Source organism: Porites lutea, chromosome 11 (assembly GCF_958299795.1).
Source record: "Porites lutea chromosome 11, jaPorLute2.1, whole genome shotgun sequence".
NCBI classification, from domain to species: domain Eukaryota; kingdom Metazoa; phylum Cnidaria; class Anthozoa; order Scleractinia; family Poritidae; genus Porites; species Porites lutea.
In genome coordinates this window covers 17,740,009-17,807,508 of record NC_133211.1, presented here as the reverse complement: position 1 = coordinate 17,807,508, position 67,500 = coordinate 17,740,009, and the positions used below count along the sequence as shown (strand labels likewise).

General features: G+C 39.2%; 2 pseudogenes; one reads left to right on the top strand and one right to left on the bottom strand.

The window, feature by feature from the left end:
- Positions 1-44,312: 44,312 nt before the first annotated feature.
- Positions 44,313-47,390, top strand: LOC140953287 (valacyclovir hydrolase pseudogene; annotated as a pseudogene).
- A 2,238-nt stretch (positions 47,391-49,628) lies between these two features.
- Positions 49,629-50,518, bottom strand: LOC140953286 (uncharacterized; annotated as a pseudogene).
- Between the last annotated feature and the right edge of the window lie 16,982 nt (positions 50,519-67,500).

Below are 67,500 nucleotides of genomic sequence, written 5' to 3'. Positions count from 1 at the left end.
ACTGGTCTTGTTTGGTGTAGTTATAAGTTTTATACACTGTATATCTAGCCGATTTTTTGAAATCCAGCCTAAAGAAATTTCCAGTCAAGTGAGTAAAAAGGCGTGAAAAGGCAGGTTTCTTTATGATAAGCCCGAGAAGCTCCAAACTCACAGTAACGAAGAAATAGGTAAGGAGAAAAAAAGAGCGAGTTTTTATAATAGTTCCTTTGTCAGGGGCGCGGCCAGCTTTTCGACTATAGTTGTAGGCCTGCGCTGACCTCACCAACACTTTGACCTCTTAAGGGTTTTAGATCACCCCAATAACGCATAGTTTATTACAAGCGGTAGAGTGATCCAACCAAAAATTTGTAAGCCCGGAGATAGTTTTTGGCCGAAAAAAAAAAGGACGCAAAAAGCTCCAATTGACGATAGCAAGAGAGGCCTCAAAAATCCGGCTAGATATAGAAGAAGCTTTTTAGATACGTATATATTGTCCGTTAGAAATTGTTATGTTGTTTTATTTCATATTGTACCAACCTGATGAATTTTTACCGTGTTAAAATAAAGATTTGAGATTCATTTCACTCATCCATTGTTCTATATCCTCAATCCTTTGCCTTATTGTGCCTATCATTCCTGTTGAGGCCATATAATGTCCTTTTATCCTTTTATGTGCTTCTGAATTTTTTGCTCCAGAAAGCTCTATTGTCATTTCACTTTATATCATCGTATATTACTTGCCATAATTCATTTTCGTTTTTGATCAGAGACTGACCAAAACTTAAAATTCCTTCCCTGGGCGTCAATTTTTACTGGGAATTTTCATGTCTTCTCCCTGCGCGCATTATTAATGTCAAGTCTTAGACCAGATAACTTGTTCTACTGCTAAGTACAGGAGTCGTGCGTTGTCCGCCGCCAACCAAGTTTAGGGATTCGGAAGGGGAGGAATTGCCCCAAAATGTAGGGAGGAGATTTACCTTGATCTACCTCCCCTCTCCCTATGATCAGTGATCAAATAATTTGAATTTAAAATAATGACTTTTTATCTAACCAAAAGTTCCGCTCATGATATCAGCATCACGGCTTCAAATGAATGGGGGGGGGGGGGGGGGGGGGGAGGGAGGCCTAAAAGAGAGAGGGTGAGGCTTACTAATTTTCTTCCCCTAAAATTAAAAGAGGGAAGGGGGGGTTAATAGGAGATTAACGGTAGTTTCTAGACTCTCGATATATCTCTCCTTTATATACTTATTTTACCACAATAGTTTAGGTCAACCGTGGCTCTCATTCGTTGCGCCTCGATCCTATTACCACTATAAATTTCTAATAACAATTTATACTTTAGAGCATCATACTCCCCCTATACACAGCTTTGCATGTGCTGACCTAAACGTGCCCCTGGTGCGACCCTCGATCAAGGATCGCAGTTGCTAAATTAATAAGACAGGTGAAGTATTTTTTTTGTTAAGTGGAATACTACTGAGTCCTCTTTCGCAACTTTGTCAAGATTATTGGCTTGACTATGATTTCTACAGTTCAAAAAATGGGAAAATTCGCAAAACTACAGATCTACAGAAGAAACTATTAATCGAGGATTAAAACCATCAAGTGAAATAGACCGGTAACCTGGAAATACTGTACACTCCCCTGGTGAACTCCAAGCGCATATCGATTGTGTGACTCGTGGTTGCACCCCGGGGATGTCTACATTTTTACTGAAACGGCTGAGACGCGCGTTGCACACAAAATAAACTTCGACGCAGGTACCAAAGCTACTTCCCACTGATCAACTAGATCGCAAATTCTAAAGAATATTAAAATAAGTAAGTTCTTCCTGTAGACATCTGTGTTCTTGGATTTGCTGGCGCTGGCATGTATGATAAAAATTTCTTTGTTGTTCACTGAGAGGAAAAGAGAACATAGGTCGCCACACCCTAATTGGGTTGCACAACCGCCACGTGAACGTCTGAAAGCCTTTTGTGATACTTACGCAACCATAGGGTAAAAAGAGGATGAAATTTTTTAGTATCATTTATTTGAGGAGTGCCGCGCGGCGAGTACAGATCAGAATGTCGGAAAAGAAACAATCATCAGAGAAAAGAAAGGCCCCGGAACTAGATAAATCCAAAGTTGTCATCAAGGATGGAGAGTATGGCCTCGAGCGAGGAGACACTTTTACATCCCTAACGAATTTTATTCTTAGATGCGAGGGTCTTGTAGAGGATGATCGTGAGGTGTCTGGCTTTATGATCAGCGCCAAACCTAAAAATAATAGGAACACGGAGGCTGAAGAATGGTAAGTAATTTTTCTTAGTTCATTAAAATCTGAACGATAATTGACCCTTGTTGGAACCAGGAACCTTTCCAGTAATGAAGTAGATCAAATCTTTGGTTTCCATAATTACTCGAAGTGCTATGTGACTTGTTCTTGAATCCTGAGGCAGTGAGCGCAATTGCGCAAATCAATGTACATGGCCCTATTTGAGAGGAAATTTTTAAGTAATCTGCCTTTAAGTTAAAGGGACGTGTGTCGCGGCAGTCCAGTTAATTTTGTTTAATTTTGCCAATTACTCGCCCTCAACCGCTATGGAACTTAAAGTAAGCAAAGAAATTACATGTTAATGACAAAATCAGAGATCCGAGACAAACAAATATGTCTCCTGAGCATTATTTTTGAACTTGCAATCAGCAGTTATTGTATTGCTTTCGAGAGAATGTTGATTTCTTGTAAATAAGAAGGTAATAAGCCGCGACCAGGTTAACCAGGGCAGTCACGAGTGTATTCAGGATTGTACCGACTCCTAAAAAAAGATTTTGCTTGACTTCGTAGGATGCCATAAGATTATATTTAAATTTCAAACACTTACTTGCCGGAATTTCTGAATATTTTACTTTATGTCGAGGTTAACCCTGTACGAATGTGTCATTAATGTTTGTATTCAGCGGTAATTTTTAATTCGAAACTGAACTATTCACCAGGACATTTGTTTTTCTCAAAAATACTAATCATGGCAAGCAATTTTTGTAATGAAAACTGAATACGCATTTTATTAACATCAAACTCATTGAACCGATCGGTAATGGGTAATGGGCCAAAGCTGCTCAACTGTTTTACATACTGATTGTCAAGCTGATTCACAAACTGAAGTACGTTATTTACATCATTCTTTTACGTGATGAAAGCAGACGGTAATATTCAATTGTTCAATTTGTCTTGGTTATGTTTTCAATTTTGCGATATTTCTTTTTCTATTTTATTTTAACCTTCAACGACTATCCATGTCAATAACACATTTTGCCTAAGTTGGGCCTGAAAATCAATCTTAAGTGGCTTGGCTGAGGTTTTTTAAAAATGTTGGAGCAAAAGGCACGTCTAGTCAAAGTAATACTAAAAAAAATATAATTTTAAGGCCAAGAAAGAGCCAAAACAAAACAAAGTAGCAACTTCTATTTGCAACAATTAGGTAATATAATTGACAGGCCTGTTAATTCGCCCTGTTAATTGAAAAATGTTCAATATATATCGGTGTGATTTTGCTAAAAGGCGCCCGATAAGTTTTCTCTTGAACACGGGCATCTCCCGTGTTCAAGCCGGTGTAGCCGAAAAAAAAAAACAGGGGGCTTGCTGTCTTGCAATATTTGAAAGAGCACTTGAGCAACACGATACAATACTGGAAACTCAATACTTAAACAATGTCTTAAAAATAAAGCTATTTTTTATTTCCCTCTGAGACACCTGGAGAATAAAATTGTCACAAAGCCACAGCCTAAACAGGCTAAGCTGCTCTGTTGCATCAGGAAGGCCAAACAGCTCATTTTTAGTTCCCTCTGAAACACCTGGAAAATTAAAATTCTCACAGAGCCACAGCCTAAAAAGGCTAAGCTGCTCTGTTGCATCAGGAAGGCCAAACTGTTTTACTTAATGCTGGACATGCACTATCATCAATGTTTCCTTTAGGATTAGTTTTGTTTGTAAATTAAAATTAAAGGCTGGTCATCAAAAATGAGACCAAAGCTCAAAAGTGCAATTACTTTATTTACTAAAAATCTCTGATTCATGTGGTTACACTCCTCATATCCTTAAAACAATTAACTTCACATATTTAATCACTGAGCTGAGCTGAACTGAACTGTTTCAGTACGATCAGGCTTAAGAAAATAGTGATCTCCATCAACATTCTCCATGAACATTACACTTTCACACAATTAGCAATTATTGAGAATTTATAAAATGATCGAATGATCGGTGTCGACCTTAACACGTTTTTGTGCTAAAATAATAATAGGTATCCTTTTGAAGACGTCATACAAAGGAACCCAAAATAGACTTACCCGGCTTCGGCTGATGTTTATAGAAAATTGAGAAGGACTGAAGAGCATCACCGTACATGCAGCTGAATCCAGTCAGCGACCCTCTAATCAACAACTACGTGAATTCCCGCGTTTCTGACTCGACAGTCAACCGCCACCGTCAGAATGTCATACGATATTGCTTCTCGAACGAACCCCTGATTTCAATTTTTCCCAATTCAGTAATCCAGGACCAAGTACCTTTTCCAGATCTTCTCCGCACGACGAAACGCTTTCTCTGACTTCTCTGGCCGCTTCCCGCTATATTTTCTAGTAGTTGGAGGGAATTTAGTCCTTCTTTGATCGCTTTAAACCCGCTTTCGTCCGCATTCAACCGGCGTGTTAAAGGATTGGGTTAAAGTTGTGGAAAAGATGAGTCGTTTTTCAACAGAATAGAAATTATTTCTATTTACTTTTGTCAGTTCTTTGAAAACTGAAGAAGTATGCGCATTTGGAACGAGATAGAATTATATAAGAGTGGTGAAAAAAGTAGAGCATTTGTAGCTAATAATTTGTACTTTTTGAAATACGGATTAGCTGGTGTGTCTCACGTTTGAGATTTATGTAACTGGCTCCCAAAAGTCAAACTCAGGTGACTGCAACCGCAGAGATGCTAATCTATTCTGAATTATAAGTAGGAAAAACCCCTATTTTAAAGCCAAAACTAGAATAGGTTAATGAAATGGCAAGTCGTTCAGTAAATATGTTGCATCCACGAAGGAAGTTTATTCCTACAAAACACCTGCGTCATTCGGGTCCATTCCCAGTTCAGTGAACATGAATGACGGGTCTCTTTTCTAAACTGAACATGGGAATGTGACGTCTGGTCTAAAATTCTAAATCTCGCCATTCATCGTCAGTTTATTCATTTCCAAACTATTTAATGATAACAATTTTTTGGAAAAATCATAAACGATGGCTTTTTTTTAAAATCATGCACAGATGGCTTTTAATAGGCACTAAAAATGAATACTCCCGACTCTAAAAATACTCAAAACCGCCCACCCTTTTCTTGCGGTCTCCATTATGTAGGGGCGTTCACTGAGTGACCAATGCTAAACAAGGCCGTGAATAGCTTTAAAAATTTAACCTGATGTTCTGAAATGGACTGTATCTTTACCGCAGTTGATTTAGTTTTGACTAATATCAAACAAAAACTATAATCCTCTGATACGATATCAATGATTTGGCAAAGACTGCCTTCTTATCTTTAATGCATTTTACAAGTGCCCTAGGATCAAAGATAGTATTCTTTAGTATATACTAAAACAGTGGATAGTGTTTTTCGCGCGCTCTGATTGGCTACTCAATCAGTGAATATCCTGCACTATTCACTGATTCACCTCCAGTTCCTCGGAGCGAGTGACGCCAAACTCGTGTAAGTTGCAAGCAAAATGCCTTCCCGGTCTGCTGCCGTAAACAAACAAAGAAATTTTACAACTAATCAAGCAAGCTGTCTCCGAAATACACGAAGAAGGTGACGAAGTTCGGATTGGAAGTTTTAACAGGTAAAGCTTTGTCTTTTTGACACGAATTTATCGATAAAACCGGTGAAAAAGTTTTTTGTTTACAAATGCAAATGAAGCTTAAGTCTTGCTTACTTTATTTAGTTGAGTTGTTCATAAATAAGCTTAAAACTAAATTTAGTAATCTTTTTTTATAGAATGATTTTAAATACAAAAAGAATTCACAACTCCTTTTGAAGAAATTTCCCCGCAACAGCTAAATAAATGCCTTCAAAAGTTTTAGTTGCTGGCAAGAAAAAGCGACGGCCGCGGCCGCCCGGTCATTACGCGCCAAAATTGTAATCGTTGGCAACAGTATTTGAGTTAAAAATCGTCGTTTTTGTGCTCAATTATCTCACTGTTTTAGTATATACTAAAACAATTATTCACCTCAGTGTCGGTGGCTAGTCGTGGATATTTACCTCACTGCTTCGCAGTTCGGTAAATATCCAGGACTAGCCACCTCCACTTCGGTGAATAATTGTTATTTAAAGCAAATGTCAACAGAAAGAATGATCTAGCGGGTGAACGGTTCATTACCTCACGATTGGAAAAGAGTCAAAATGTCGAGATTTCACGGTTCTATGACTCGTACAGAAAATTGACCATTGATTAGAGCTAACAAGCAGCATAACTTTCATTTGACTGCTGGTTGCGTCACAGAGAACAGTACCTCGCAGTTTCCGTGGTAAGTACGCTGCTTCCTTTTCAGTTTTATAATCAACTACTTCTATTTTCTAAAATGTATCTCAGTGTTCGTGGCTGAAGCAGCAGTCGGTTAATTGGTGATTAGGCTAGTGCTCTGAGCTCGTCTTCCACACAGCCATAGGGTAAGTTCGAGTTTTCGTTCCCAGAAGCTCATATGTAAGTTGTGTTTGCGTTTGCGTTTGCGTTTGCTGATCAGATTCTCGTCCCTGCAAGCGATTGTCTACAGCATAAGTTTGGGGCTAACTGCTTGAACGGCAGAAATCTTAATGTGAGAACAGTTGAAGTTGTGCTTGATTCTTTAGCCGATACTAAACTGCCTGGCATAAAGATAGACAACTGTTTTTAAATAACGGTATCGAATATAGGAAAGCGACTTTTCACGATTGGAAAAGTATCAAAATGTCGAGATTTCACGGTTCTATGACTCGTACAGAAAATTGACCATTGATTAGAGCTAACAAGCAGCATAACATTCATCTGACTGCTGGTTGCGTCACAGAGAACAGTACCTCGCAGTTTCCTTCTCGAAAGAATCCGTCATTTTAATTTTCCCCAATTCAGTAATCCAGTACCAAGTAACTTTTCCAGATCTTCTCCGCACTACGAAACGCTTTCTCTGACTTCTCTGGTCGCTTCCCGCTATATTTTCTAGTAGTTGGGGGGAATTTAGTCCTTCTTTGATCGCTTTAAACCCGCTTTCGTCTGCATTCCACCGGCGTATTAAAGGCTCGGGTTAAAGTTGTGGAAAAGATGAGTCGTTTTTCAACAGAATAGAAATTATTTCTATTTACTTTTGTCAGTTCTTTGAAAACTGAAGAAGTATGCGCATTTGAAACGAGATAGAATTATATAAGAGTGGTGAACAAAAAGAACAATTTGTAGCTAATAATTTGTACTTTTTGAAATACGGATTAGCTGGTGTGTCTCACGTTTGAGATTTATGCAACTGGCTCCCAAAAGTCAAACTCAGGTGACTGCTACCGCAGAGATGCTAATCTATTCTGAATTATAAGTAGGAAAAACCCCTATTTTAAAGCCAAAACTAGAATAGGTTAATGAAATGGCAAGTCGTTCAGTAAATATGTTGCCTCCACGAAGGAAGTTTATTCCTACAAAACACCTGCGTCATTCGGGTCCATTCCCAGTTCAGTGAACATGAATGACGGGTCTTTTTCTAAACTGAACATGGGAATGTGACGTCTGGTCTAAAATTCTAAATCTCGCCATTCATCGTCAGTTTATTCATTTCCAAACTATTTAATGATAACAATTTTTTGGAAAAATCATAAACAATGGCTGTTTTTTAAAATCATGCACAGATGGCTTTTAATAGGCACTAAAAATGAATACTCCCGACTCTAAAAATACTCAAAACCGCCCACCCTTTTCTTGCGGTCTCCATTATGTAGGGGCGTTCACTGAGTGACCAATGCTAAACAAGGTCGTGAATAGCTTTGAAAATGTAACCTGATGTTCTGAAATGGACTGTATCTTTACCGCAGTTGATTTAGTTTTGACTAATATCAAACAAAAACTATAATCCTCTGATACGATATCAATGATTTGGCGAAGACTGCCTTCTTATCTTTAATGCATTTTACAAGTGCGCTAGGATCAAAGATAGTATTCTTTCAAGCAAATGTCAACAGAAAGAATGATCTAGCGGGTGAACGGTTCATAACCTCACAATTGGAAAAGTGTCAAAATGTCGAGATTTCACGGTTCTATGACTCGTACAGAAAATTGACCATTGATTAGAGCTAACAAGCAGCATAACTTTCATTTGACTGCTGGTTGCGTCACAGAGAACAGTACCTCGCAGTTTCCGTGGTAAGTAGGCTGCTTCTTTTTCAGTTTCATAATCAACTACTTCTATTTTCTAAAATGTATCTCAGTTTTCATGGAGGAAGCAGCAGTCGGTTAATTGGTGATTAGGCTAGTGCTCTGAGCTCGTCTTCCGCGTATAAGTAGCCATAGGGTAAGTTCGAGTTTTCGTTCCCAGAATCTCATATGTAAGTTGTGTTTGCGTTTGCGTTTGCTGATGATTCTCGTCCCTGCAAGCGATTGTCTACAGCATAAGTTTGGGGCTAACTGCTTGAACGGCAGAAATCTTAATGTGAGAACAGTTGAGGTTCAACTTGATTCTGTAGCCGATACTAAACTGGCCTGGCATAAAGATAGACAACTGTTTTTAAATAACGGTATCGAATATAGGAAAGCGACTTTTCACAATTGGAAAAGTATCAAAATGTCGAGATTTCACGGTTCTATGACTTTACAGAAAATTGACTATTGATTAGAGCTAACAAGCACCATAACATTCATCTGACTGCTGGTTGCGTCACAGAGAACAGTACCTCGCAGTTTCCTTCTCGAAAGAATCCGTCATTTTAATTTTCCCCAATTCGGTAATCCAGTACAAAGTACTTTTTCCAGATCTTCTACGCACGATGAAACGCTTTCTTTGACTTCTCTGGCCGCTTCCCGCTATATTTTCTAGTAGTTGGAGGGAATTTAGTCCTTCTTTGATCGCTTTAAACCCGCTTTCGTCTGCATTCCACCGGCGTATTAAAGGCTCGGGTTAAAGTTGTGGAAAAGACGAGTCGTTTTTCAACAGAATAGAAATTATTTCTATTTACTTTTGTCAGTTCTTTGAAAACTGAAGAAGTATGGGCATTTGAAACGAGATAGAATTATATAAGAGTGGTGAAAAAAGTAGAGCGTTTATAACTAATAATTTGTACTTTTTGAAATACGGATTAGCTGGTGTGTCTCACGTTTGAGATTTATGCAACTGGCTCCCAAAAGTCAAACTCAGAAGGAAGTTTATTTCTACTAAACACCTGCGTCATTCGGGTCCATTCCCAGTTCAGTGAACATGAATGACTTGTCTTTTTCTAAACTGAACATGGGAATGTGACGTCTGGTCTAAAAATTCTAAATCTCGCCATTCATCGTCAGTTTATTCATTTCCAAACTATTTAAAAATAACAGTTTTTTGGAAAAATCATAAACGATGGCTTTATTTTAAAATCATGCACAGATGACTTTTAATAGGCACTAAAAATGAATACCCCCGACTCTAAAAATACTCAAAACCGCCCACCCTTTTCTTGCGGTCTCCATTATGTAAGGGCGTTCACTGGGTGAGCAATGCTAAACAAGGCCGTGAATAGCTTTGAAAATGTAACCTGATATTGTGAAGTGGGCTGTATCTTTACTGCAGTTGATTTACTTTTGACTAATATCAAACAAAATCTATAATCCTCTAATACGATATGAATGATTTGGCAAAGACTGCCTTTTTATCTTTAGTCCATTTTACAAGTGCGCCAGGATCAAAGATAGTATTCTTTCAAGCAAGTGTCAACAGAGGGAATGATCTAGCGGGTGAACGGTTCATTACCTCATGATTGGAAAAGTGTCAAAATGTCGAGATTTTACGGTTCTATGACTCGTACAGAAAATTGACCATTGATTAGAGCTAACAAGCAGCATAACTTTCATTTGACTGCTGGTTGCGTCACAGAGAACAGTATCTCGCAGTTTCTGTGGTAAGTAGGCTGCTTTCTTTTCAGTTTCATAATCAACTACTTCTATTTTCTAAAGTGTATCTCAGTGTTCGTGGCTGAAGCAGCAGTCGGTTAATTGGTGATTAGGCTAGTGCTCTGAGCTCGTCTCCCACATAGCCATAGGGTAAGTTCGAGTTTTCGTTCCCAGAAGCTCATATGTAAGTTGTGTTTGCGTTTGCGTTTGCTGATGATTCTCGTCCCTGCAAGCGATTGTCTACAGCATAAGTTTGGGGCTAACTGCTTGAACGGCAGAAATCTTAATGTGAGAACAGTTGAGTTTCAACTTGATTCTGTAGCCGATACGAACTACCTGGCATAAAGATAGACAACTGCTTTTAAACAACGGTATCGAATATGGGAAAGCGACTTCGCGTTTTGAAAAGAACAGATAAATTTCTGTGACTGAAAGCTTAGAAGGTTTTTTGACAACTCACTTATCTAGCTAATACTTGACTACGGGGGTTATATTGTCTTGGGGATATGAACCAAACCGAAGCCGCACGTCCAAGACGTAACCAAGTTAGAGAAACGATGCGACAGAGTAATCCTAGACAAAAAATGAGACACCCCCTCGGGGCCTTTATTTAGAGACCTTAACGTCATGCCATGATTTGATAAAAGACAATTATTAAGAACGCGCTTACAGCGATACTCAGTCTCGCTTGCTTGGAGATTAGATCGAGAAAGCTTAGGATAACTGTATAGGAATATTTTTATTCATAAAAGTGGCCCTGTCCTTTTGGCCGGTATTACCGGAGAAAATGGTACCGTCCAGGGAGACATCCTGAGTTTGGCAACATTTGTTAGGAGGCATATCATATCTGGGTTTTTTTTATTGCTAAACGGTCATTCTTTAGGTTTCAAAAAGGCCTGGGTAACTAAACAGGAGTGTTTTTTTTTCGTAAAAAATGCCTTGCACTTTTGGCCTGTATTATCTAAGGAGATAGTACCACCTAGCAGGACATCCTAAACTATGTCAGCAGTTGCTTGCATGTATTACTACATGACATGAAGCTTGTTATTGTTACATTGTAATACGTACCTTGCCCTTTGAAGGCTTTTTCCTACCAGCTGCATAATGGGGACAGCTGAACAAAGATAGTTTAAATCATTCCTTGTTGTTGTAATCAGATGGGGAAGCGCAAAACCCTTTTTCTGGTTTGACATTTGAAATCCAAGGATAACCAAACAGGAGTGGTTTTTAGTTTTGAAAATTGTCTAGCGTCTGAATTACAGGGGCACCCAACGCGAATATAGTTCAAAACCACTTAAATATAGCATTGTTGAACGTATTTTAGTATTTAAACGGTAGATGTAGGCATATTTTGATCCCCTAAAATTTTCTCATCTGTTCGGATTTCCTAAAAAGGCTTAAGGCTGCTCTATTACATCAGGAAGGCCAAACTTTTTTACTTAATTCTAAACAGGGGGTCAAACAATATCTGAAAGCTCATTTTTAGTTCCCTCTGAAACACCTGGAGAATATAATTCTCACAGAGCCACAGCCTAAAAAGGCTAAGCTGCTCTGTTGTATCAGGAAGGCCAAACTGTTTTACTTAATGCTGGACATGCACGATCATCAATGTTTCCTTTAGGATTAGTTTTGTTTGTAAAATTAAAGGCTGGTCATCGCCATCTTCTCTCCACAACACTAAAATGCATTCAAGGAAGTTCTTAACAATTATACCATCTATTATTGATCACAAGTTATGAATAACTTCAAGTACCTTTAAATCATGGCATAAGAAAAAAAAATTCGATTTCAATTAAAGCACAAATTCTCATCATTAAACTTTTAAAAAAAATCAAATACAGGCATTTCAAATCGAGATTCGAGTCACCGCAAAAACACAAACAAGGTAATCTAAACATCAAACCTAAAACTCACAACCACCTGAGTTTGACCAAAGCTCAAAAGTTCAGTTACTTTGTTTACTAAAAATCTCTGATTCATGTGGTTACACTACTCATATCCTTAAAACAATTACAGTCAAACCAAGTCAAGCGTACCCCCCAAGATTCTATCAGTGAATTGATTATTTGAAAAATGAATCCGTTAGCCGTTCCCGTAACTGGCGTCAAATTCAAAGCGGCATTTCTGCATGCGTAATGAGCATTGAATATTTTACTAGAACTTCTCTGTATTTGGTCAGATTGGAAATCTTTGAATGGATTAAGCTTCTTAGAAGACATTTACGTCAATTTCAGGAAAATGGAGCTAGTAGAAATTTCATAACTGCCTCGCGTGTGAATTCACGGCTCATTACACATACAAGAATGCAGAGATCAATCTGAAATCTACAACTAGCAATAGATTCAACTTTTGAATAATAAATTCATTAATGCATTCTTGGGGGGTACACTTGACCTGGTTTGACTGTAACTTCACAGATTTAATCAGTGTTAAATTATCGACTACGATCCACACTTAAAAACTGAAAACTGAAAAGTATAAGCGCTATATAAATATTTTATTACTTACTTACTAACTGTGACTGAACTGAGCTGTTTCAGTGCTATCAGGCTTAAGAAATAGTGATCTCCATCAACATTCTCCATGAACATTACACTTTCACACAATTAGCAGTTATTGAGAATTTATAAAATGATCGAATGATCGGTGTCGACCTTAACACGTTTTTGTGCTAAAATAATAATAGGTATCCATTTGAAGATGATACAAAGAAACCCAAAATAGACTTACACCGCTTCGGCTGATGTTTAGAAAATTGACAAGGACTGAAGAGCATCACCGTACAGCTGAATCCAGCCAGCGACCCTCAATAAAAATCATTTAAGCTTACATAATCAACAACTACGTGAATTCCCGAGTTTCTGCCTCGACAGTCATCCGCCAACGTCAGAATGTCATACGATATTGCTTCTCGAACGAATCCCTCATTTTAATTTTTCCCAATTCAGTAATCCAGGACCAAGTACCTTTTCCAGATCTTCTGCGCACGACGAAACGCTTTCTCTGACTTCTCTGGCCGCTTCCCACTATATTTTCTAGTAGTTGGAGGGAATTTAGTCCTTCTTTGATCGCTTTAAACCCGCTTTCGTCTGCATTCCACCGGCGTATTAAAGGCTCGGGTTAAAGTTGGGGAAAAGATAAGTCGTTTTTCAACAGAATAGAAATTATTTCTATTTACTTTTGTCAGTTCTTTGAAAACTGAAGAAGTATGCGCATTTGGAACGAGATAGAAATATATAAGAGTGCTACCGCAGAGATGCTAATCTATTCGGAATTATAAGTAGGAAAAAACTCCTAGTGTCTGGGGCACCCAACGACGGTTTCTTCCTAATTGCATTGAAAACACTTTTTCGCTTATCCAGACCCGGGGGGGGGGGGGGGTACTCCCATACATTACCTATACGGGTATGTGCCACCCAAAGGGGTCGTGATTTTGAAGCTCCTGATTTAGAACGGGGTATCCATTTCAGAGGCGTTTTCTAGAACGGGGTATAAAATTCGAACGCACGAAAGCTCCACTTTTGTAAGCAGCCATATGAAAGTATTCAAGGACAGATTGCTTTTAAAAATACGGTTCAATGCGTTAACAAGCAAACTGTTGTACTCTTGTTGCACCCTAGAACGGAGTATAAAAAATTGGCCCATTTCTAGAACGGGGTATCAGTTTTAGGGCGAATACAAGAACGGAGTATAAAAAATTGGCCCATTTTTAGAACGGGGTATCAATTTTAGGGGAAATTTTTTCTAGAACGGGGTGCCAATTTGGAGTCCCAGGCGGCACATACCCACCCAAAAAATACCCAAGTGCCCCCCCCGGGTATCCAGAGTACTTTCAAATCTCTAGAAATGCATTCCAAGCAGCGCTATAAAAGTTGTATCTGTTCGGTTGTCCTAGGGCAACTTGAATCTTTTCGAAATTACTTAGGTCCTCAGTATTATTTTCCCGAAAATTTAAGATGCAATTTTAGGTTTTACGAAAGTGAGAATTTTTCTGATTCCTCTGTCCATCGAATTTTCGAATCCGAAAATTTTAGATTTTCTTTTCCTACGAAAATTGGCTAACTTGGGGACTGAAATGCGAAAAACTAAACTTTAGAAAATCGTAGGGAATTTATTAGATAAGCTACGAAAACTGTACATGAATGGAACAGCCATCTAGAAATTTTTAGCCTTCCTCAAGTAAAAGAAAATTGAGGGCAATTTTTGCTTCTCCGAACAGATATTTCACAGAAAACATTCGTTGGGTGCCCGTGACTTATATTAACAAACTGTGGCAAACTTTGTATCAATGTGAAGGTTATAAAATAAGGACTACGAAAAATAGGGATGTTTTCCGACTGATCGTGTTATAACTGGAACCATGACCAACTTGACCAACTTTATATCTCTTGCAAAAGGAATGAAATACAAAAACCAAACAAAAAAAAAAAAACCAGAAAGAAACAAGGGAGCCAATCAATCAATCAATTAATCAATTTCCATCCATTTCTCGTGTTGGAGTTGATACGAAACAAGACTGAATTGAATCAATCATTGGTCTGTAAATGGACAAAATGAGCATTTGAGGATCTTTTGGGTATTCCAAATAAAAAAAACTTTAAACCTTAACAACAGGACTGAAAAAAGCCTTTGTAATTTGAATGAGACTGTTGATAGCGCTATTGATCAGCACATGTAAATACGCGCTATATAAATTGGTAAATCATTATTAAATTATTATTAGGAATAATGTGTTTCTTGAGTACCCCACGCATTTTGGGGCAACCTACACAGACTACCCTACCAGAGAGAGGTAAGTCGTGTGTTTTACATAACCACTTTTTCTCTGGCAAACACCTGGTTATGTTGTGGACGATTCGTCGACGATTTATTGCATAAATTAATCTGCAAAGAAGGCTATCGCGCAACTAAATACAGCATACTACGAAATGTATGAACGGTGCCAAATCAATTGGCTCCCTTCCCACCCCGGCAAAGGTGAGAAAAGTGTGAATGACCAGAAGCCATCCCGATCATATGCCATCGATCTACATTGGTAGAACATTGGTAGCTCTGAAATAAAAATGGCCAAGTCATGCCTGCTAGGGATGACAGTAAATGCAAAACAAACCTGGCTCCCTCTCGTAGCCAGAGTCCTCAAGCCCTTTGGTCAGCAGGTGGTGCCCTGGAGGGACTCTAGGAAAGTGAAAATAATTTTATTTTACTTTCTTGTGGGTGACCCGCATAACAATAGACATCTGACAGCAACTTAGCCAAATCAGAGCCGGAACCAACCATATCGACCATATCGATGGTCTAGGAGGAAGATTTGAAATGTAAAAAACGTTTTTTCAGTTTATCTTTTTTATGTGAGTGGCTGTGCTCGTTTTTACCACTTTTGTCTTTCCTAGGCATGAACTTTTAAAAAATACATCTTGAAAAACAACCTTCTATTTAACACAACCAACGACTTCCGTTTCCTGTTTTCAACCATGCTCACTAAGGACTCGATTACCACAGTTTGACTGGTAAATTGAGTCCATTTTCCCAGAGTCTCTCCGGGAGACCGCTCGCTGACCAAAGAGCCCAAGGACTCTGGGTACGAGATTGGCACTTGTTGGAATTAAAAAAGCCTTTGCTAAAAAAAAAGAGACCTACTCAAGAGATCAAGATTTCTTCTTAGGAAGGTCCTTCAGGATCCTTACTCCAAGAACATTTTGCCTTCAGTGACTTACATTGTTGGGTTAGTCTCTGGAACGGCTGCAAGGCTCATAATTATGTAACTTGCCTAAGAACGTGGCATCGTCCTAGTCCTAGAATGAGTGCAATCGTCCACTTTCTTTTCCCATTATAAATCTGCCATTTTTATCTGTATTCACATGGCGTATGATGCCGGAGTTCATCTTCATCAACTTGCCGTTTTAGATGGGATGCGTTTATCGCCCTCCAAATCAACATGTTGATATGTGTTTCTAGAGCAACTTAATAACTGCAGAGGAACAAGTTCATTTTCTGATAACGTGAATAATATTGTCATCAAATTAAATTTGGCAATAGTTTTTCGGCAAAATGAGATGGTGAATCAGTATAAAATAATGTTCTGCAAAGCAAAGCTTGTTAGTTATGTTAATTAGGACATTTTACCAGGAATTTAATTATCTGAATTAGCCAGATTTAGCACCACTTTTTTAACCAGCTCATAATTTTGTAACAATCGCAGGTTTGACAACAGATGAGAGCAGACAGCGAAATACTGGTGGTTCTGTGTGAAAAAATATTCCTGGGTTTTTTGTGCAAATATTTTTCAGACATGTTTTCTTCTTAACAATGATGAAGCTGCTCCCACCAATTGGAATGGTCACATGAAGTTGACTTTTAGTTCTGTGCCGTGGTTTTTGTTTCGGTGTGTTTGCAAACTACTTTGCAGTAGCTACATGTACATACATGAGTGCTGATTGAAAGCTCTAGAGCTAACATTTTTTTATGTTTGTGTATTCAGATTGCATTATATGTCTCAATATATCAATAAGGTACTAAAACAAACAGAGAGTTCAACTGAAAATAGTAATTTTTCTTTTGCAGGGCATATTTCAGTGTAGAGGCAGCACATTATATTTTTTTTACTGAAGGCTGCACCAGAAGGTCACGAAACTTGAAGCAACATGTCAAGCTGTGATAAAAAGGAAGAGACGGGGTATTAGGCTAATTTGATATTGATTCTGATTTATTCATTGTACATTTAGTTTACTCCATTGAACCTGTGTTCCATTATAGCTTGTCATACACATTCACCCACACAACGAAAACAATCCAGCACGAAACAACCAATCAAGAACCTTGCACTATCCGGTTACCCCAATGTGGCATAGTGGTAGCTCAGCGTTCATGTAATGGTCACGCAATGGTCCTGGGAAATGTTCCTGGGCAGTGCTTAGCAATGCTTGAGTTGCGAGTTGCTGTGAATACTGCGCAGAGCATTGACCTATTTTTGCACAGATTAATGCCCTGAGCAATGCTCATCACTGTCTTAATCATCAAAATTTCCACTGATTTTCGCCAGTGCTTCAGTCAATGCTTGTTATTGCTATGAGCATTACTTTCACTTAAGCGTAGGTGTTTCAATCTCAGGATTGCATGGCCTTCTACACTGCTTCAAGTATTGACAAGCAATGACTTTCTACTGCTCCACACAGTCATGTACCCAAAGCTCCCAGCATTGACAAGCATATAATGTTATTTGGGACTAGTCAATTTTTTGAGTGTAACAAAAATCCTTTCTTCCTACCATACCTTAAAAACCCCCTTCCCTACCCCACCTTTGTTTGGCTCTGCAACTTTGATCCACCAATTGCACTCAATGAAGTAAATGCTCAAGGATTGCATAGGATGTACAAAATAATGCTCACTCCTCACTCACTAGTTTGAAACTTGTTCAAATTCCTTTGTCAGATAGGTAGCAAAATGTGTGCACTATACTCCAAGCATCTAGATATGATCAGTCATACAATCAACATGGCGACCTATGCAGAGGCAAGATGAAGGAGTGCTACAGTTTTTTTTCAATGCTTTTTTTATACCTGTTATGAGCAGCCTTTGTGTGTTTTATTTAATTGGCAATAAAACTTGGATAAGATGCAAGCTAGGAGCCAGGTGCATGATCATGAAACAGGAAGCATTTTGAATTAATTTTTTTTCTGTGTGTGAATGTGGAAAATCGGCTAAGGTGTAGCACAAGAACAAAGATTGACTTGGGAACGGGTTGTCTAATCAGGATAGGAGGAAGGGGTCTTTGTTACACCAGGAAAATTAGACACTCACAAATGAAATTATGTGCTTAGCTTGTCGATGTTTGGTAATGCTTTTCAATTCTAATTAGCAGAGGTGTGCGACAGACGTCCATCTGCCCATCCAGACGGGCAATTGGGCAGACAAATTGGTCATTTGAAACATGCACACACAGACAAAAAATGCCGATGACAATTAGCCGTGTGGACATGGATAGACAATAATGCTGATGGAAATATGCAGGGGACATGGATGGACATAGGTTATGTATTGGAAGGACATGGACAGACCAGACTGCAAAATTATGTGGGAGGATATGGACGGACATGTGAAATGTATGGACAGCTATAGGAGGACGCAAATATTAGACTAAATCATTTGGACGGACACAGACAGACAGTTTGAGTGTTTGGACGGACACAGGCAGGTAAAACGTGTCCGTCGCACCCCTCTGATGCTCAAAACATTGGCAAACATGCTGTGTACTTGATGGTGGGGCCGGGAGCAGTAAAAAGTCAATGCTTGGAGCAGTGTAGAAGGCAAACCAACCAGAAGATTAAGACATGAAGGCTAAAGTAATGCTTGGTGTTACCATGTCGAGTATTGACTGAAGCACAGGTTAAAATCAGTGGAAATGTTGACGCTTCAGACAGCGCTGAGCATTGCTCAGAGCTATACTCCGACCAAAATTTAGTTAATACTTGCAATGCTCAAGGCAATGCTTGACATTGGCTGGCATTGCCTAGCATGCTGATCATTGCCCAGGGCCATTGTGTGCACAATGTGCAACAATTGCTTGACCATTTTGGGCAATCCAGCATCATCTTCCATTACTCCCCCAATGCTTTTTAAATATTTTATTTAAATGTTTATGCATTTTTTTTCCTGGTGTTAGAAAATCATAAACTCCCATTATGTGCAATTATGTTTGATGACTAAACAGCGCTTATATTTTTTTTACTGTGTTGACCAATCCTTGCAAAAAAGGGTGATGTCTACATATGTTAAAAACAGGCTTACTGCCAGTCGTTTGACCACTCAATCACTCTGTGTGATTGAATACATGCTTTCAGTTGCTCAAATATTGATGCTCAAGGTAATTTGCCATACAATGAGTTGAGCCACTGAATTCATCTTTGCATGAGCACTTTACTATTAATTGAGAAAACAAGTACCTATTATCCTCACTTTGACTTTCCATTTCTACCCCAGTAAAAATATAGGCGTGATCACACCGTGATCACGGGCGTGATCACAAGGTGTGATCTTGCCGTGATCACGCGTAAAAACTTTTTACGCGTGATCAAGGCGTGATCACGCTGTGATAATAGCGTGATCACAGAAAATAGTGTGATCACGGACAGACAAATTTTTAGGCGTGATCATGAGTGTGATGATACTGTGATCACGGTCAGGAATTTGCATCACCCCTTGAAATCACGGTAACAGACGAAAAGCAAATTACTTATTAGGACAAATTTGGACACCCGATTTTTCGAAATTTCCGGGTTTTTTTGCCCCCTAGTTATTACTTAAACCAAAACAAACTGGTTCCCGCAAAGTGCAAATGTTAAAAGCCACATCCCTTACATGCGGCGTCATTCATTACAAAGCAGGCTTAAAACAGTGGTTTAATTTTAATAACGCTTCAAAAATTACAAAATTACTCCATGTAAATGTTACGCACGCTTAAGTAAACATTAAATCGTAATTTTTCACACAGGCAGCTATAACGCCTTAATTACTGGCTAACCAATGTTCTTTAACTATGGATAAGATATTTAAGATTTACTGCTCTTATCAAATAATGTGTAAACACATTCGTACTGTTATAAACGATATAAGTCCTCTAAATGGTTCTTTAAACTTATCCTCAGCAGTGGTGCAGGTTTTTTTTTAATCCTTGCTGGTGTTAACCCCTGCCCACACAAAACACCTGTTGTTTCTCACCATTCTACATTTCTCATCTATAGATTTTTTAATCTCTGTCCACTTGAGATTTTCGTCAGCAGGGAACGACATCTCTGTACATTCTCTCACTGCTGCCATTCGGTTTGGGTCCAGTTTGAGAAGTTTATCACCCTTGCCTTCAACGCTGCCCAGCTTTGCTTCTTCCCTGCTGAAGACAAGTTCGAAAAGTTTAAGGGCGAATCGTTTTGGGCTGCTCTTTGAGATTTGGTCCACGTTTTTCTTTGCCACGTACACTCCACGGCTTGGGGAACCAATTAGCATTGTGGACTCTCTCTCATTAGATGGCTTTTGCAATTGGTTTAGGCTCTGTTGTTGTTGTGAAGTCGTCCAAGGTGAAACTGGGCTGTTTGAGGCAGAAGCTTTTGGTGAAATAGAGACTGAGGGACTTGGTGTTAATTCAACATTTGACAGCTGGTCCTCAAAACTGATGTCTGCATTGTCCACTGCTTTGTAGTATCTCTTTTTACAGGCTTTACATTGCTCAAATTTCCTTACAGCATCAGTGAACTTATGAAGCTTAGCTGTCATCTCAGACACTTGGTGGAGGATTTTGTCCACTTTTTCTTCCAGGTCATTGTCAAATTTTCCAGTTGCTAAACCTAACGAATAATGGGGGAAAAATATGGTCATTCATGCTTTGAGTTCATTGCGGGCAAATTCAAGAACAGTGTGTCGGGAATCGCACCCGTATTTGTAGAAATCCACGACAATGCACTTGATGTAGCTTTATTCACAAAACCCTAAAGTCACAGTTTTCGCAACTCACTCACTCACAGATATTTTCGGCACAACAACTTGGTTGAGATAGCGTGATCTTTTATAAAGTGACTGACATTTAGTATTATTTTGATGATACCAATTAAGAAAACAAAACATCCTATCAGTTGTCACGGTTCACTTTGTGACAGTTCCTTGAACTTAATAGTTTTCCTGTGATGAAAATGTCTTCAAATTAAACAGTTACTAGCCCTGTTACTAGTTGTGATCTTGCAGTCGACGTTTATAGCACAGCCTCCTTGTAATTATTTTTTGGGAACAACTTTTGTCAATTATTTGTAGTTTGAAAGGATAAAAATCTCGTGTGTGATAATGTCAGTGTATTCTGTCAACATATTTGTGACAATATGGTACATTTTTTCGCATTGTCATGTCATTTAGACTGAAGTGAGGTGCGACAGACTCACTTCTGCCGCATGGGAACGCTCAAGAAAGACAATCATATGCCTATGTATTTTAGAAAATCTGAATTTCTGACAAGCGTAGAATGACGACAATCAAAGGTAAGTACAAAAACTGAAATTTTGTCGTTTGTGGACGGCATAAAAATCTTGTGAATCACTGGTATCGATGTGCCAACTGCCATGATATACAAGTTTGTCACGAGAAAAAAAGTAAAAAAGGCAATTTTAGACTAAAATATAGAATTAATATAAGGTATCAAATTTTCTGAAAATAATTATTTACACTTTAGGCAAGGAGTTAAGTTAATTTAACTTACCCTCTTTTTCTAGGCTTGACTGATCGCTTGGCTGAAAGTCGTTGTTAACATCAACTTCGACTTTAGCTGCAAATTCGCTATCCGGGGTAACAGGGACGGTGGTCTTACTGAACTCTGAAAAAACAAGTCAAAACAATTCAATTAATCATGTCTTATAGAATTGCAATAGCATTTCTAACAAATGACATAAAATCGCGTTTTACTTTGCAAAGTTCGTCCAATGAATAGACCTGATTCCACCTGTAGGCATGAAATGTTTGCTGCTGACAATGAAGAATACAAATGGTAGAGTAAGTGTTTTTCAGACTCAGCCGGCTTGGTCATTCACGCAAAACAAAACAAGAACAGAAACAAACTTCATTTCAGTTCGTTGTGTTTTTATTATTGTTTAATATACAGTTACTTACCTTTTGAGGGCTCAAGTACTTCAAATATGGCCACCAGGTCATCGGTTGACCAGTCATCACATATTCGACCATGTTCTTCCATTTTCCATTCTTGTCCTTTAATAACCAGGAGTTGATTGTCAGATGGAATTCGCGTCGTCTTTGCTATTAGGTTTTTTAAGGTCTTGAATGTGGTTTCCGGCTCCACAGAAAGATTGAATTCAACGGGTTTGTCCGTTTCATTTCCATGTAGGAGAAGCTTCATGCCAAGAGAAACCGTCTTGCCAATGTTAATAGACTGGTTCTCTGCAATTTCAGATCTCGCTTTCTTTTGGGCTGCATTACTTAAGCCTTTGTCTTCGTTTTCCTTGTCTTTCTTCGCCTTATGTTTTCTCTTCTCCTCAGATCTTGACTCTTCTCGGTTTTGGCGGGAAATACTGTTGGTGATTTGCTTCTTGGCCGCCTTCGAGGAAAGTGCCTTCTTTTGCCAATTGGCAAGAACGGCTTTTTCTTCAGCTTCTTGGTCAAATGGCTCTGAATCGGACTCAGTCATTTGAAGATCTTCTGCGTGAACATTTTTCAATGAAAATTCGCGAAATTCAGGCCGTGGTTTTTTCGCTGTTGGCTGCTCTGTAAGATCTTCAAAGTCATAGTCATCAAATTTCTGAGGTTTCTTTCGTCTCCGTTCCGATTTATTGCTGATCTCGGCCTTTTCGCGCGATTTCTTAAGGCGGTCAATAAATTCGCTACACTCTTTCTTTGCGCCCTTTTTAAGGTTTTTTGCCGTAAAATAGGCCTCTGTAAGCCCCCCATTTTCATCCACAACTTTCCATAGAACCCGGGTAGAGCCATTTTCTTCCTTAACCTTGCTTTCTGGCACAATGTGAGGCCCTCGCGACTTAGCATCCTCTAATGGAAATTCTACTGCGTAAAAAACTGCCATGATTCTACAACCGCCTCTGATCAAAAGACTCAGCAATTACCACTGAAAGATTTAGGTGAACACCAAGAGCTCGCCAACTGACCTTGAGAAGATTTCAAATGTCCCGCTTTGAATTCAATTGACCTGTCACTGGAGAATGGGAAAAATGATATTGAAAGAGCAGGGATTGGTTACAAGTCGGTGAATGTCACGATCCTCTCTATGGTCTAGTCACATACTGAAACATCAGCGCTGTACATTAAACCTTTTTTGAGGTCAAACTGAGAATAAGTAAAAATATTTTGTCCCTTAAAGGGAAAAGCTACAAGCTCAGATAGTGGATGTGATTTCTTTTTATTTGCGTGAGTCATCATGAATCAAAACATTCCTCGTATTAATTTTTTTTCCGGTTGAAATGACTTTGATGACAGATAAGTATAAAACAGCACGCAAATTCGTTAACGTAGACTTGTTTCGATCAGCTTTTTTTAACACGCTGAGTACAGTTTTGATAAACACATCGAAATCACATTACCTTTAAGTCAAAGCAGATTGGATATGATGTCTCAACCATTAAAAATACGTTTTTTCTTTGCGTCATTTACCATCCGATACTCAAGAATCCCATTCCTTCCAAGATGATAGATAAGTTTTTAATCTTTTGCGGCACCGACCGAATGCCTGATGTAAAGGATTTCATCAGGTATTGCAGTGATATTTTGCTTCAAAGTATGGATAACCTCGACAGTTCTTCAAGCAGCGAGAAAACATATTCAAGTTCCGATGACGAAAATGAAAACCCAGGACATGGGGAAAGCAAAGTCAAAGAACCGAAACAAAAATCTAGACAGCTTCGGTATTATCACAGAAAGAATGAGGGCAAGATGAAAAGGAAATATACACCTTTCAGAGATCAAAAAAATCCCAGTAGGCAACTAAAGAAATATCATAAAGATGTCGAAGCCGCCTGCAGCACTCTACCAGTTTCACTGATGGACACTGCTGAATCAGTGGAAATAATGAGTGATACAGACATAAATGAAGAAATGAAGATCGACATGACTGAGGAAATTCAGGATGTCCCAAATGTGATTTCTTCTGATAACTTCGAAGATGAAGCTGCCCTCAATACCACTTCTTCAGCAGAGGAGGAAAGTGAAACATCATCTTCAGGTAGTGAAGATCGTTTTTCCCAAAGTGAACAGGAGGAGATGGAAGGGATGGGCCGTGAACCAGAAAATTTGAGCAAAACTGCGCTTCGTGACGAGGAAATGCCACTTTATCAAGGCAGCGCAATATCAAAAATTTTATCATGTGTGCTAGTTGTAAGCTTTGTTTTAAAGCACAATTTAAGTGCAGCAGCCTGGGCAGATCTCCTTCGCCTGCTAACCGCCTTTCTTGGAGACCGATGTAGACAAACATTTCAGTCAGTGTACAAAATGAAACTGATCATGAAAGAATACTTTGGCTCCAAGGAACCAACAAAGATAAATTACTGCACTAACTGTTTACAGGCTGTTGAAGACAAGTGCCCAAATATCAAATGCTCCAAGGCAGGAATGTCGAGTTTTCTAGATTTGCATTTAGAAGAAAAGATCAAAGACCTTTTTAGAGATTCTGAATTTATGAACTTATTAAAGAAAGGAAAAGAGCAGGTAAAGCGTGCAGCTAGCTGTAGTAGAATTCATGACATATACCATGGACTTGACTACAAGAATTTCATACATCCTGGGGGCTTTCTCTCACAATTGTACAATATTTCGTTTACAGTTAACACTGATGGAGTAAACAAATATTCGTCTTCTAGGGCAGGTCATTTGTGGCCGGTTTACATCATGATCAACGAACTCCCTAAAGAATACCGATTCAAAAGAAAGTTCATTATTCCTGCCTACATCTATTGCGACAAACACGATCCAAACATGTTGACATTTCTCAACCCTTTGATTGAAAAGCTCAATGTTCTCAATTCGACTGGAATACATGTATCGGACAGTGCAGATGGAGATATCAACGTCCGATGTATGTTATTTCTAGCAACAGCCGACTTACCTGCACGAGCTGTCTTGATGAATATGAAACGTTTTAATGGAAAATGCGCTTGCCATCTTTGCAAGTCAGAAGGAGTTGGCTACGGACCAAACAACATCCATAGATACTGGCCATTTGAACAAAGCCCCATAAAAAGGACTCATGAAGATCAGTTAAAATTTGCATCAAAGGCCACAATTAAGCAAGCGGTGATGGGAGTCAAGGGGCATAGCATTTTCGCAAAGCTTTCGTATCCGTTTGATTTGGTGCGTTCATTTGCAATTGATTGGATGCACTCCGTTTGTCTTGGAGTCGTAAAGTACATTATGCATCTACAAACGTCTGATGGAAACAAGGACAAAGTCTTTTTTATAGGGGCAAAGACTCTGTCTATGTCCCATAAGCTTCTTTCGATAAAGCCGCCAGACATTGTTGGGAGATTGCCCAGATCATTAGAAGATCTTAAACACTGGAAAGCCGCAGAACTTAAAAACTGGCTACTGCATTATTCTGTGCCAGTGTTGTACAAAATCTTAAATCCTCTGTACATTTTTCACTGGTCTCTTCTTGTCGGAGCAACTGGAATCTTGTGTTCTGATTCAATATCGAACACAGATCTCAAAGAGGCAGACGCCATGCTACAAGACTTTGTTCTTTTAATGGGAATACTCTATGGGCCAACAAGATGCACCATGAATGTCCATTTTTTGCAACATTTAGCTTATTATGTTTCACGTCGAGGACCTCTATGGGCATACAGTTGCTTTGCCTTTGAAAGCATGAATGCTTTTATCAAACCACTATAGTTCATGGAACGCATCACGCTATGGAGCAAATTGGATGTGCAATTGGTCTTTGCTTCGGGCTTTCTAATTTTACGAAAAAGATTCTACAGCACAATGACATTGGTTATTCTAAAAGTTTTAACAAAGTGTCTGCTAAAGTACATGGGGGTTACTTAAGTGGAAAAGAAAGAAGAAAGTTGATTGACAACAACATCCTGACCTTGGTACGGATCTTTGTAATGGCAAACAAGTTACCCGCAGATTATGAACTTGAACCATATCGCAGATTTGAGAGTGATGACGGACAAAAGTTTTTTTCTTTGGGCACGAAAACACGCAAAACTGACTCAACTGTAATTGAATATTTTGACAGAAACAATACGCTTTGTTATGGCAGAGTGACACACTTTTTAAAGATACACGATTTTGGACTTTGTGTTGTCAATGAACTGGAAGAAAACTCTGAACCATTACTATTTTTTAATGAACGTGACTGCACTGAAACCCTACAGTCTTTAACTGATGATAAGCAGAACAAAGATATCGTGCGTGACATTTTGAGAAAGTATCGCAATAGATGCCTTGTGAAACATCACGTGCACATCAAACCAAGGTCCGGAAGGGCATTTGTGATATCTGTTCAGCAGATAAGACGTAAATGTGTCTTTATTGATATTCTTCCCAACAATGCGTTGATGATTTCTCGTTTTCCCAATGTAAATGAACATAACTAAAACTGTGCAAATATTGATTTTCTGGTAAGTCGTTACTGTTTTTATTTGCCAGATGAGTGCTAAGATATCAGCTGCTACGTGGTGTTGTTTTTTTAAATAAAGTTTGCAAATTATTTTTACACTGAAATGTGAAGTTAGCTCCCCTCTTTGGTTATCGTAAAGAAGTGAAACTTCGACTCTGTTCCTCTTTGAACTAAAACTTTGTTATTTAATTTTGCCCGAACCAAAGTTGGTTTTTTGATTTCATCGGTTATATCTCCGTTACTCAGGCGGTTTCATGAGCATCCCATCACAGTCAGCCTGTTCGCTGCATTGTCTTAAATTCAGCACATAATGGGCTCCAGGTGATAAATTCATACATAATGGAAATCAAAATTCAAAATTTGGGGTTTTAGTTGAACAGCTTTACCCATTCTATCCATTCTGTCAATAAATGGCGCATTAACTCGTAAACAGGTCTATGCGATTAACCGCGGCATATAAATTGCTGAAACATTTACTTTCAGTCTCTCTTAGAGTGATAAGCAGTCCGATCAATTAAGACCGTGATACGTGATCACGCCTTCACTGATGAAAAAGGAGTGATCACGGGTGTGATCACTCTAATCACGCATTTATCACGCCTTCCTTTTTTGTGATCACGCTAAAAGGAGTGATCACACCCGTGATCACGGGCGTGATTTGTGATCACTCTGTGATCACAAAATATTTTTACTGGGGTCTTACAGAAAATCTTGTATTCGACTGTCTCTTCGTGAACTAGATGAGCCATGTAATACTCAAAAGAAGGAGGACTTTCTCACGGCATGGAAACTAATTATGGACCTGCCACCAACTAATCCGAACTCATTCTGGTCAATAGCATCATACCATGGCATGCCATTCAAATACCGTGAAGTTCCACTGCTTGGGGATGAAAGTAAGAAGGACTCCAGTGGCACTAGTAACGATAAGGTTCGAGAACTGGAGACAATGTGGGGTGGCTACTGCCAACATGCCAATGTTCTCTTCCCATTTTGGCACCGACTTTATTGCCATCGTTTAGAACAGGCACTGCAGTCAGTACTGGAAAAGGGGAAAGAACGAGTGGCATTGCACTACTGGGATGAATCAAGCGAAGAAACCAAGAAGAAAGGTCTGCCCGACATCGTCACACACAAGAAGGTGAAAATTGGTGGGAAGAGTGTGTCAAATCCCCTGTTCAAATTCACGCTGCCCATGCCCATTAATGATTATGTTCCAAACAAGAAAGAAGATGTTCCAAGCTTTGATGTAAATAGCAAGTTTTATCAGAAAGAAGTTGGCTATGACACCTGCAGGTATCCATACTCGGGCATCCGAAATCCTGATGCTGCTAAGGAAGCCGCAGACCGTCACAATGCCAGTATCAAAGAGGAAGATGCGATACCCCTTTTACAAGAAAACATCAAGCGCTGGCTACTTGGTGGTAACACAGGTGAAGTATGTAAACCACCTGAAGCGTGTGAACTAGTTATGGGTGTTGCCGAGCAGTTTGAACGTTGCCTTGAGACACAAGAGTACAATCCATTCTCAAACACGACAAGTGCTGGTTGTGATAAGCTTGGTTCATTTGCTTCAATTGAGCAGCCACATAATGATCTACATTTGGCCGTAGGTGGATTCACACAACCGGAAATTAATAAAGATGGAAGCGTCAAAGAGGATGCCCAGGGCAACGTCAAGTTGCTTGGTCCAATTCACGGAGCAAATGGTGACATGGGTGCGAACGAGGTGGCTGCGTACGACCCAGTTTTCTTCTTGCATCACAGCAACATTGATCGCATGCTTTCGGTCTGGCAGAAGAAGCATAAGAAGACGAATCCGGGACCATTCACCATTGACAACAGTGATGAAAATGACCAAGGCATCTCGAACAGCAGGCAAGGTGCTACTCCCTACCAGACATGGGGCCAAAAGCTAAACGAGAATACCATTCTTTACCCGTTTCAAGATGAGTACGGTGTCCCTCGAAAATCCCTCGATTGCATCGACATTGTCAGTCAGCTTGGTTATGATTACTCCATTGGCTCGCTGGATCGACAAGACTGGCCTGAACCTGAAGAAGTAAAGACGATCTCCCTGCTACATAAACGCGTGGAGGGCATTCGTTCTGAGCTGGAAGATTTTGAACGGAAAAAGAAAAAGAGAAGTGCCACAGGTCCCCAACGCCTCCGACTGATATTTGACCTTACTCAACTTCCTGAAATGCAGGAATGTTTTCCTGGCATGCCCATGTTACCACATGCTCCTTTCGACTTTGAAATAAAGGGACTGCATTGCCGTTTGGAAGATTTTATTCAGGTCTTGGATGTCAGCAAGGACAAGATTTCAGGATCTTTCCTTGTGCAAGTGTTCTACAGAGCAACTACTGGAAAGCTATACTATCTGGGACAGCGCGGTGTTCTGTCCAGGTGGAGCAGAAGCAACTGCGCTAACTGCCAGGAACGCAGGATGGCTGACATCTCCATTCTAATCAAAAGAGTGGACAGTGCTCATTTTGACCTAAAGAAAAACCTAGAGGTGCACCTTGTGGGTAAGGACGGGATGAACGGTAAGTACATAACAGAGGTAATCCCTGGCAAAGATCTGGCAGCTGACGGAAGTGCTCCTTGTAAGCAAAAGCCTTTACTTCGCATCGTCAGGGTTCTTTCGCTATACTAAGAGTGAAGACATAAAATCCAGCATAAGAGGGAAGCGCGGTTCATTATCAATTTTCAATTATTACTAGCAAATTGTGGACAAAATTATTACCAAGTCAGCATTAAGTACAAGTATGTATCATCAGAAAGTTTATATTAGGTGCATTTCTAATTTCAAGAAAGTTAAATCCTCGCTACTTTAAAGCATTAGTGCTTGAGATGCATTATTACTATAAAATTTGCTTCATTCAATTCAGGATGGAGACTATTCTTGTCTGAATTGCTTCAAGATCTGTGAAAACTGAAAAAAATCTTCCATATTTCTTTTGCTAGCCAACTACAGTAGATTATAGATGATATTCACATGCAGTAAAAGTTTGAATCATTTACGTAATCATTGTTATACCTGTAGCTTTTTTTTCTTTGAAATTCTACCACCACTACAGTATCAAAATTTTAGTAAGTGTATAATTAGCATGTAAAGCTTATAAAGTTTCCCGAATAACCAGCTGCACTTTTTGCACTATTTCAATTTTGACAATATTGTTACTAATCTTAGCCTTCATGATATGGAAAACATCAAACCCTATGCTTTTAGCCTATTTTAATCATCATAAGCTTTTAGAAACTGGGTTTTTTTATCATTTCTTTTTTCTCCATGTGTACTTGCTTATTTTGTTTGCTTATTAGAGCTTACACTATGTGACAACAAATTGTGAGTAAAATTTAAGTAAGAAGATTAACAGTGTGATCATAGCAGATTTAGTCACTTTTTTGCAACGATGAACTAATAATCAATCAATAAAAATCGACGTTTGTTTTTAGCAGTTCAATCCCTCATAGGTACATATAAACGTATAAAAAAATAATGTTTTTAAAGCATGTTTTTTGTGCATTAGTAGGACAAAAGCTTTCAAGTTCAGCATACTAGCAAACCAGATACATTTATGTATATTCAGTTACTTAGTAGGTTTGTAACACATAATAGCCTAACTGATTACAACATTACTCCATGGGGTCCATGAAGGCACTAGGTTCTAGTACCGGTCTATGCTGACTTTCTGTTCAAAGTCATCTTTGAGTCGAATTCATGATCAGTTGTGATGCCATCGTTGTAGAGGGTCTATTGATAGAAGGTGGTAGCAAACTTGAATAGCAAAACTCTTTTGGCAAGCCACAACAATTGTAAGTGCTTGCATGGACTAGTAGGTAGCCTTATGGCCTAATAGATATTTTACAACCTACACATTTAAAAATAAGTAATCATATTTTTTCAAACAAATTTCAACCCTACTAGAGGAGACTTTTGACAGTGAGGGTAAGGTAGAATCTGTGCCCAGCCAAGTGATTCTGTTAGCCTGCATTTTTACATATTTTACTATTCCCGCCAATTTCGATGATTTGGCTTATTTTATACGAGTGAATGTTTTATATTCGAGTGTTTGATGATTTGGCTTATTCTATTTTGTTGATTTTTTTGATACTTAAAGTTTAAAACTGGGGTTTAATGAGGTGACCGTGCTTAAGCTCCCAAGAACGTGATCTTAAGGTAGGAAAGTTATCAACATGTGATGTACCAGGCTGTTCCTAAGCAACGCGTCCCATTCCAAATGGTAGCACAAGTGGACGTGTTTAGAAAGCCCTCACGAGAAGTTTCGTGTGTTCCCAAAGTCTTCCTTTTTGTTGGCTTTATACTGGACATAATGGCGGGCCAACTTGATTATTTCTACCGCAAAAGCCGTAAACAACTTTTGTTCTCTTAACCCGAGCAATTACTTAGGTTGCTCTGGAACCACGAGTGGCACGTAATGCTAGCACCACAGCCTGGTCATCTCTCCTAGCAATAATGAAGCTGTAATTAAGTACTTTAGCTAAGTTACCGGTTTGTAAGAATCATCCTGGCCTGTTTGCCAGCAAGAACTGTGGAACTGCTTTAGTTCGCTCTACAGCGAACCAGGAACACTTTAATTAGTTTGTTTAATTACTTTCTTAATTAACATGCTGTAACAATAAGCTTTTCACCGTTTGTAATCCGTTCCCGAAATGAGATCACGTTCCGACAAGTTTGTACTGAATTGATAGCAGCTCTCGCACGCTACAAGTCAACTATTACAGGTCAGCGAACGAAGACCAGTACGCTCAGTGATTGGTATTGAAACACCTCTCGGTTGGTTTTGCATTGACTTAGGTCCGGTTAATCATTAAAGATAGAGTGAGACGTAACACAGTTAGCGAAACGCGGAATCGGCGCTAATCCGTCAAAGGATACCGAAAGGTTACCGCTTTTTGAATAGAACCTGCTTTTGACCAATCACTGCGTAGATTGTAGCGTCTTGCGTTCTATTGGTAGCGTGGTTTTTAGTGTAGAGTAAGAGAGTGTTAGCTGACGGCCAGGCGGTCAAGACCTATTAAAACCTCATTTGAAGTCAAGACTGGTCTGCCAAGTTTTCCTTCAGAAGTTAATTCCCCCAAAAGAGACAATCCCGAAAAGCCCCGTAACAGATTGACAACAAGTCCCGTAACAATTCTCTTCAAAACAGTGCAGCTTATGCTGTTGTTGGAAGAGTAGGGTGAGAAGGAGTATTTCTCCTGAGCTCTCCTTGCAGTCCTAGATGGGATGCTGGTCTGTTACACGGTAAGCTCACCAAGTACCAATTGTACATCTGGGTGGTGAGAGGCACTGCGAGAGTAAAGTGTCTTGCCCAAGAACAAACCAGATTAGACTGCTTGATGTGCAGTCCAGAGCACCAACCATTTGTGAGAGTTTGAATTAAATTGAATTGAGACCACCATGTTTCGTCCATTTCCAAAATAACAAATTATAACTAAATAGCCTGAAGCTAAATGGTCAAAGATTGAAGTCCGATGCATGCATTGGAAAGAAATTCATTTGGATCCCTTCCCCCACAAATGAACATTCTTCAACAAGATACCCCAGGCACTGCTAGATTATCTCGTCACATCCATGCAACAAAAAATTCTTGAAACAGCTGAACAAGTCAACAGTGGTACAACCACTTTCCTGCTCAATTCATTTTTGCCAGATCTAGATTTGTGTCTTATTTATAATGATAATAGGACTGAGTGGAGTCCAATTCATTCTGATCATACGAGTGATTAACAAAATTGGACGACCGCGCAGCGGGAGTCTGATTTGTTAATTACGAGTATGATTACAGACTGAATTGGACTCCACTCAGTCCTATTACCATTATAAATAAGACACAAATCTGGCAAAAATGAATTGAGCAGGAAAGTGGTTGTATCACTGTTGACTTGTTCAGCTGTTTCAAGAATCTTTTGTTGATGATGTCCTGTTACCAATTAATCGTAACAATTATAATTTTCCACAAAAGTAAAATTTTCAATTGAAAAAGAGCCTTTAATAGTCATTTTTAAATGTCATAATTAAAAATATGGAAAATAGCTTGCAAATTGTCTGTTAAGTTTCGTTGAAAACAGTCACCGAAGACTAAACCTCTCCACAATTTTACAAAGTCAGTCTTGTAAATTGGTTACCATAGTGATTGTAATCAATTTTGTGTTTGGTGGATTTAGTGGAGAGGACTTAAAATCATTGGCTCATGTACCTGTCCGATTACAGCCAGCTGTCCAGTTACAACTTTGCAGAATAATTAGTGCAAAATACAACAGTTTATGCATCCGTGACCATAATAGAGAGATTTAACAAAGAGGACGCGTACGGCAACGGCAACGGCAACGCCACAAAATAAAAGGCTTAACCCATTCGCTCCTGGAGATTTTGCCGAAAAACGCGTTTTGAAGCTAGTCGAGTGGTTTTCTGGTCACTGTCGTGCTATAAAGAGCTAAGACTTACCACAAACCGGTTTACAGGTCGTACACTTCGCGGCCTTCTGATCCAGATGCAAAATATTAGCTTGCGAAGTTCGGGCATGCGCAGAAAGCAAAATTTCGAGATTTTGGGTTTAAAAGTGACACAGCAGTCTTGACTTTTACTTTTCGCTTTCTCTCCTCCCTTCTTTTTTCCCTTTTCTTGCCTCATTTTTTTTCTCTTGCTGGACATTTAGTAGGCTTCATTTTGGTGGGAAGAGTTTTTAGGAAAGCTTTTAGGATCTTGGGATTAGGTGATTTTCATGGAGATTTTCAGGTCAATGTCACGTGGTTTTTTTGCTTCTTTCTCCGGTGTCCTTGACTGAATTGTGTTTATTCTGGTATGGTTTGAAAGATATCTTCACTCTGCACAAGTTAGCGAAGAAAGTTGTCCTTGACCGTTAAAACTGATGACGTCACAAAGGGTAGAAAGGACCTGGATCCGCACGGGCGGTTACTGGCGGTTCAGGTGCGAATGGGTTAATGAGCAAAAATAATAACTCTGCACGCACGTTTTAAAGTTTTGTCATTTCTTTGTCGTCCTCTGCAAAACAACAACGTCAAATGACCAATTTTTAGGTTTTTTCGAGAACGTGAGCGCATGACGGTAAATCTTTGCTTCTTTTTTTTCACTTGAACGCCGTTCCTAGAAATTTAGACCCTAAACAGTTCCTCAGCATTTTCCATGTGAAACAATTTGGCATAATCATGAAAGAGTCAGAAGAACGAGAAGAAATATTTTGAAGTGACGTTTTCGTTGCCGTTGCCGTCCTCGTTGCTAAATCTCTCTAATGAACCCTTTGAACCGCAACTTGTTAATAAGTCGGTAAAAGGTTCACAAAAGTCGATAAAAGGTTCACATAATGAACCCATTCATCATAATCAACATTGAACTCGATTTTGGTCTCTACACGTCGAGAGCCGTTATCAACAAGAGTATTGACAATGAAAATGACGTAATATGTAACGCAACGCTCAGCAATCCCCAACATGTAGGACAAATTGTCAAAATTTGTTCTTGTAAAAGAATTGCAAATTTACACAACATGAACACTGGCGAGTTTTCAAATTTCGATACCGGTGTATGTACTGGGTGCAAATTTCGGCGAGGAGAGATTCGAAACAAAAGAAAATGCGAAGGGAAAATCTTCCTGAAACTGAAAGAAACTTAACGGCTCGCAACATCCTTGAGGCAAGACGACGTCAAAGAACCGAAGCAATAGCCTACGAGCAAGATCTCGTATTTGGGCGAGTGAAACGAGTCTCGCGGAACGCGCGAGCGAGCGGCGAAGCCGCGAGGGGCAGGGAAGGAGAGCTTGCAACAATCCCTTATAAATTTTCATTTGTACTTCACCTAGCCTGCGTAGCAAGCGTTTCCTCGCGAGGTTCGTCTAGAAAGCCGGGACAAGAGCAAAAAAAAATTGAATGCAGACGAAGGGAAATAACAATGGCTGAAAAATGACGTTCCGGAATTCAAAGTTGATTGATAACAGGCCAGGCTGACACCCGCTTCGTCTTTGTGTCAAATTTGGTGTTCAGGGGGATCAGATTGGTACCGAGAACTTGTTTCAGCCCTCAGACGGGCTCGTTTGATGTAATTCTCGCAAAAAGGAATATTGCGTGCCGAGGATAAATCGGTCCGAGTTTTTAGTTCTTGTGGAAGGAAAATGAAAACTCTTCATCGGTTGTATTCATTTGTGTCAAGCGCCTTGTTAGGCTCGATTTCCGCCGTCTCCCGGGTCCGGTCTTTGATCCTCCCCGAAGAGAGACGGCTGGACGCGTGACCCGTTGACCTTGTCTGTGACGTAATTGGAAAATTGATAATTTAGGCGTCTCCGATATCACTGGAAGTGAAACCGGTCTCCAATTTTCTTATTTATTTGGCTCAAAATTGCATCTAGCGCTCCCTTACCCACCCAAATGACTTTTGAATGAGTGTGGGCTCATTTTCCCGAGCAGCGGCTGGTAATCGAGCCTAGCGCCTTGTTTAGTTCTGAAAACCGGGAGAGTGAGAGTGAAGAGTGATTAAAGCGCTGTCTTCCAACATCGGTTTCTTCGCCTGATTGAATTCTACTGGGTAGAAAAGTTCAGAAACATGTACTTGACAGTGTAGCTGCGTAGCTTGACCGTGCAGAAGGAAAAGAGAAAGAGTTGGAAGCAACTGGAGTAAACCTTAAGAGAACCAAGTGCAGGAAAACGCTTTTCTCCAGTTCCAGACGGACAATATACATATGATGTTTTTGCTGGTGATTGCGATCATTGGGGAGTAGTCTTGTACACTGCAGTATGGACGACTTTTCAAAAGTAAACGAAACGAGAATCAAAGTAATGAGCTCTTATCCGAGCGGACACGTCGAAGTTCGATGTCTCCGTGAAAAAAAAAAACACATACCAGTGATTAAAAACATTGCTTTGATACTGTTGCGAAAGCGATTTATAAACAAATAATTCTACGCGCCCTCGGCTGTCTGAACTTACTTGACAGACGGTTGTCACTTTTTTAATCTGCGGCACGTTTGCGGTGACAGTTTTCACGCTTTGCGGAGTCCCGGGGTCTCCTAAGTGGAAAAGAAAATTTATGAGAGATCGTTGCAAGCTCTCTTTTCCTCATCCTCGGGGACCCAGGGGCAGTTAGTCGGGTCGATAAAATGTTCGTGGTGAAAATTTACTGTAAACTTTCACCACCAACATTTTATCGACCCGACTAACTGCCCCTGGGTCTCCGAGGATGTCTTTTCCTCGGCCCCTCGCTCGCGCGTTCTCGCGAGGCACGCTTCGCTTGCCCATACAGGAAAGCTTGCTCGCAGGCTACTAGCCTGCGTGGCAGGCGTTCGAAAGGGAAGGGGAAGGGAATTACGGCGCGAGGGGAAGGGAATTAGGGCGCGAGACCACGCGCGAGGGAGGAGGGAGGAGGGGAACGCCTGCAAGGAAGCCATTCTTTTCGCCATCCCGCCTACTAATTAAAAAAATAACAAAAATAACGCAACTGTGAATGACTAGCTGTCAAATAAGTCTGGCCGCGATGCACGTATTCTAGTAGCCTGTGCCAGGCTCTCAGATAGTATAGTGGGAACGTATTAAAACGAGCAAAGCGAAAATAAGACAGGCGCGACTTGGGAAAGGGGGCGGTGGCGGCGGGAAAAATGGGAGAGAGAGCCTGTTAGCATTTCTTTAACGACCCTCTTCCGCCCAATTTTGTCACGTCTGGATTTGCCTGTCAAAACTGTTAACACTTCAGTTAGCTACAATCATTCTCAAGTTTCTCGCGTGAGAATTGCACGCGACGCGAACTCCTTGTGCGATGTGTGGAAATTTATGTCTTCGAATTCGTTATCCTGTGAGAGCATCCGTTTTTTTGGCTCTAGTTTATAGCAATGAAAGGGGGCGGTAAGTTTTTTCCTCTGTTGGGTAGGTCATGCTCTGGAAGGTTCTACATTGTCACTGAGCAAATGTGACTTTAGCCGCTAGTTTCACACTGAGAGGTCACGGCACACATATCGATTTACTGTGACGGTTGTTTCTGGTCGACAGGAATTGCCCTCTGATGAGAGAGCATTTTCTTTGACCTCTTTTGAAGCGTAAAGCTTTTTATTGCGGCTGAATAAGGGTTTTAATTTTCTCCAAAGTGCCTTCTGGATCTGACTAACTAAGTGATTTTCTTTAGTCCGTGAATTAATGTAATATTTTTCTGCAATGTTGTATCACGCTGGGCCCAGCTCGGATAGTGATTTACAGATCCAGAATTATAAGAATGAAGTGCAGCTTAAACTTAAGCTACATCAACTAAGGAGAATTGCATTGTGGCTTAGTAAACTCCAGCTTAATAGTGTTTCTCTTAAAATAGTGTGAGTCTTTTGACTGGAGCGCGTAGTTTCTCCCTTGGTAACAGCGGAATAAGCTTAACAGTCTTTGGACTGTTTTGTTATTGCCACTTTGTAATCAACCAGGACTCCGGTATACCGAAAACAATTTCGCACTTTCCTTCTCTCGCTTTCTTCTCGTCCTCCTCTCCCTCTTCACCGATGCCAAATAGCTGCGGCCGAAAAACCAAGCTTCTTCAGTTGTTCCACTTGGTCTCGCATTATAGATATCAGCGGCGAAACGACTATTATCGTAGAGTTTCTAGGGTTAGAGCAGCTTTAGCCAAACGTGGGAATAGCTGAAAGATTAAAGTTTTGCCGAAACCGGTGAGCATAATACCGAAAACATCTTTACCGCGAGCCGAGTCGCAGACACTCGTCTAAAGCACAAGACAACGGGGATTCATGAAGATCACACGCGCGATTCACGTTAGCCATCTTGGTGATGACAAACTGATGACCACGCTACTAGGTGATGATGTTAACTGTCACAATTGACCAATCAGAGGGTATATCAGGAGCTGATATACCGGAACAGGCCGTTAAAAAAATGCGTACAGGCTCCGCCGCCCTGTCTCTCCCCAGCCCCCGCGCGTTTTTCGCATTTCTTATTACTGAACGACTTTCCACCACCATCTCGGAGCCTGGAACAGGCTAGTATTCTAGTCGTATTTCTCACACTGTTTTTCTTTTGTTTTCCTAAAGCAATCTAAAGTAAAGGTACTATAAAAAAGTTCAAACGCAGTCGTCCATCGAAGGAATCTTCCTTGAAAGTTGCAACGACCCGTGCCGAGTTACATAAAATCCAGCATAAATCTATTCAAGTTGTTGCTGAAGGAATCGGACTGGAAAACTATTTAATAAGTAATGTAGCGGCTCCTCGCAACTTTCACTGCAATGTTTGCCTAAGAAAAATTAAAACACTTTGCCGTCACGCACTCTTTGAGTTTCTATCAGGACGAACTGGATCCAGCCGAGCACACTAAAGAACGCTGGTGGCAAGGAAAGAAGAGCTGAACTTCGAAGATCTGCAAGAAGGCTATTTTACAATCGACATTCTCTGTAGGGGGAGGAGGGGGGTAAAATTTTGGGCCAGTGGCATAAACTGGGGGGGGGGGGGGGTAACTTTTGGATACACGTACTTTCGGGGAGGGACACATTTTTAATCTGCCTTAGTTATATAAAAGATCACCGACCCCCACCCCAACCAACTCCAACTCCCACCCACCAACTCCAAATGTAGAGGCTTGTAAGAATGTTAAATATCCTTCTCCAAAATAGTAATCACTCGCAGGATTTTTTATTCTTCTGGGATTATAGCCTCCAATTTCGGCAGACTTTTGCGAGCCTTACTGCATGATAGCAGGCGTGCAACGCAAATGTATTTACCCGGGGGTGGGGGTACTTCCAGAAAAATTGGGTGGGGGGTGTGCGGTACGCTTCCTGAAACCCTTAAGGCCTATACGCACGAGGGGTTTTGCTCCGGGAGCATGCTCCAGGGTCAATTTGCACGACTAGTACACACAAGGGAACGTTTTCAAGTTTGTTCAATTTGCCCCAGGAGCTTGCTCCCTCATATTTAACCGGTTTAATATTGTGGAGCATGTTGCAGGGTGGAAATTCTGCTCCCGAGGATGAATTGCACTTATCAAATCATTGGTACACACAAGGGGTTTTGCTCCGGGAGCATGCTCCTGGAGCAAAACCCCTCGTGTGAATCGGCCTTTAGCCTATTTCAGACCAAAATCTGTGATTTTCCTAACCCAATTTCAGACCTGATCATAAAAATTACAATATCCTCGACTGTGATTGGTTTAAAAAAACTCCTATTTTACTAATTCACTTGCCAAGTTGTTGACGGACAAGTCGCAGGGACATGTCCCACAAATTCAAACCAGTTGGAATTCGTGGGTGAATGAATCAATTCAGCAAGTGGCCGGCTTTGCATGATGGTGTATGAGGCCACACACATAAACAGCCATAAGTCAACGTGGAGTTTGCCAAGTGCTGAAACTATGTAGACAGGCAGATAGACAGACAGACAAACAGATAGATAGATAGATTTACAAAAAAGGAAGAATTTTATACAGTTTATTTAAAAACATATAATTGTATTGTATTTACAGATTTTTCCCACACAAAATTATACTCTTTTCCAAATCTCATCCTCGGGTTTATTCTTAACAAATTTCAGCCTCAATATTCTTATAACGAAAAAAGGGTGCAGATAACGTTTTTGTTATACTGCCTGAGTAGTTAAAGAACTTATTGAGCTTTCCAACCAAGAAATAAAAACGGTAGGTCACTGAATTAGTTTGTCAGATAATTTACACTAACTGAAATTTAGAGGACCATTTTGTGGATCTGATGCATTGCTATGGTAACTGATATGATGTCACAAGTACTCTTAAATTATAGCCCAACAATAGTTGCAAAATACTTATAGTTTGGCGACATACACTGTATAATCAAACACTACAGCAACGAAAAACCCTTTTGAGCCTCCTTAAGGAAAGATATGACGGAACTTGAACAAAAAAGTAAAATCGAATGTTTTTTTAATTACCCCGTAGAATTAGAATTGAATTTACTTAGCTCAAAAGTTAAGTTATTAATGAAAATGGAACTGAATGTTTGATTTCTTTTGTTTGGTATGGATGGATTAAAAAGATCAGTTTAATAATTTAATAGATTTATTTCACTGGTTTACTTTTTTTCTTTTTAGGTCCTTGACCGGCATCCCTGCCCCTTTCATATGTGAGACCCCCCTCCCCCTCCCCGTCCCCCTCCGGCTTGCACTCCTAATACTGACATTCAGAGAGCAGCTGCCAGCAGTGCAAAAGCTTACAGACTGCTAAAATGCTCAGTCCTTTTTGCTTTTTGTCCAGTGTAAGAAATTTGTCAGAGCAAAACAGATAAAAAAGTCTAAAATATACTTTTCCTGCAACTAATAAATAATTAACCAGTTTTAAATACTGAATTTTATTAATCAATATAAAGTTATCCAGGGGGGGCTGGCGACGGCCTTTGATCTTGCCGCTTTTCGGCTTTCCATGATCGCCCCAGTTAAGAAATCTGTCAATCATCCGAAAACTGTAGCGAGCATGCGCGGAACGGATTGGGAAAACAAGTTCGTCTTAGCAGCTTCTTCGCAGCGATTCGGCAGTGTGAAGTGAAGTTGCGTTTGGTCCCGTTGGTCATTGGTTTCTTCGTTTTGTTCTGCGATAATGTGGAGCTTACGTTTTCCTTTCTTCTGGTCTTGCGTTTGTCATTAAATGCGGCCCAGTTTACTACGGTAAGAACGAGACCAGTGAACATGTTTCTCGATGCCCGACCTTTTGATGGTTTGCTTCTGTTTAGACGACCCACGAATTGCAAGAGTAAAAGAAGGACCAACCCTCCAATACGTATGTAGAAGAGTTTATATTTTCAATCGAAAGGCCCAAAATTAATTCTTCGTGGTATTAAAAAAAGTGCGGTGACTGGCGTGTGGTTGAGTAGAAGAGTTGTCAGAGTTCAGCTGAGAGTTGTTTACGGCTTCACTACACCTTTAAGACGACAAGAAATGATGATTGAGATTCTCAGTTCTACATCCTTGATTGTGAACTTATCCTGGCAGAGTTGCGTTGGATGATTGAGTGGCATGGTCAAATCTCGTAGTTCATGTATTTCTTTATGTACTAGAAGCTAAATAAATTTTGCCAAGAGATCATTCTCTCTTGATTTTGCACATGTTGATAAATTAAGTTCTTTTCTTCGTGCGATTTAATTTAAACTTTACCGTAGTTTCTAACAACTGAATCTTAGGCAGAGGAAAGGGTAATTATCTTGTGTGTTTGGAATTCTCTTTTCATGACAGCAGTTACTACACTGCCTTCAGTTTGAGTCCTAATTCAGGTGTGTTTTGTAGCAAAAAAAGAGGGAAAAATTATAAATTTTAGAAACTACACTACCCCTTGCAACAAGATTATGGTTTAAAAAAGATTACCTAAGTTCAGAAAAGAAATCTTCAAGTTGGCATGTTTTGACAAGGACTACATCTGGCTAAATATGCTTCCAAGGGAATGTATAAAGTCAGGAAAATGGTGACATTTCTATTTTTGCCTTTCCTTTGGCCACAATGATCAGTTTTTGTTATACAGTTGCATGTAATTTTTTACACTTTTAGACATCAACCTGCCAGGTTAGTTTGTGTCTGTATAAAAATGTAGTTAATGAAATCAAACCCTCTCAACTTAAAAATTACCTTGTACTAGTGGATATGCAAAACACCAAAGGATGTCTTGGAAAAAAATGTAAAATGATTATTAAGATAATATTATTAATTTTGTAGTCAACAATAATAGTTAGAAACTTGTGTTGAGGCAGGCAAAAACATTTTTCAGAGACCATAGACCTTCACTGACTTTGCTGTTAACACAAGTGGTAAAAGGGTATTAAAATGTGAGATCATTTCCCTGGGCTTGCACTGAAAGAGAGTATGGGTAGTGGGACACATTGTTCATTTCCCCCACCCTTTTTATGCCAAGAGACCTGATTTGATAAAACTTATTCACTTCAGTTAGCATTCAGAATTAACTTAGTCTTAAACTTAGAAAGATGGAAAAACTTGGGGAAAAAATTTGTGGTACCAAAAATGTAACTACAGACTGCTCTTCATCAACCTTCACAGCCCAAACAGACACCCTGTTCAAAACTCTAAAGGGTAAAATGGTCACCACCCTAACTAAGCAGCACATACCCATCTAGGCCAAATAAGCCAAGGGTAGTATGTAGAAAGAACTGCTGGGGGGATTGGGCTCAAGGGACAATAACTTCTTTTGATGGTTGATAAAAAGTCAATTTTACCTTGTTTATTTTACTTGTAAATCAGATTCATAACTTACACAAACAATTGAAGTTGTACATTTTTCAAGGTCCTTCTGATTCTCTTTATAAACTTTGCAAAACATTCAATTTTCTTTTTTCTGTTTCTTATACTTCAGTCCTTTGAGGGATTTTCTCAATGTATACTGAGCATACCCCTCTCTGATGTACTCACTCTTATTAGCAACTGGATTAACCTCTTGTCCCCACACTCAGATTCAAGTATAATTCAAAACTATGGGGTAATTTTTGTACAAACAATTTCAAGGAAGTACTTAAAACCGAAGTCACTATCTAATATAAAACTACTAAATACGGTGTTGCTGTTGGAGCTATTTATCGATTATCACACAAACGATATTCCAGCGAAGGTTTTGAAGATTCAGTAAGCACTTCCCTGCAGCCTTTTGATATTAAAAATAGCTTATACTGACAGACCCAGTGTAGGTGAAGCAAAGTGATTGAAAAGTTTAACCTGGCTTTTACTAAATTAGCCCTGTATTCTGTATTTACGCCCACAAATATTTGTTGTGGCTCCCGGTGTACAAACAAACTTACGAACAGCGAAGTACAAAATTGGTTTAATGAACATTCCCATATGACTGTTGCAAGACTCATACTATAATGAACTCGTAGCATATGTTTAGGATAAAGCAGAGAGTTCTTAATACCACCGTAGGTGAAAAAATATATAAGAGATGGAGCAGGTTGCCCTGAGGCTGGTCGCTCGAAAATTCACGAAGCTTATAAATAACTGAACTTGCCAAGGTGCGGAATCACGATGAGCGAAGTCACTCATGAACTGTTCATACATCACGCCTCCTGATGTCCAAAAATTTCATGAAAAAAGTTCATCAAAACCTTTTCTTGATGTTTGGACGCCGTAAAACGTAAAACCGAGCAAAAACTCATCATCTTTCCATGTCCGCATTCTCCGCCATATTTGTTTTGAAGGAAAATTGGTACTCAGTCTCACTCGGCCAAATTTCTTAACTGGGGCGATCATGTAAACTCGGTTCCAGACCTCGCTGCCAGCCCCCCCTGAAGTTATCTTTTTATAAATCGTACAAGTCTGATGTTCCTAAATCATATATATGTCCATATTGCCGCATTTGACATCGATTCTTCACACAAAATTCATACCCCAAACAAGTACAGGTATATTTTTTACTAATTTGATTTAGAATATACCTTGGTAAGGTTTATCATCTACAGGTACATTGTTGCTTTGGATCTCTAAAAAACCGAATACACACAATAATAGTGCTAATCAAGTCCATCTTTGGTTTGAAAAACAATGTGATTCAGATATAGACCGTTTCAGAGAAGAACACTAACCAACTTAAACACATGACTCTGTAGCTAATACAAGCATTGACCCTTAAACACAGTTGATTTATCTCACTCACAAAGAAATTAAATAAATACACTTCAGAAGTGATAAATAAAGTTTCTGATCATAAATAATGGCTCTCATGCATGACTAAAGCAACTTTGTCGCTGTTTAATACAGAAAGATTGATTGATTTGTGTCCTCTGAGAAGAGTACTTGACCACAATTTTATTGTCTTCATTGACTGACTATGTGTGTTGAGCAAATCCTACAATAAAGAAAAACAAAAGGAAATCTAAAACACTGTTTAAAAAAATAACAACAACACTTAGGAGCCTAAAGGGAGGACAAACTGATGTCAGTAGGTGTTTTACCATTGATGCAAAAATTATTTATAGTTTATGTAAGGGAAAAGTACAAAATTTTTTCGAGTCTCTTCAGTGCCTTCGAATATAAGCTGCGAGGAGCGATGTGAGGCGATTGTATTCACTAGATATATAATTTAGTAGTTTTATTTCAACATTGAAAGATGAGAACTGCTTTACGAACAATTAACAGGGTTAATCTAGGATATTACTTGAGCGAAACATTTCTCAACACAAACTTGTCTGTCGATTGGAAATTTACACACCATGTGCGTACACTTGCTCGGAGCCAGCTCAGACCGTAGTTAGTTTCAGCCATTTTCAAATGAAATTTATGGCTGAAAAATAACAGTCTGTAACTATGCCTATGCCACAATTCCTTCCTTAAAACATCTGCCAATCGTAGTTAAGAATAGAAACAAGAAGAAACCTTCATAACAAAGGCGTCCCAAAACAGTCGCTAAGTGTACTAAATATGACTCTGGTAAGGTCAATTTTTGGGACACAATTTTCTCAAAGACAAGGACAAATAACACTAAACAACAACAAGAAGTGCTTACCTCGAAGGTTCAAATGTGGCTTTGAAGGATCGCCATCGCCGTAAGACAACAAACGACGGGGAAAACACACACCAAAAATTAAAGTACCACTAAAAAATCCGAAAAAGAACAAAATGCAGGCAAAGAAACCTACATTTCGACTGGTTTGCGCCACATTTTCGCCATCGTTTCGTCACAAATTTCCACCTTGATGAAACCATCCAACGCCAGCTTGGAGCACGAACCAACCAATCGGCGATAAGAAATCAGCCCACGTGACATAAGTTTCCTATCCAGTCTTTCTACTATCCATGGTTTCAGTTTGTTTAACATCCTCTCCATGGGTAGAATATGAAAGAAAGGCTCAAATACATGGTCTGCTCTATTGGGATTTAGAATAAGAGAATACCAAGTTGGATTGAGGTACATATTCATCCTGAACAATAACTCGAGAACTGTTCACTGCAGCCATACCATGATCACTTGTGATGATCAAATTCACCTTCAAGACAAATTTACCTTCAATTAGCACTTTGAAATCAATCTATCTATCATTTTAATGTTAAAGGGGCTATATCATGGTCATTTTTTGGGTGTCTAGAAAACGATGACCTAGAAAACGAAGAAGTTTTCACCAGAAGTTGCCGATGTGATTCGCAGAATGGACAATGTAACCGGATATCTGCTGCAAACCCTGCGAAGTCGTGCTGTTGGACCAGGTATGGAAACATAGTTTGAATTTGTTTTGTAAATATTGTCGTTAAACACTTTTGTGATAAGCTTACATCATACACCAAAAGGCGACCGTTAAACATGCTGAGAGGCTATTTGCAATGTTGATGAAGTGCCAGCCCAGCTACTTCAGTTATACTGCTCTTTAGAAACTGGACCGGAGTGTTTTTACATGATAGATTGAGCTGCTTTCCCTAAACACCTTGTAATGTCATTTTGTTCATTGTAATAATAATCCTTTAAATAAATAGTTCATAAATAAAGAGGGGTCCCATGCATAAAAATGAGGGTGTCTAGAAAACGACGACCTAGAAAACGAAGACCTACGACCTAGAAAACGACAACCTAGAAAACGATGACCTAGAAAACGACGACCTAGAAAACGACGACCTAGAAAACGACGACCTATTTGCTGACACTTTCCTTGACAACATAATAAAGTACAGTAAAATTTTGAAAATAAGTCCCTCCAAATATAAGCCCCTCAAACTTTTAACGCAAAAACCCGTCTGTTAAATCGCCCCTCCAAATATAAGGCCCCCGGGGGCTTGTACTTGGAAATTGCCCTCAAATACAAAGCAAAACAAAGCAAAAACGAAAAATTTCCTTCCAATTGTACGGCTAGCCCAATCGATTTTGAAACCGGTCAGTATAAAACATGGACTGCGGACTGTTGACTACGGACTGCGGACTGGGAATAAAATACGGACTAGGTATAAAACGCGGACTGGAAAATATGGACTGGGTATAAAACACGGACTAGGTATAAAACGCGGACTGCAGACCGCGGACTGGGTATAAAATAGAAATTCTTGGTGGAGTTTCTCTGAATCAAGAGCCTGACGAAAATGCCTTTTTCTACACCCATTTCAGACATGGTCTCGGTCTTTAACAATCATGAAAGGGGTCAGGACCCGGGGTTACTCTCTTATGTAAGCCATATAGGTATTTGCCGCCCTAAAGGGTAGGGTTTATGGGCCGTTTTGGTGGTCTGAAAACACTTTGAGTATTTTGGTTTGGAATCGGGTATGGTTTTCGAGGAAACTACGGGAGCGTACATGTACGAATGTATTTATGGTTTTGAATTCTAAATGAATAAGAACGAAATAGAAATATGCGAATTTGAAATGCATTTGAAGAATTTTTTGTTTGCGCTCAAGAGAGAATGATCTACTGTTGCGCTCTAATCTATAATAAATTATATAATGATGACATAATTTCTGCCTAATCAGGCCTACTCGCGTGTTCCAGGCTTCGAGATAATTGGGTCCGCTGAGTGAAGAAAGCGCGAAAATAAAACGGGAGGAAACTGGGTAGTCTTCTCTTTATCTGAGAGCCTGGAACAGGCTAAATTAGGCCAGGTCTGGAAATGGGTATGGATTTTAGAGATCAGGTCTGAAAACGGGTGTGGAAAACCGGACATTTTTTATTCTGAAACAGGGTAAGGATTTAGAGAACCAGCGGGCATAACCCGACCAAAAAATCCCCGGGAGTACCCCCTTCCGGGGTTCAGGAGCAGGGTGTAAATCATGTCGTCATAATCATCGAGTAGAATATAACGTTGGGTTGGATGATTCATTTCGGATATTATTCACGTATAGATGAATAATCCCTCCCCCCTAAATACTGCTTTTTTACCCCGCGGAATGCCCCTATATTGACCTTCTCGTCTGAGTTCTTCATTTCCTCATATTCCCAATGCTTTATTTGAAACGGAATAGAGGCATTGACTCGGCTAACACCAATACTATTCTTTTTGTTCGGTACTTCTCCGATTGGTTCTCTTCTAACTCCTTATTTTGATAAAATTCAGAGTTTAATTTCAGTTGCCTTAAATAGCGGCATAAGGGACGGACCATTAGAAAAGTGGTAATGGGGGGGGGGGGGGGGGAGAGGAATTTTCGAGCCGCAGGAATTTTTTTTCGTTATTAAATTCCTTGTATGAATTTTTTTTAGGCCATAGCATGAATATTTTTTAGGATTAATTGGCTTGCATGAATTTTTTTTCATTTCATTTTCTCTTGCGCGAATATTTTTTTGTACTTTGCCCGCCCCCCCCCCCCCATAAGTTTTCTAATGGTCCGTCCCTAACCTTCCTTGTCCGTGCAGCATGCTTTCCTTCTCAACATGAGGAGAATATAGACTGCGTGACCGGCTTACGGAGTGTTTTTGTGTAAGGCAAGGAGCTGGAACTACCGTTTTATGCAAGCCCGCTTTCCGTTTCTCTCAGTTTTACCTTTCTAAGGCTGTTTTTATATACATAGTACGCAGTCCGCGTTTTATACCTAGTCCGTGTTTTATACTCAGTCCGTAGTCTGCATTTTATACCTAGTCCATGTTTTATACCCGGTCCACAGTCCGTGGTCCGCAGTCCGCAGTCCGTGTTTTATACTGACCGATTTTGAAACCCAAATTTCCCTCCATAGATAAGCCTCTCAAAAAGGGCCTTTCAAAAATATAACTCCCGGGGCTTATTTTCAGAATTTTACAGTAATTCCTTTTAAATGTTTTTGGTCCTCTCAACCGTTAGTTGTGGAGAGCTGTTCTCCCCTTTGATCCTGTAACAGATTCCATCTTGCAGGAGTACTAAAGCAATGTTCTTGATTGCTCTGATTCCAGAGTCAGTTATAAGTAGATTCCCCTCCATGTCCTTCAGCCGCTCTACCTGGCCTGTAACCTATTTACTTGCATGTTTATTTTAGCATTATATGGCAAAGAAGGTCTTCAAGAGATGCACAGTGCATGGATTGATGGTATAAGCCAATACTATACTAACAGGGGAGGGGACATTTGTGTAAGCGAGGCTAAGAGTATTACTTGCCCCACGCTAGTGGTGCACGGCCAGAAAGATCCCTTGGTTCCAGATTTTCATCCTGAGTTCTTACATGCTAATATCAGAGGATCTAAGCTTCATCTAATGCCAGAAGGAAGGCATAATATCCACCTTCGCTATGCTGATAAATTCAACTCACTTGTCAGGAACGTTTTGGCAGGAAAATTAAACTAATGAACACAGAGGTTTGACTTTTTTTTTACCGGCATTTTTCTAAACAAACACTGCAAACAGTTACTTGTAAATCCTGTTAAAACTTCTGCAGAAGTCAAAGCAAAACGAAGAGTGTTTTCCTATAATGTAGTAACGTTCCTATAACTTTGCCTTGAGATTAACATGTGTTTGTCAAAAAAGAGAGGCTTGTTTCAGTAGTATGGTATTAGCAACATGAAATTACCAAGATTGATCCATGGAGTTAACCTTCGTCTAGGGGGAGCTGCGATTACCGCGAACTGATCACAGTTTAGATCACGTGACATCGTAACATGTTTTTGTTCATAGCTTGTCACTGGTGTCTGCAAGTATTCTCATTCAAGTCTTTGAAAGCGTTTGCGTTGCTTTGGCAATTCTTTTGTAATCCCTATCAAGTTATAAGGAATATACTGCTACCTGTGAACTAGTACTCCGTTCAAGTGCAAAAGATTCCTCCGCGAGCATTAAGTTGAGCCGCGAGACTGAAATTGCTCGCACTCTCGAGTGAGACCCTGCGCTTCTCGCAATTTCGAGTTTAAACAGAGAGTTCTTCCGCCTGCACGAAAACCATACAGGATAGGACTTCTGTTCACACATGAGAACGGTGATTTCGTCGCGATTTCTGTAACGGTGCGAAGCTGCGCCGATCTCTAAAGTTGAGCGTCACTTATCGAATAGATGTTCATACTATACCGAATAGCTTTTCTTGTCCACACGAAAAGCTGTCCTTTTATCTAAGTTTCTTGAATTACATCAAGTCTTAAAACACTCGCATGCGCCTTGGGTGTTGCACACTGCGCAGAATGATCACAGTTGTTTCTTAAATTCACACGTGACTCATGTTGCTAGGTAAAGTGAATCAGACCACTGTTATAGGTGTTTGAAACACTGGGTGTATAATCAAGTGGATCCACTCTCGTTCGAGGCTTGAAGCTGCAAATCCATCCACGAATTCTCGACACGATATCTTTAAAGGCGTCCGCATATCCTGCTCTGTATCGCCGGCTTACTAATATACAGGTGATTGGATGCACAAATGGATCAACGGTTGACAAACCAAACGCGAACAAGTCGAAGTATATACTGCGCCAATTTGCGTGATAAATGAGCATCACTCGAGCCTGGCGAAAGAAGAGAGATGTTGTCAATCATGTGATGTTTTAGTCTCCCTCTTTGCCGTTTTTTAGATGTCACGCAACACTCCGTGACATCCAAAAAACGGCTGCGAGGGAGACTAGTGATGTTAGTGAGCTTAATCAACTCAACGACGACGGCATCGACAACAACGGCAAAAAACAATAGGTTTAGATAAGCAAAACAACAACTCTGCATGTTTTTCTAATAATATTCTTTTTTTGAATGTTAGATACAGTCCTTTAGAATTCAATCCCAGAATAATTCACCAACATTTGAATGACGTGGAATAAGAGCAGTTATTTTAGAAACATTGTGAATTCATTTTCTAAGTGACGTTTTCACTATTGTCGTCGTTGCTTAGCCCCTTTGTAAAAAACAAGGGAACGTGTACCACGTCTCTTTGGGGCCTACCCACATTTACCCAGACTTAAGTGCGCGCCACGCTGGCTTTTCGCGACAAGAGCGAGGATATGTCAGGGACAAAGGCACATGGTTTTTGCTTTTATCTCTTACGCTCATTTCTGAAAAGGCCCCATTTTGCAGTCGTTCTCCTAGACTACACGAGATAGGAGTGGAGACTTTATTGAGAGGGTAACATTTGACAGTTATAATTTGAACTTACAAAATTGTGGCCCTCTTTTAACACAAAATCAATGAAATATTAATGTCATTCTTATTGTTATGATAAAAAGATAGAAATGATATGACTTATTGTTACGACAAGTCTAAGTTTCAACTTGGTTTGAGAAGCCCTTTAAGGAAATGCCAGTCATTTTAGGGAGTTCCTTTGCTTGTTTGCCTGTGCATTAAAGGGGCTGTGTCATGGTAGTCCATTTCATTTTGTTTAATTTTGCCAATTACTCGCCCTCAATCGCTATGGAACTTAAAGTAAGGAAAAAAATTACAGGTAAATGACAAAATCAGAGATCCTAGACAAACAAATATGTCTCCTGAACATTATTTTTGAAGTTGCAAGCAGCAGGCTATGTTAGTGTCAGACTATACCGGATAGTTTTTCATGCCGACACGCCAGTCTATCCGGTATAGTATAAACAGCAACGGCACTGAACTGGAAAAAGTCGTTCACGCACTTCGAACTTTGTACCGGATCGAGCGGTTGGCCGAGAGGGCTTGGTGACCTAAATCCCAGTCCTCACTCCTGGCATAGCCTCCACCCAGATTTTCCCGGCCTGCTTTCAATCTTCGTTTAAAGATTAACTTATACAAAGTGTTTTTTCTTACCAAAGTTGGAACCCAAGCCAAGCTATAGGATAGAGCCATAATTCCGGTTAGGTTAGAGAGTATTATGGCCTCGCGATCACCTGCAACCTGTGTAAGAACCCCAGTTCCAACGGACAAATTCATTTTCTTCAAAGCTTTAAGCACTGCAACGTTCATTACAAGCATAAGTAGAATGGACAGCGAGAAGTTGCAAATGAAGGCGTGTACAACGATTACTTCGCCATTGCTCTTGGAGTTAAGCGAGTACAAGCATACTGCTATGGGATGTTTTGTCAGTTCGACGCTCTTTAACAAGAGAGGCAGGATAGCTAGTGCTGCAGAATGTACAAAAATATACCCAACCGCTATCCTAATTTTTCGAAGGTTTATAAGTTGTTGGTAGTAAAACGGCACGCACATGGCTATAAATCGTTCGGCAGACATGACGAGTGTTACCATGACCATCAGAACAGCAAACAAAAAGTGGCCAATGAACAGCCGAGACTTTCCGCCGGCCACTCACCAGCCAAATGGGCAACCGCTGTCCAGGTGTAGCCGGTAAGAGGGAGAAAAATTCCCATGACCGCTTGCAGACCCATAAGGAAGTTATTGTATTGCTTTCGAGAGAATGTTGATTTCTTGTAAATAAGAAGGTAGTAAGCTGCGACCAGGTTAACCAGGGCAGTTACAAGTGTATTCAGAATTGTAGCGACTCCTAAAAAAAGATTTTGCTTGACTTCGTAGGATGCCATGAGTCGCAAATCGGCGACGTTGGATTAAGAGGGTGAACTGTGTTTTGTTTGTCAATCATGAAACTGAAGTATAGTCTTTGTAAAGTAGACTGTCGTTCGATGTGAAGTTCTTTGTTTTGGACGGCTAATCCCTGTAATGAATAAACTGAAATGTTAGTGATTTCACAACTGAAAATTGTTAAAATGATCAATTCATCAACTAAATCACATCGGTATGAGGAACATTTGTGGTACACCAGACTTACAGCCACTTTATTTCGAGGGATTATCGGGTCACGTGTTACTAAATGGAACGTATTTTATACAACACTTGTTTCCTGCATGATGGGCGTTATTTGACGTTTAACGAAAATGCTTGGCTCTCACTATGATTTCGGAGGTGAGTTTCATATACCTACTGCTACCTTGCGTTGTAAAAAACATCGAGGGCTTAAAAAATAACTTTAAATGCTTTCATTACCCTTTTGCTTGTCATAAAAGTAACTTTGCTTAAAAAGCTGTTCATTATCCCTGTGCGCAAAAACATCGAGAGATCATAATAAACTGAGTGTTCAGCCAAAAAAATATATCTCTTAAAATTTTTAATCCTCCGTATTAAGAGAGGAGCCTCGTAATAATCATCATTTCTATTTGAAATCAAAAGTATTCGGCAATTAATTTTTCTCTGTAAGAATTTATACACATTCAGTTACAGAGGCTTTAGACTGCGACCAGAAAGCTAAGAATCGCAAAAAAACAACAACAACAACAAAACAAATGAGAGCAATCACAAAATTATACCTCGCGAAATACAAGAGCACTAGCGATCCGCAAAATCAGTTTAAAAAAACGCAAAAATTAGGCGTCATACGTTACCTTTCAAAAAGGTTTTTTTCTTTCTTTTTTTTTTTTTTTTTGGAAAACAGCATTTTTTACCAGAATAATTTGACTAAACTGCCAAAAAAAATTATCCTTTAAAATGGACGTAAGCTTACATTGTAGACTTTGTTTTTGGTTTCAATGTCTAATGTCTACTTGCACGTGGCCTCTTCAATATGTCAAAGCCATAATTTATTTGACATATTTTATGATCTAAACTGCTTTCAAATACTTCAATGAAAGAAAAGAAATCAGTCTGAAACGAATTAAAGGTTTTTGGAATAGTACAAGTAAATATTCCTGACGTGAACAACGATTGCTTTTTATTTTTTGACGTCACAGTTTCCGCGTATTCCATTACTATCACTAGAGATAATGGACACAAGACATTAATGTGTATGGGGCTCTTCTAATGTAAAAGTAAGTTGTTGTGACGCGATTTATTTAGTTATACTTTGGCCTCAATTCGCAGCTGTAGTCGGAAGTTTGAATGATTTTACCAACAATAAATCAGTACCTCTCTTGTACATTACTTCCAATGACGGCAGTAAAATCAATATTCACTTCCTTTAAGATTAAATTTTTTGGCTGTTCCTGAATAATCTTTTTGCTGAAGCCGTGTTTTTGGAAGTTCAGTTTCCAAATAAGAGCCGTATGGGTGTTTCCGACGAAATCGAAGTCGCGACGATCGTGACGATATTAGAGGTTAATCAACTTTCACACTAAACGTTAGTCGGAAAATAAGAGCAAAGAAACCTGGCAAAAAGTGTGCTGCTCGTTCAGAGTTTTTGTCTTTGCTTGTTTTCGTCGTCATTCTAGTTGCGCTGAGCTCGCTGGTAGCGTCACCACCAAGTTATCGCTTTTTACCACGCAAAACAATATTCTTGATATGTGACGATTTCAGTCGCCTGAAAAACCGACGCTTTGATGGAACATTCACGACGAAATCGACCTCCTCAGGTACCCACACAGAGAATGAAAATGTCTCAGAACTTCTCTTATTTATGTTAGCCAAAGATATAAGAAAATACATTATTTGTATTTCGCGTTTTAGACGGATGATGACGGATGATGTATTAAACGAGCATAAACATAACCTTTAGACGCTTTCCGCCGTAAACTTGTATAAGTATAGGTGTCCTATGAACAAGGCTTACAGGGTCTTACAGGGCAAAAATTCAAAATGTTTCACCATAGTATTTACATAGAGGATCATTAATATTTAGTTCTTACATTGGAGTAGTCCGATACTCGTCCTTCTCCACTGCCGATGACTTGAAAGGCAGGTTTCAACCCTGGCTTTAGCGGGCCTTTGATGAAAAAAAAAAAAATGTTTTGGCTTCTTTGTATGACAAGGATAGTGCAATTAGATAGTTCTGTATATCAGAGTGCTAGCCAAACTGCGGTCTGTTATTACAAAATTCCTGTTCACAAAGAAACTTTAAAAATCTCCTTTAAACCCTTCCTTTCCGCCTTAGGCGTTGTAAGTAAATGGTTCCACTCTGAATTTATCCATCACTATACGATCGATTGAACATATAAGTACACTGCGTCACGTGGATGATCCTGGACAGTGCAATTCACCAGGGCATTTGTTTTTGTCAAAAATACTAATCATGGCAAGCAATTTTGTAATGAAAACCGGATACGTATTTTATTAACATCAAACTCATTGAACAGATCGGTATTTAATGGGCCAAAGCTGCTCAACTGTTTTACATACTGATTGTCAAGCTGATTCACAAACTGAAGTACGTTATTTACATCATTCTTTTACGTGATGAAAGCAGACGGTAATATTCAATTGTTCAATTTGTCTTGGTTGTGTTTTCAATTTTGCGATAGTTCTTTTCCATTTTATTTTAACCTTCAACGACTATCCATGTCAATAACACATTTTGCCTAAGTTGGGCCTGAAAATCAATCTTAAGTGGCTTGGCTGAGGTTTTTTAAAAATGTTGGAGCAACTAAAAAAATACAATTTTAAGGCCAAGAAAGAGCCAAAACAAAACAAAGCAGCAACTTCTATTTGCAACAATTAGGTAATATAATTGACAGGCCTGTTAATTCGCCCTGTTAATTGAAAAATGTTCAATATATATCGGTGTGATTTTGCTAAAAGGCGCCCGATAAGTTTTCTCTTGAACAAGGGCATCTCCCGTGTTCAAGCCGGTGTAGCCGAAAAAAAAAAAACAGGGGGCTTGCTCTCTTGCAATATTTGAAAGAGCACTTGAGCAACACGATACAATACTGGGAACTCAATACTTAAACAATGTCTTAAAAATAAACCTATTTTTTATTTCCCTCTGAGACACCTGGAGAATAAAATTGTCACAAAGCCACAGCCTAAACAGGCTAAGCTGCTCTGTTGCATCAGGAAGGCCAAACACCTCATTTTTAGTTCCCTCTGAAACACCTGGAAAATTAAAATTCTCACAGAGCCACAGCCTAAGAAGGCTAAGCTGCTCTGTTGCATCAGGAAGGCCAAACTGTTTTACTTAATGCTGGACATGCACTATCATCAATGTTTCCTTTAGGATTAGTTTTGTTTGTAAAATTAAAGGCTGGTCATCGCCATCTTCTCTCAACAACACTATATGCATTCAAGGAAGTTCTTAACAATTATACCATCTATTATTGATCACAAGTTATGAATAACTTCAAGTACCTTTAAATCATGGCATAAGAAAAAAAAACTCGATTTCAATTAAAGCACAAATTCTCATCATTAAACTTTAAAAAAAATCAAATACAGGCATTTCAAAACGAGATTCGAGTCACCGCAAAAACGCAAACAAGAAAGTCTAAACATCAAACTTAAAACTCACAACCACCTGAGTTAGACCAATGCTCAAAAGTGCAATTACTTTGTTTACTAAAAATCTCTGATTCCTGTGGTTACACTCCTCATATCCTTAAAACAATTAACTTCACATATTTAATCACTGAGCTGAGCTGAACTGAACTGTTTCAGTGCGATCAGGCCTAAGAAAATAGTGATCTCCATCAACATTCTCCATGAACATTACACTTTCACACAATTAGCAGTTATTGAGAATTTATAAAATGATCGAATGATCGGTGTCGACCTTAACACGTTTTTGTGCTAAAATAATAATAGGTATCCTTTTGAAGACGATACAAAGGAACCCAAAATAGACTTACTCGGCTTCGGCTGATGTTTAGAAAATTGAGAAGGACTGAAGAGCATCACCGTACATGCAGCTGAATCCAGTCAGCGACCCTCTAATCAACAACTACGTGAATTCCCGCGTTTCTGACTCGACAGTCAACCGCCACCGTCAGAATATCATACGATATTGCTTCTCGAACGAACCCCTGATTTCAATTTTTCCCAATTCAGTAATCCAGGACCAAGTACCTTTTCCAGATCTTCTCCGCACGACGAAACGCTTTCTCTGACTTCTCTGGCCGCTTCCCGCTATATTTTCTAGTAGTTGGAGGGAATTTAGTCCTTCTTTGATCGCTTTAAACCCGCTTTCGTCCGCATTCAACCGGCGTGTTAAAGGATTGGGTTAAAGTTGTGGAAAAGATGAGTCGTTTTTCAACAGAATAGAAATTATTTCTATTTACTTTTGTCAGTTCTTTGAAAACTGAAGAAGTATGCGCATTTGGAACGAGATAGAATTATATAAGAGTGGTGAAAAAAGTAGAGCATTTGTAGCTAATAATTTGTACTTTTTGAAATACGGATTAGGTGGTGTGTCTCACGTTTTAGATTTATGTAACTGGCTCCCAAAAGTCAAACTCAGGTGACTGCAACCGCAGAGATGCTAATCTATTCGGAATTATAAGTAGGAAAAACACCTATTTTAAAGCCAAAACTAGAATAGGTTAATGAAATGGCAAGTCGTTCAGTAAATATGTTGCTTCCACGAAGGAAGTTTATTCCTACAAAACACCTGCGTCATTCGGGTCCATTCCCAGTTCAGTGAACATGAATGACGGGTCTTTACTAAACTGAACATGGGAATGTGACGTCTGGTCTAAAATTCTAAATCTGGCCATTCATCGTCAGTTTATTCATTTCCAAACTTTTTAATGATAACAATTTTTTGGAAAAATCATAAACGATGGCTTTTTTTAAATCATGCACAGATGGCTTTTAATAGGCAGTAAAACTGAATACCTCCGACTCTAAAAATACTCAAAACCGCCCACCCTTTTCTTGCGGTCTTTATTATGTAAGGGCGTTCACTGGATGACCAATGCTATATAACGCCGTGAATAGCTTTGAAAATTTAACCTGATGTTCTGAACTGGACTGTATCTCTACCGCAGTTGATTTACTTTCAACTAATATCAAACAAAATCTATAATCCTCTGATACGATATCAATGATTTGGCAAAGATTGCCTTCTTATCTTGAATCCATTTTAAAAGTGCCCTAGGATCAAAGATAGTATCCTTTCAAGCAAATGTCAACAGAAAGAATGATCTAGCGGGTGAACGGTTCATTACCTCACGATTGGAAAAGTGTCAAAATGTCGAGATTTCACGGTTCTATGACTCGTACAGAAAATTGACCATTGATTAGAGCTAACAAGCAGCATAACTTTCATTTGACTGCTGGTTACGTCACAGAGAACAGTACCTCGCAGTTTCCGTGGTAAGTAGGCTGCTTCCTTTTCAGTTACATAATCAACTACTTCTATTTTCTAAGGTGTATCTCAGTGTTCGTGACCGAAGCAGCAGTCGGTTAATTGATGATTAGGCTAGTGCTCTGAGCTCGTCTTCCACACAGCCATAGGGTAAGTTCGAGTTTTCGTTCCCAGACGCTCATATGTAAGTTGTGTTTGCGTTTGCGTTTGCTGATGATTCTCGTCCATGCAAGCGATTGTCTACAGCATAAGTTTGGGGCTAACTGCTTGAACGGTAGAAATCTTAACGTGTGAACAGTTGAGGTTCAGCTTGATTCTGTAGCAGATACTAAACTGGCCTGGCATAAAGATAGACAACTGTTTTTAAATAACGGTATCGAATAAAGGAAAGCGACTTTTCACGATTGGAAAAGTGTCAAAATGTCAACATTTCACGTTTCTACGACTCGTAGAGAAAATTGACCATTGATTAGAGCTAACTAGCAGCATAAACATTCATTTGACTGCTGGTTGCGTCACAGAGAACAGTACCTCGCAGTTTCCTTCTCCAAAGAATCCGTTATTTTAATTTTCCCCAATTCAGTAATCCAGGACCAAGTACCTTTTCCAGATCTTCTCCGCTCGACGAAACGCTTTCTCTGACTTCTCTGGCCGCTTCCCGCTATATTTTCTAGTAATTGGAGGGAATTTACTCCTTCTTTGATCGCTTTAAACCCGCTTTCGTTTGCATTCCACCGGCGTATTAAAGGCTCGGGTTAAAGTTGTGGAAAAGATGAGTCGTTTTTCAACAGAATAGAAATTATTTCTATTTACTTTTGTCAGTTCTTTGAAAACTGAAGAAGTATGCGCATTTGGAACGAGATAGAATTATATAAGAGTGGTGAAAAAAGTAGAACATTAGTAGCTAATAATTTGTACTCTTTGAAATACGGATTAGGTGGTGTGTCTCACGTTTGAGATTTATGCAACTGGCTCCCAAAAGTCAAACTCAGGTGACTGCAACCGCAGAGATGCTAATCTATTGGGAATTATAAGTAAAAAAACCCCCCTAGTTTAAACCCAAACTAGAATAAGTCAGTGAAATGGCAAGTCGTTCAGTAAATATGTTGTTTCCACGAAGGAAGTTTATTCCTACAAAACACCTACGTCATTTGGGTCCATTCCCAGTTCAGTGAACATGAATGACGTGTCTTTTAATTTCTAAACTGAAGATGGGAATGTGACGCCTGGTCTAAAATTCTAAATCTCGCCATTCATCGTCAGTTTATTTATTTCCAAACTTTTTAATGATAGCAGTTTTTTTGAAAAATCATAAACGATGGTTTTTTTAAAATCATGCACAGATGGCTTTTAATAGGCAGTAAAACTGAATACCTCCGACTCTAAAAATACTCAAAACCGCCCACCCTTTTCTTGCGGTCTTTATTATGTAAGGGCGTTCACTGGGTGACCAATACTAAACAACGCCGTGAATAGCTTTGAAAATTTAACCTGATGTTCTGAACTGGACTGTATCTCTACCGCAGTTGATTTACTTTTAACTAATATCAAACAAAATCTATAATCCTCTGAAACGATATTAATGATTTGGCAATGATTGCCTTCTTATCTTGAATCCATTTTAAAAGTGCCCTAGGATCAAAGATAGTATCCTTTCAAGCAAGTGTCAACAGAAAGAAAGATCTAGCGGGTGAACGGTTCATTACCTCACGATTGGAAAAGTGTCAAAATGTCGAGATTTCACGGTTCTATGACTCGTACAGAAAATTGACCATTGATTAAAGCTAACAAGCAGCATAACTTTCATTTGACTGCTGGTTGCGTCACAGAGAACAGTACCTCGCAGTTTCCGTGCTAAGTAGGCTGCTTTCTTTTCAGTTACATAATCAACTACTTCTATTTTGTAAAGTCTATCTCAGTGTTCGTGGCTAAAGCAGCAGTAGGTTAATTGGTGATTAGGCTAGTGCTCTGAGTTCGTCTTCCACATAGCCATAGGGTAAGTTCGAGTTTTCGTTCCCAGAAGCTCATATGTAAGTTGTGTTTGCGTTTGCGTTTGCTGATGATTCTCGTCCCTGCAAGCGATTGCCTACAGCATAAGTTTGGGGCTAACTGCTTGAACGGCAGAAATCTTAATGTGAGAACAGTTGAGGTTCAACTTGATTCTGTAGCCGATACGAACTACCTGGCATAAAGATAGACAACTGTTTTTAAATAACGGCATCGAATATAGGAAAGCGACTTCGCCTTTTGAAAAGAACAGATAAATTTCTGTAACTGAAAGCTGAGAGGGTTTTTTGACAACTCACTTATCCAGCTAATACTTGACTACGGGGGTTATTGTCTTGGGGAAATGAAGCAAACCGAAGCCGCACGTCCAAGACGTAATCAAGTTAGAGAAACGATGCGACAGAGTAATCCTAGACAAAAAATGAGACACCCCCTCGGGGCCTTTATTTAGAGACCTTAACGTCATGCCATGATTTGATAAAAGACAATTATGAAGAACGCGTTTACAGCGGCATTCAGTCTCGCTTGCTTGGAGATTAGATCGAGAAAGCTTAGGATAACTGTGTAGGAATATTTTTATTCATAAAAGTGGCCCTGTCCTTTTGGCCGGTATTACTGGAGAAAATGGTACCGTCCAGCGAGACATCCTGAGTTTTGGCAACATTTGTTAGGAGGGATATCATATCTGGGTCTTTTTTGCTAAACGGTCATTCTTTAGGTTTCAAAAAGGCCTGGGTAACTAAACAGGAGTGTTTTTTTTCGTAAAAAATGCCTTGCACTTTTAGCCTGTATTATCTAAAGAGATAGTACCGCCTAGCAGGACATCCTAAACTATGTCAGCAGTTGCTTGCATGTATTACTACATGACATGAAGCTTTTTATTGTTACATTGTAACACGTACCTTGCCCTCTGAATGCTTTTTCCTACCAGCTGGGGACAGCTGAACAAAGATAGTTTAATTCATTCCTTGTTGTTGTAATCAGATGGGGAAGTGCAAAACCCTTTTTCTGGTTTGACATTTGAAATCCAAGGATAACCAAAAAGGAGTGGTTTTTATTTTTGAAAATTGTCTAGTGTCTGAACTTTTAACAGGGGTACCCAACGCGAATATAGTTCAAAACCACTTAAACATAGCATTGTTGAACGTATTTTAGTATTTAAACGGTAATGTAGGCATATTTTTATCCCCCCCCCTCCAAATGTTTTCATCTGTTCGGATTTCCTAGCTGAAAGTCTAGTGATCTGAAAATTATAGGGATCAAAACTTACGTTTTCGAAAATTTCAGCCAGAAAAAGGCTACCGAAAATTCTAGGTGACCTTTTTAGGGTAAAAATCCGTTAAAAATGGGCAATTATTCCATTTTTTAGATGTTCGAAAATCCTAGGAGAGGCAGGCAAGCAAGAAATTTTACAAGGAAAGTTCCGAAAATTCTAGATCTCAAATCGTCTTCTGAACAGATATTTTCCGAAAATTGACGTTGGGTGCCCCTGTTTTAATACCTGCTTATAGTTGGGCATTATACCCCTGCTGAGGTACTTTGCAAACTAATCAGTAACAGTAGTGATGTATGAAAATTGTTTGGATAGATAATACTTAAAAGTTCATATTTATTTTGATGTAATTGCATAATAAATGACTTTCCATTTAATAACGTTCATTTCAAAGGTGATGAAATAGCAAAACCTACCATACAGACAAAGACACCACAATCAGTGGAGTTTAATTGCTGTGGTACATCTGTAATGTAGAAATTGAACAGAACTTGTCACTGATGAGTTTCTGTAATTTCGTCCATGAACGAAGAACAAAGCATACCGTAAAATTCCGTCAACAATACCGTAAATCACGCTTCTCTGGCGACAAAACGGTTTCTTTGGCTGTCAGTTTTCACCACGATTGAGCCGCCATATTGGATGTTTTCGAGAATTTCCGATGTCGGCCCGAATCAGAAACTCGTTCCTAGTACTCCTAGGCTGTCCTTTTGGACGGTATGATTTAGGCATCACGCAACAGTTTACGCAATAGTTACAGCGAATATTTATTGCCCCTAGTCTCCTATCGTCCCAGACGTAAATAACATGGGGTATGTTCACGAGCGATTTCGCCGTTAGCGTCGCAAAATTGTGGCATGCTCTCTAGTGCTGCTTGTACAGGACGACTAGAGAGAGGTAAAAAGAGGAAAAACTAGGTTGTGGATCAAGAGAAGGCAGGAGAAGGGCTGTGATTTCTTCGAGTTTTTACGCTAATTCAAATTGCGCGCCACTTTCCGCCATGTTAAATAACGTTTTAAAAACCAAGTAGAGCTAGTGCGCATGCCCAGACGCAACATTGTTGCACGAACCTTCATCGGCGAAAAATGTCTGATTGGGCGACGCGCGACCACGTGACATTGCCCAATTCAAAATGGCGGCAATACCTCCATAGTTTGTTTATTCCAGTGGAAAGAAGGTTAATTGCAGCTTAATATGAGTTGCAAATGCATATCGGATATTTTTAAAATAGTCTAGACTTTTTTTTTATCCTTTTTCACCTATTCCTATGGGATTCGTTTCCTACGCGCGCGCGATTTCGCCGGTTTTCTGAAAAAAGCACGGTCACTAGGAAGAACGGGCTATGTTCACAGCTCAATGTAGCAGATAAATAAGACACTATGGGTCCTTTGAAGTTGCTTAGACACCTGGTAGCTATTTTATTATTATTTTATTTCCGAAAAGGTAAAGCACAAATATTTTTTCTCCAGCAACACTTTCCAATTTATAAAAAAAAGCTTGAACATGAGCTAAATGAAGTTTAGTGTCTGCATTCAGTCTTTTCATTGAGAACAGGTGCAATTTTAATATCAAAACTTTAAAGCCGTCTTTGACCGAACAAGGTTTTTTTTCTTTTTTCTTTTCAATGGTTACAGTGCTTGATCTGAATAAGATAAAGAAATTTTTAAAATTAGGGTAATACTATATTTAAAGGAAGAGAACTTTGATTCAAGTGTTCGTTGGAAAAAATACTGATAATATTTTTTAGTACATAAAGGTTAAAAAAGTGAATATGCATATAGTCTAAAGTGCTACAAAGAAGTAAAAACCCAGATTTTTCCATTAATAAATTTTATTGATACTGTCAGGGACATATGCTTTCCTTCAGTACACATTTGTTCGTCAAAAAAATCTTGTTTGTGAGGCTGCACTTTGTTTGATTCAGGATCAATCAATCTTTTCTGAAGAGAAATGAAAAGTAAAGTATGTTAACATGTCAGATACTTCAACACGGCCTTAGCCAACAACTAAGAAAAAACTGAACCTCATATCAAAAAAGCAAAGTGAAAACTACTTCACGGTGAAACAACAACCCCTTGAAATATATATCACATATTTAAATTCATGCAAAATGGAGACCTGATGAGAAGTTTATAGGAATAGAAACAAACAATAATAACAATGAAATTATAATGTTTGAATGAGATCTGTGAGTGTTCTCTCATAATTCTGACAGAAGATCAAGATTGGAAACTGAACATCCTACACAACTGCATTCATCAACATGATCCAACTAAAATTTCATTAAGACTCAAAGTTTACTCCAAAGTTTACTCCAAACTTTAAAATCCTGATTATTTCTTTTTTCTTGGAAAGAACGTTTGAATACTTAGTAGCATGTTAACTCTGTCATTCATTCATAACTTTGCTCCAAAACAAAATTTAAGCGAAAAACAATTGACAGAAAAACAAAAGAATTCACAGGAAAATTACCCTGTTCACCTCCTTCCAGGATCCCATTTTCAAGCAAAGAAACACCCCCCACAGAAAGCCTTGTGAACAAAGATTTGGTCCAAAAAAATTGTACACGGGGGAAATCATGTCTGTAAGTGCAGTTCCTAACGCGGAAAATAGCAAGGACCTCGTTGTGGATAATCCCAAGCCAAATTTATGAGCAAAATAATCTAAACTTCCATCCTTCAATTATACCATTGCAAGCCTAAATGTACAGCAGCTGTACACATTGTAAACAGAATATTTTTTACAAATCAAACGTTGCTGGACCTATCGAACAGTAGCTCCAAGACGGTATTAGCGTTTTAATGAAAGCACTCTCACCTTTTTCTCATTCGACAATTCGGATACATAAGAACCGCAAAGTTTGGCATAGAATGCATTGCTGATGCGTAGCTATTGAGCAAAATGTTCTTTATTTAGTGTTTGTCTATAAATCTAATGTAAATCAGTTTCTCTATGCCGTAGAGGACTTCTGTCAATAATTTGTTAATAGCTGATTTAGCCATATTTCGGGAGTGGATTAATAACGATCAGCGGGCGACTACCACGCCGTTTTCAGTTGGAATAGAAAGTTTTTGCCCTACGTATTTTAGCGATACAAAGTTTGTTTATAGGAAAATTGTAGAACTTCTTGTTTTTGCGTGGACTAACATTGTAACGCATCTTTTACAGGAATTTGCTTTTAGCCAAAACTTAATGTTCTAATGATTATTAACTTTTGTTCGGCATCACATGTTTACTGTACTTCTTGGAAAACCTAACCGTTTGTTTCCTCAAAATCGGTCACAAGTTTGGACTTTAATTTCGGTCCTATTGAATGCAGTTTTGACTGTGTCTCATTGATATTCACTTTTTTTATTGTTCGAGACATACAGAGTGACTACCACCAACATCTCACCAGGTGACTAATCTACGTCTCGTGTGCTCTTAATTTTGTAGCTTTAAAGTGCTGGGAAAATTGTAGAACATATGTTAATTCACTGCTGAACTGAACATCGGCTTTCGCGCACTTCGAACTCACTCCCTGAAATTTTCTATGTTTTTTTTTTAATATTTCTCTTCCTTTCCCATTTCAAAACAAAGAAAATTGAAAGTGATTACTTGCATCAACAAACGTTTCTGCACTTTGTTTAGACTTTGATGAGGTCAGCGCAATCCTTCAGGCAGTACATATACGCGCGCTGTTGTCCAGGTCAAGTGGGGAGATGAAATTTGATAGTAGCTCGTGTATGTTAAAGCCGGTCTACTTCGCTTTTGTTAAGACCATGTTAGAGTTTTTTTTTGCAAAATACACATTTTGTTAAATGACGAGCACATTCGCCAAGACCAACGAGCAAAATAATCGTTATGATAGCTTTGAGACGCGCCATTTTGATGAAGGCAAACCCTGTGGTGAGCCTCCATGCACATCGCTTGTTCAGCGGTCGCGCATGCTCATGCAAAAAAACCCCTGTTGATGCAGTCCAGTTCAGACAATTCGAATATAACTTCGATCAGAATAGAAGTGTGAATTCGCAGTGATTTATGTATATTGATGCAGAGTTTACGTTGATTCTCTTCAACTCTTAATTTTTCTATGCATTAAAAACAGATTAGTGCGAAAATTCTACTGATTAAAATCTCTGACAGCTTGCGTGACTTTGCGTGACTAAGGCACCACATCATTGACCGCCTTGACTAAAATGACGTGAATGTAGTGTTTTACCCTCTGCTTCCTTGCAACTGGGCAACGTTTCGCATTCCTTTCACGTGTATGAGAAAAATCTTTCAATTTAGCAGTAGCCACATGCAGTCCCCGACTGCCTATTTTTTGTTGGATCTATCAAAGTAAGGGCTATCTTCTTGATAGTCGCTATTGTCGAATTTATCATTATCTTGCCAAACCTCTTGATGCACATCATCAGCTTCGATTTCGTATGTTAATGAATCGGTGTCTGTGGATAGAACAAACTATTGTTGAGCATAACACCAAAATCAAGCCTTTTATATTTTGCGTCAATTCGTTTTATTTCAAGTAAAATAACCATTGATTCCTTCATTACTTTAGCTATTTCATTGTTCATATACTATTGAATAAGATTATATTTTTATGTTGCTACCACGCCATGAGGCCGACTCATAAATCCATTGCTTTTTTACCCCCCGTTTTTGCATTTCGAGAAAATTATAAAATGTGTGGAAGCCGACTTGCAATAAAATGTAATGTTTCAAACAAATAACAAGAATCGCCGAAAAGCGATTTTTAACTGGGCTGCAAAGGGACTATTTTTTTCTGAGGGGAGGGGGCGGCTATACACACTCAGGCTACCATAAAACCTTGTCGACGACCATTGCATGCGGCAGAATCTCATGTGAGACTGAAACATAAACTCGTTCAGAATATTGTACCCTTTTGAAAGACGTTCGTAACCCAAAAAAAAAAAGAGTACCATTTTTAAGTGGGGGCTGTATAATAACTTTTAAATTCCACCATTATGAATAAAAATAAACAAGTTAGCCATTAATTCTAAGCAGGAAACAATTTGCATTATTTCCACCCACCCCTCCCCCAATCCCTCTGTGCCCCAAACTATAGCGTGACAGTATAACGTGACTAATTTGACGAAACCGGAAATTCCAAAAATTGTTGTCGTTCTACGAGCATAAAATGCGACAGACTGAGCTGATTTACACTAGACAGAAATATTGTATTGTATTAAAACCAGAAGTATACTAAAACAGACAGTTAGCTGCCCATTGATCCTGCCTGATCCAGGGGCCTCACTGACTTTACTGAGACTTTACTGCACTTTTCACAAACATGCGAACTCTAAAGTTCAATCATAATTACGATCACAAGCAACGAACCTTGAAACAGAGAAACACACAAAACGGATCGAAATCCACAAATCACAAACCATGGCCTTTTGAACCCGTGAAGTAAAGTTTTGTTTCCTAAGAGGTCCGTTAAGATGATTGACAGCAGCGAAAAACGCAATCGTCGGTCGGCTTCTGAACTTCAGAATTCGCATGTTTGTGAAAAGTGCAGTAAATAGACGATCCTAATTTGCGGTCTAAAGCCCACATGAAAACGCACTATTTTTTCCAAAAAATGAAAAATATTCAGTTTTAAGATTTTCCTCATGGTATTTTTCTCTAACTTAAAGGAATAAAATCCTTTGCATTTTGTGACCTAAAAAAGTTTAAAGATTTCTCGCTCGCATGTTGCGTTCATCAGCACGCACTTCAAACAATGTAAATAGATGAAACGATCGCAAACATATTTTTTACCTGATACCGATATGAGTTAAAAATTCGCTCGAGTTCTGTTTGTCTCACCCATGACTAACTTTTCTTTTTGGAAGATAACTATGCCGCTTTATAACTCGTCCGAAGTTTTTGTGCCAGCTAAACAATATGGAAACACTTTTCACAGTGACTCCTTGGATATTAGAAAGACTGAACGTGACGCACTATTATGCTTTTGTTTACTTCTGATCACATCTTCAAGCGAAGTCTCTCTTTTCAAGCGATTCATCTCAATGCACAATAATTGACCCTTATATTAGTTAAAACCCTATCGTTCATTTATATTAATGCTGTTTTTGCCCCTCACTTTGACTGTGTTCGTTCGTATTCAAACACCTTTAGGAAAATAAAGGTCGTATAAGGCATGTGTAGTATTATGTTTCGAGATAAATGGATTATACGCTTTTTTAAGTTTCAATTTTGCGGTGACTTCAGTTTACATCTCCATAAAATGGTAAAAGAAATATCAAGAAACATCACGAGAGCTGAAAATTTTCAAAGGCATGTTTCTGAAACTCGCTAATGCTGACATCAATATAGCGTGCTTGCTGAATGGGCGAAAACACAGAATTGTGATCACAAGATCATGTACAAATTTAATGAAAAAAGCTAAGCAAGATACAGATACAAACACGAGAACGTCGTTTCTCGTTACCAGACCCTCGTGTCTTCCCTCCCCCGGGAGACCGTTTTTCGACAGCGACGACCGAAAACCGAATTTATGACCGGGCCGCACAGGCAGCCCAGTAAAAATCTGATAATGTCGTCACGCAAAGAGATCATGCTTGGTAAACCTCCTTTAATTTAGGCGTCACAAATAAATATTTTTTCACTGAAAAATTTCACAATTTTGAAGTAAAAATGTGAGCTTCTTGATTGGTTCAAAAACTGTATTTAAAATTCGGCAAAAATGCCATCTTATAACTTCCTGTTTGCGAGAAAGCCACGCTATGCTAATTTTTTCCTGTTTTTCAAAAAATGTCACGCTATGAGATAGCCTGCGAAGCGCAGACGCATTTCCGGTCGTCGCTTCTCTCCCTCCGAAAAATAGCTATTTTTCGGAGGGAGAGAAGCGACGACCGGAAATGCGTCTGCGCTTCGCAGGCTAGCTATGAGACCGCCTTATGAAGCATTGCTTTTGTGTGGAATCATGCATTAACACCTCCCTCATGAAGCAGTATTATGATTCCATATAGTTTTCCAGAATTTGGAAACTTGAAGATTGTAAAATTCTGTGGAATCATTGAAGAATTTCCATAAAATCTTAAGTCGTATTGAAGTTGATTTTTAGAGTGAAAATTACAAAATTTCGTATAACCCTTAACTTCTATACTTGGACAGCTTTTTAAGAGTGTTGTATAATTTACTTATTTAAGATTTAAATGACAATTGTAAAAGTGCCTGAATATTTGAAGACTTCTGTTCTTGACCCTTGGCGTTTTAGGTTTTAGATGACGATGCTATAATTTGAGAACATCGTCAAATCATCAGTGGAATTCAAGGCGTCCTTGCGTAAAAAGTGCCTTTGTCGTTGACATGACTTGTTCTTTGACTGAATCTCTTTGTTAGAAATTTAACAATCTCAAAAATAAAGAGGTGATATTTTTTTTCAGTGGTGACTCAGGATTCAGGAATGCTCGGAAAAAAGCCAAGTGCAAAGGAGCACTCGGATATTTCCAAGTATTTTCGAGTCACTATTGGAAAAATATCATCCCTTCAATTTATCAACCGGGGTTAACAATTTCCATATCAATCATTCATTTGTGCTCTTAAATTAACAAACTGTGGCAAACGTTGTATCAATGTGAAGGTTATAAAACTAGTAATAGTTGACGACTACAGCTGCCCCCGCTCTGTATATTGTCGGTCAATAGCATTCTTGCTCGTTGTGTAGCTCTTTGAAATATATCGATTCATAAGGAAGATTTTCACACATACTCCATACAATAGGTGAGATAGATACAGGAAACGCAAGGTTCCATGCACTGTTTCAGGTTGATTTACACAATTTTGATCAAAACATTCTCAGTTTCGAGAATAGTTTATTCTAAACTCTAAGAAAAGATTTAATTATAAGTTGAATTTTTCGCTATTTCTATTTCACTTTTTACATTCAGTTCATTTTATTTACCGGAAAGGAGGCCTTAGAAATTAAAAGGACGTTTGATCAATTCATACTCGCGCATTCTAGTCTTATTTTAAACTTTATAGCATGTTACAGGTCTTATAGCGGAAGGATATCTGTGAGCAGGGAATAAGTCAGCACAGAATTTGATTGTCGGCGAATTTCTGTAATCGTCCATCGTTTTGCTAGTGAGAAGCTAGCCGTTGTTCACTCGTCTTGCTTGTTAGGGGCTGAGTCTTATTCCGGTCAAAGAGAGAGAAAGACTGTCTGGCAAGGTTTCCAATGAAACATTTGTGAACTCGTGTCTAGCAAA